The sequence below is a fragment of the Halyomorpha halys genome, unplaced genomic scaffold (genome assembly GCF_000696795.3).
Source record: "Halyomorpha halys isolate HHAL.00 unplaced genomic scaffold, Hhal_1.1 Scaffold1856.1, whole genome shotgun sequence".
Taxonomy (NCBI): domain Eukaryota; kingdom Metazoa; phylum Arthropoda; class Insecta; order Hemiptera; family Pentatomidae; genus Halyomorpha; species Halyomorpha halys.
The window spans coordinates 133,178-197,838 of NW_027113812.1; the positions used below are offsets into that span (position 1 = coordinate 133,178).

General features: G+C 31.1%; 4 protein-coding genes and 1 non-coding gene across 6 annotated transcripts; 3 read left to right on the forward strand and 2 right to left on the reverse strand.

Annotated features, from left to right (window-relative positions):
- Positions 1–7,071: 7,071 nt before the first annotated feature.
- LOC106690747 (probable tubulin polyglutamylase TTLL2) lies at positions 7,072–35,455 on the forward strand (the record flags this gene model as incomplete). The annotated part of the gene is given in 8 exon segments (XM_067051126.1): positions 7,072–7,194; positions 10,370–10,473; positions 20,271–20,418; positions 21,535–21,811; positions 23,089–23,291; positions 24,982–25,245; positions 31,263–31,401; positions 33,298–35,455. Coding segments are annotated over 8 exon segments (1,650 nt in total), but the record flags the coding sequence as incomplete, so codon positions are not given.
- On the reverse strand, positions 13,266–19,244 carry LOC106690748 (uncharacterized). The gene is made up of 3 exons (XM_014436279.2): positions 18,991–19,244; positions 15,521–15,664; positions 13,266–13,914 (listed from the first exon to the last, which is right to left on the reverse strand). The coding sequence occupies exons 2-3, from the start codon at positions 15,599–15,601 to the stop codon at positions 13,282–13,284; spliced, it is 714 nt and encodes a 237-aa protein (XP_014291765.1). The 5' UTR covers positions 15,602–15,664; positions 18,991–19,244; the 3' UTR covers positions 13,266–13,281.
- Positions 35,456–39,150: 3,695 nt separating the features above from the next.
- RpS4 (ribosomal protein S4) lies at positions 39,151–48,369 on the forward strand. 2 transcript variants are annotated; one of them, XM_014436283.2, is made up of 6 exons: positions 39,151–39,305; positions 39,695–39,953; positions 40,027–40,124; positions 40,513–40,684; positions 43,020–43,149; positions 48,185–48,369. In XM_014436283.2, exons 1-6 carry the CDS (start codon positions 39,195–39,197, stop codon positions 48,312–48,314), a joined length of 900 nt encoding a protein of 299 aa, XP_014291769.1. In that variant the 5' UTR covers positions 39,151–39,194; the 3' UTR covers positions 48,315–48,369. The 2 variants fall into 2 exon arrangements, with proteins under 2 accessions (XP_014291769.1, XP_014291770.1); XM_014436284.2 differs by having other exon boundaries at positions 39,262–39,358.
- LOC112210093 (small nucleolar RNA SNORA16B/SNORA16A family) lies at positions 47,607–47,746 on the forward strand. The gene has a single exon (XR_002944989.1). It is a non-coding gene; the product is annotated as a small nucleolar RNA SNORA16B/SNORA16A family (small nucleolar RNA).
- A 7,018-nt stretch (positions 48,370–55,387) lies between the features above and the next one.
- On the reverse strand, positions 55,388–58,982 carry Prdm13 (PR/SET domain 13). The gene is made up of 5 exons (XM_014436274.1): positions 58,887–58,982; positions 58,111–58,357; positions 57,404–57,863; positions 55,643–55,756; positions 55,388–55,496 (listed from the first exon to the last, which is right to left on the reverse strand). The coding sequence occupies exons 1-5, from the start codon at positions 58,980–58,982 to the stop codon at positions 55,388–55,390; spliced, it is 1,026 nt and encodes a 341-aa protein (XP_014291760.1).
- Positions 58,983–64,661: the final 5,679 nt, after the last annotated feature.

The following is a 64,661-nucleotide window of genomic DNA, read 5'->3' on the forward strand; positions in this document are numbered from 1 at the left end:
TATATACCATATTATTTTTTTTAAATTTTCTTCTTTTGTGTATAGATGTATTATTTGTTGGTTTGATATATGCATCATTGGTCCGAAGAAAATAAACATCCACAATTATTATCAATAAAACTATTATACAAATTTAAAAAAATTAAGAGATGATGGGTCATAAATATTTTCCCATTCTTAATTTAATTCAAAATGACCAGAAATAGTTTAAAATGATTACAATAGAAAGCAATTATCAGAAGAGAACTAAAGCGGTGGAATTCAACAGTCATTCCTATTTAATATTTGTTCGCGTGCTATCAGGAAATTAATCAGAACGGGGGCCTGGGCCGAGGCTGCCTGTATAATATACATTAAATATATTTCATTTTTATGTATTCTGAATGTATTTAGCCTCTCCATGGTAGCTATATTTCATAACTCCTCCGTAGCGCTTTGTGTTCGGTGGCGAGGAAGGCTGTTACCAGGTAGCAGTCCACTTCCACATCTTGCCATTCCAAATGAAATATTGCCAAGGCACAGCCATTTTAATATTAAGGTGTAACAGCATTTGGATACTAGAAACATTATGCCGTTTTTGTTAAGAATAGGTTTAAAGCAGTAAGGGACTTCGAAACTAGCCTTCATTGCATTTAAAATGGAAATTCGGATTGGTATACATTTTTTAAATGATAAAGTTGAGATGTCGTTTTTCAATTTCAGGCGCTTTTTAAATATTGCTCGATCTGACTATCTTAAAGTCTCCTTTTCCCGTTTTAAGCTAATATTTCAAAAGTGATATAGGGCCGTCGTTCTCCAGGGGTTTAGCGGGGCGGGTCCGGCAGGGAAGGATTGGCTTTTTTTTGTGTTATGATCCCCTCTTGTGAGATTGTGACATGTCGTCCATCGACCAACCTACTCGCTATAATTGTCTGTTTGAGAAGTCAGATAAGTAAGGGTACCATACAGGGGGGGAGTGGAGGGTTCGATGCTGTTTTTCAATTTCAGGCGCTTTTTAAATATTGCTCCATTAAACTAAGTTCATATTTTATGTGCATAAATTTGTGTATGTGTCATCATCACAGAAAATTAAGGTACTTTTCTTGATTCGCTAATACTTTCTACCTCTTTTCCCCCGATTCTAAAAAATAGATAAAGTGATGACCAGGAGAAGTCTGAGTACTGACCACAAACGAATAAACTATTACATATAAATAAATCAAAACAAATATTGCATTACGCTCTTCGAACTTTTATTTTATATAAAAAAAAAACTTTGATTATAATAATAAAAATTTTAAAACAGGACAACCTTAAATGAGATTTTTTTTATTAAATTGTTGATTTTAGTTAAAATGAACGATAACTAACAAGATAACAGTTCCAACAATCAAATTAACAACCGAGTAAATAAAGAAAACAAAAATGACAAATGAATATAAATTATAATTTGCTTTATTGGCCATTTTTGGACTTAAATGATTTTCTTGAAATGACAAATTCATAAAATTGTCCCAAATTTACTTTAATTTGATCGAATGGAAAATTGTAATAATATTAATTTTTTTAAATTAATATATTATCAGTATAAAATATTATACACGAGAATTAGGCATTACTCAGAATACCGATGATCACATTTGTACACAATAATTCTAAGAACTAATAAATAAGTTGAATTATTGTTTGTATACTTTCGTTTTAGGATTTTATTTTTATGTAACTTCTTTCTAAAAAATGACTAAATTTCATTTAATTGTTATGCTAAAAGAACCATGTAAATAATGGAAGACCGCATTGGAATTGCTAGCGACATGCCGCATAATTCTTTGCAAGTGAATAACGCAACTTTCTGCCTTGCGTGGTTTGCTTTACCGCGGAAATTACTTCTATTCCTCCCAAGATAAGACGATTGTCAGTTGGTACTATCATTTGCAAGTTTTTCTGAAATGACTGATGCTCAAAAACCATAAATCTAGAAAACGATTTCTTTAATAACTCATGGTAGTACAAGAGCCCAAGAGGAGAAAAAAGGCAGTTATCTCACCCCAATTTTTGATTACTTTAATGGAAACTATGTATAATTACTAGTTAAAATTCATGAGTCCGCCAAGTATAGGTAGGGGGAATAAAAATTGGCGGTTGTTTCAAAGCGATAAAAAAAACTAATTTTTCATTCGAAGCCTCTATATATCAAAAAGTAGGAACTACACAAGGAAACCTAAGAAAACTTCATTTAAAGAAGAGCAAATTTGCTAAAATATATTACGATGAGAGGATGATGCGGTCAAAATAAAACACAAATACGTTGAAGTAGCTTATTTAATCGTCCCAACATTTCGGCCAGAATTTCTAGCCTTCATCAGGGCTAAGAACAGAACAAGATAACAACCAATAAATACAGAAAATAAAAAATAAAATATTAAAGTAAATAATTGTACAGAATGGAATTAATAAAATAAAGTGATGATAGAAGTGGAAAATAAAATGTATGCATAGGTAATTGAATAAGTAGGTAAAATAACATAATTAAGATAATAAGAATAAATAGATAATAATAATTATGTTATTTTACCTACTTATTCAATTACCTATGCATACATTTTATTTTCCACTTCTATCATAACTTTACTTTATTAATTCCATTCTGTGCATTTATTTACTTTATGTCATTCTGTTTATATTTTCTTTTTTATTTTCTGTATTCATTGATTGTTATCTTGTTCTGTTCATAGCCCTGATGAAGGCTAGAAACTCTAGCCGAAACGTTAGCACGATTAAATAGGTTACTTCAACTTATTTGTGTTTTTTTTTTTACCGCACCCCCAACTATCTTCTCCTCGTATAAGTTATCTACGGTCAACTATCTCTCATAATTATTACTATGACATGTGTATTTTTTTCCATACACCTGTATTTAAAAAAAAAAACCTCGTCCCATTTGGCCCAAATTTGGACGAAAGTTCATTTTACAAAATTACATCCACTACTTTCATTTTACTTATGCAAAATAATATTTTTCTCGACAAATATGTTTCAAACAAGGTAGATTTTATTCTAAAACATCAAATCAAGTTCAATAAAAATCGAAAATAATAACATCTAATCGTCGACATTGAAATATAGATAATTATCTACTCACCTACCACGTAGAAATGGTGAGGAAGATATAATGACCTAAGTATTTGCAGAGGTCTTTTAATTTTATGGCTTTATTGCCATCGCTTCTAAGCCACACCCCACGGGTCATTTACAAATCATTAGTAACTATCTATCTACTTTTTATTACTGGTTGTAAAATTTTATTTATAATATGTACATAATTAGAGGTTTCGTCGCTATCCTTTCCTCATCTAGGTAGATTACTGCCGATCCTTAAGTCATTTTAAGATTTTTCCTTAAGGAAAACTTAGATCTGACCTGAATATGTAAGTATGGTCGTCAGGTACAGGAGGTAGCGTAGCATTTGAATGACTCATTTCATACCGACTGAAAATCATTGACTGTGATAATTCTACTCTAGTACTTATAATATGACCTATGACCATCAGCACCACGCCTGAGGTAGGTTCAAATGAGTGAAAGAAAGCTGTAAAAAAATATGCTTGGAGTAATTTCATCGCCTGTAAAAATTAGTTTTTTTTTTTTTTGTTTTTTTTTAGATCATTTTAAATCTTGATACCTCGTTGCATGATAGTCGACACTTTAAAATGTACTACCTCTACTAATAAAACTAAATTAATAAGAGTTTTTATGGTGCATGATGTATAATGATGTATAGAACAGAAAATGTTCGATAAAAAATTGGATTTTAAACCCCATTTTTTCAAGATGCTGGCGATTTCCGGAGAAGGAAGTGGTAGCAGAAGTATGGTGTTTATAGGATGTAGTTATTTGCTACATTACCTAATTTCTTTCTCCCCGCAATTTTTCTCAGGTAACATTACCTGTTGCTTAGACTGCTAGGCATCTTACAACAATGGAAATTCGACAAATACTCAGTATGGTAGCAATATAATATTTTTTTTCATAATAATTAAAGAGTTTTCAATATTTCTTTGATCATTAGTTTAGCAGTCTTTGATCAATTCTTCATAACTAAGCTTCCCCAAGACATCTTAATTTTTAAACATATCAGTGATAAATCATCCATCCGACTTTGCTTCATCACTGTTCTCGTTGGAATTTCCAAATAGTTAAGTAGTAAAAATAATTTCCCAGCATAACAGTTTATGATAATTAACATCCTTAAATGATAATTAACTTATTATAAATTATAGCGGGTAGGTTAGTCGATGTACGACATGACACAATCTCACAAGAGGAGATCATAACATAAAAAAAAGGTAATCCTTTTTTTGCATTGCTCGATTCAACTATTTTAAAGTTTCCTAGCTAATATTTCAGAAGTGGTATAATCGTCGCTCTCTTGACTTGACTTGGCCAGGGGCTCCTGGGCGAATATTGTTACCTCCGCCTTCAGCGGACCCAGCCCAATCCCTTATAATGCCATATGCCAAAGGGTAGCCAAAGTATATATACTTAGGTATATATTATTAATTTTATATTGATAAGTATGCTGTGTGAGATAGCAACCTAATGTATTTAGGCAGCATAGATAAATAAAGTATTTCTCTGTCTATATTTACAATAAAGGAGGTAAGAAAAAAAACAACTTTTTTATAACCGTTTATGATAATTATTGTTTCAAATAATTGTAGGGTAAATCTGTGCTTGTATCTTGACAAGAAAACGAATAGTTTTTGCATGCCGTTTTTCAATTTCAGGCGCTTTTTAAATGTTTTAAGTTAATATTTCAAAAGTGATGTAGGACCGTCGCTCCCCGGGGGTCTTAGCGGGGCGGGTCCGGTGTGCAATGATTGCCTTTATTTTTGTGTTATGATCTCTTGTGAGATTGTGACATGTCGTACATCGATTACCTTTTATATATATATTATGTTCCGCAACAACAGTTTATGATAATTAATGTTTCAAATAACTGTAAGGCAAATCTGTGCTTGTAGCTTGACAAGAAAAGGAAACAATGAAAAAAACCTCAAGGGAAAAAGAAGAGTAGATACTACAGAAATCTTGGTATGGTCAGTTTCAAGTTCCTTCATGTTCTCATTGAATGTAATGTGGAGTGCATTCATTTTTCATTATTATAAGCACCTTTTTGTAAAAAAGAAACCCGACACACTCACTGTTTTATTTGTAGCTGAATTTTAAAAAGTACCTGTAAGAAAACCCTTAAAGTTGTAAAAATATTTAAAAATGCTATTTAGACTTCATTGACGATGTAGAAGGCATCAATCACTACAGAATATTCATTTAACTTAGCATTGACCTTTGAGCAAAACGGGCTGATAAAAGGAATCAAGGTAATTGGGTACGTGCCATGTGAATGGGGAGCATGAAAATAAATGTAAAAATCAAAAGACCCTTTGACGCAGAGGACCACAATGGCGGGAGGTGAGGTGAACAATAGCCCACTCTGGCGGCCAATCATTCTACTACAGCAACTGTCATTAATCCATATGTTCCTTATATACCTCCTCAATCTGCTGCAGTGGTCTAATAATAGGGCTGATGGACAACGTTTTGTCAATACAAAGGTAATATCGTTTTTAAAAGTAAAGGACACTCAATCACAGGAAGGAATTGAACCTACCTTTTTTCTTATCAAGTGGTTATTCATGAATAAAATATCGTGTTTATCCCACTAAGTATTGAGCATGAAGATTAATAAATTCACTATTTGTAAGTGTATATCTTGAAACCGATTAATATAGTTATCATATAATAATGGATTTATAAATATCCTTGTTTATTAAAATAAATAATATTACTGTTGACCAACCAAAACACATTCTCAGGATCCATCATATATTGTTTTAACAAGAGCGCATCTTAGTACTGTCACTCAAGCTGCACTTCCATTCAGTCTAAATTCGTGGAAGTAGAGTGTCCCCCAACTTCCTTTTCCTGCAGTCTTAGCTATCCCCCCTCTTCAGCTTTAAGCATATAATAACCACTGTGTTAGAGATAAGGATACAGTGTGATCTATAATCTAGTTTGACAGTTTGATCTAGGAGTCGAATTGAAAAAAAAATCCGCATTCTATGGAGACACTTAATCAGTTTGTAATATATATTTAGAATACATAGAAGTCTCTATATCTATTCATATAAAGTAATTAAAGCCAATCACAATCCACCATTCTGTCCCCTGAACATGGTGGCTTATGACGATTTGCATAATATTATTACTAGTGAGCCATTAAAACTACTATAATGAGACATTACTGATGATATAATTATTTTAGGAACAACACGCATTTGTCCCCATAGCAAGAAGGCTTATTGTAAATTCACCATCTGCCTCAACGTTTCTGTTTGGCGATCTTAACGTCATCCTGATCCCTAACCCTCCATCTTGCATTTGGAGAAATAATCATTTTGTGAAGTTTCAAGAAAATTGGTACACTTACGTATCACAATAAATTACTATAAGGTACACTTAACTAGTTTCAAGTAGCTTGATTACTAATAGACACGGTTCCTGCGTAATTTTCAGTATGAATGTGGTTAGGCTTTTATTTTCAGAGGTTAGAATGTTAAATTCAAAATGAAACATATCTGACAAAAATTTTTATTCATGAGAATAACAACATATCAATTTATCACTTAAAACTAACAAGAATTGATCAAATTTCAAATAAAAATATATTATTTACATTTTTCAAAATATTTGACTTTGTTCTTTTAAAAGGATCATATTATAATTGAAAACTATTTTTAATAATTTTATTTATCCTTAAAAATTATAAATTTGTTAAAGGAAGATTCTAAAATTCAAATTTCTTCACTCATCGTGAGCACATATTCATGTTATGCTAAACCATTCCACGGCCTTTCTATTTGACGCATTCCTATTTGTACTTTTATATAATTTAAAAAATTAAAATTGCCGACTATCATTAATAATAATTAAACTATCGTGTAAGCCAAATATCAACATTATTTTACCTGTGAACAGCACTGGATAATAATATTGTTACGTTTTATTTTACAATTATTTTATGATTGACAGGTTTGTCTGGAACGAGGCTGGCAGGAGCACACTGAAGAAAACACTCCCAAAGATCGATGGAACATTTGGTGGAGGACCTCTGGATTCAGCTTGTCCCAATATAGAACTCTCCGAGGATGGCAGGTCTGTGGTGAAGGGATTGGAATCAATTGAGATAATTCACTAAATATAATTCTGAGGAATTGGTAGAGATCATTTATTATCCGTAGTGTCAAGGATTCAGATAATCAAGGCTACCCTCAAAATAATAAGAACGATTCATATTCAAAATCTACAAAACGTTTTCAAGTACAATCAAATAACGTTAAGAGCTATTTTATACCAACTGGATTTAAAATTAAGCTAACAAGTTTTTTTAAATTAAAATAATTCTTTCAGATTTGAATGATAAATCCATTTGTCGCTGCTTTGCTTTAATAGTGTCACATCTCAAAAAAATTGTTCTTTTTTTTTGTTGGATCTTTTACTTAACGTGTTCCAAAGATAGAGAACGGAACATCTCCCTATTCTACCGGAGAACTGAAGTATTAAACTGTAATCAATCGGTCTTCAACAACTGCATAAGTTTAATCATTTCATTATTTTCAAGAGGTCAGATCCAATCATATTTTTGAATAGTGATACAATTTGCTTTGCGACAACTTGGAAACAGTGACATGTTTGTACCTGAACTTGTTTTGAACTTTAACGATTTTCGAGTTGAATTAAGCTGACGTAATTGGCTATGTGTGGCACGAAACCGAAGCGGAGTATGACTTTATATGATGATGATATTTTTCTACAAAGATTTATAGAAAACAAAATAAAGGGAAAAGATGACGAAATTGATTTCATCTTTTACATTGATAATTTATACAAACTAGCAAAACATCAATTAATGATAAACCTATATCAGTATGCAATATTTAAATTTCACTATATCAATTCCATTACGCATAAATTTCAGATCAAGATTCACACCCAAAATGAAGCCAATAGCGCTTATTATTATACCTATCAACTTAATTTCTATAATTTGTGTGGAAAAAACAAAAATTCGACCCCTTATAGGGTTATTTAGATAACCTGTGGTTATTTCTTTGACATAACAAACCTTCCAGTAGCCCAAAGTAGTGATCTTTTCAAAAATATGGATAATGAAGTAGTTAAGGGAATGATGATACTGAATGTAATGAAAAAGAAGCTCTGTCGTGGTATCATAAAAACTACAGCTCAGCCTGGTGAAACAATTGTGAACTAAAGACGTGACCACTATACCAATAAGTATATATGAGGAATGTTTCATTTACACTTGAAAATCTTTGGAAGAAACCATCCATTGGCGGTACTTCAAGCATTGATTTAAATTAGAAGGTCCCGTGGCCATCTTCTTTTCAGGCGCCTCGGAGGATTATCAGGAATTGTTAAGGATGAGAGATTAAGAACTAATTGGTTAGGATGGGTAAGGAGTTTGGAATGAAAAGACGCATGTCTGTTTTGGACCAAATCTGCAACGAATGGGATGTTAAGGTCTTTGTGGATGAGTTTATTTGTAACGTAATAAGGAGCATCAAGGATTTTACGTAGGATTTTGGATTGTAAGGATTGGCTGCGGGAGGAATTTGATGGTTTGGTAGAGCCCCAAAGCTCAATTCCATATGTGCAAATTGGTCTGATTATCATAGTGTTTAAAATTTTTTTGTAGTGAATAGGAAGTTTAGAGCGTTTGTCAAGTAGGTGTAGTAATCGAAATCTATGAGCAGTTTCTTGTAGTTTCAGTCTTGTATGTGGATTCCAAGTAAGTCTCTTGTCAAAATGGAGTCCTAAGTATCGAATCTGAACAATATAATTATTAATGATCTTTTTCATTGCAAATATGTATGCTGTTTATTTTATCTTTTTTTTCAATATAATTTTTTTGTTTTTTTTCGTTATTTTTTTTTTTAATTTTGTATAATTTACAATGAAAATATAACTTGATTAGTGCGAAGATGTTTTTTCTTAAAAGCCGGATCATCTTGAAAAATGGGTAGAGCACAAAACAACATATAATATATATGTATATATAGTTGACCGTAAAAATTGATATATAAGAAGATGGTCAGGGTTGTGGTCAAAAGTTTCACTTTTGACCGCAACCCTGACCATCTTCTTATATATCATTTATATAATAAATTTAGTTTTAAGAGATACAGGTATCGGTACCTGTAAATTATAGTCTTGCCAGTTTTTATAATTAAATTATTTAAAACACAATACAAAAATACGAGTGTATGAAAACAAAACCAAAAATCTTTTATATCTACAATAATTGGGAAAACCTGTCTTTTTCTTTAAGTTGAGTTCATGAATTCTGCTGAAATCCCGATTAGTTCCTCTTCTTTTTTTTCACGTTTAACTGATCCTCATATCTTTTGATTTTTATAGTATTCGCTGATATCTTTGGATCAATAAAGTGATATTTATTCTTTATAGTTTGATGTTTGTAGCCCATTCTATATTAATTCTTGTATCCTATCCATGAATCTGATACAGCTACACTGCTAGCATTCGATTACCTCTGGCAATGTGGATTCTGTTCTGTCCTTTACTGAAGGAAACACATTGGTTTCTCAGCAAATTCCTCCGAAAATCCACTGTTGAGGAAGGACGAGTTCTACATTATCCTTCATTTTCGTAAATAAACTTTCTTTTAGTTCCACGAATATACCATCTCGCTCAATGAACATATGTTTTAATATTAGATAAATTATTAGTAAACAAGATGAGATCCCCGGAGAGCGACAGTTCTATATCACTTTTGAAATATTAGTTTAAAAGGGGAAGACGGAATTTTAAGATAGTTAAATCGAGTAATATTTAAAAAGCGCTTGAAATTGAAAACGGCGTTATTAGTTATTTAAGTTATTAGTTATTAGTTATTCTAGAATGGTGATACTATAATTAAAAACTAGCCAAAAATCTTATATACAAAAAATTGGGAGAATTCAATAACGTTTGACGTTAATATTTGAATAAATGTATATTTAAACTGTTTGTTGTTGTGCCACTATTCTAGAAAAGCAGCTTTGCAATATTTTAATGTTCAGCACAAAATTGTACTAGGAAAGCTGACACCAATTGCTTCATGAAAAATTAACATAAATTGGTTTTATCTCTCTCTATTCAATAATTTCAAATAAATTCAAAAATTAAAAGGAATTTTACTATTAGACTTTCGTAATCTAAATTTCTAGAACGCATGCATGAATTCAGAGGGCTTGACCATCAGTTTCTTGATACAAGATACTTATTACACTTGTAACAATTTGACTTTTAGTTCACCAATCATGTGCCACGGGGTTCTTGCATCTGCAAAAAGGACAACCTTTCCAGATATCTAAAGGTGATGAAGAATACTTATGGAAATATTTATGATTTCAGGTGAGGCCTTTCGAGCTATTGTTTATTATTTAGGTTTGATAGTACTTAAAACTGAATCTATTCAGAGATTCTATTATCTAGATCAGGGATGTCCAACTTACAAAGGGCCAAAATTAAAGCTTGAATGAGGTTGCAGGCCATAATTATATACTTTAAGGTTAGTGTGTAAGGTATAAAATAAATAATAATAACTAATAAAAAAGTAGTAATATTTCTTTATGTTCGTCCAGTATTAGTTATACATAAATAAGGAAAGTATTTTTATCATTTACAAATCGATACAATCATTGAAATCAAAATATATATTTAGTGTGAAAATTGTAGTCGAGTTGCTGCGTCCACCAACGAACTAATATCCACTTCTAGTTCTGTTGTCGCCAACTTCGTTAGATGAAGTAAGTACAAATCAGAAAGTTTATTTCTATATTGAGTTTTTATAAACTTCATCGACGAAAATACACTTTAATATAGGTACGTGATTCCCAACATTGATGACATTTTTAGTCCTAAATTAAAAAAAAAAATGATTATATTAAATTATAAAAGCTCTAAGCTTTTCTAATAAGCTCTCGTGAGCCATGGGTTGGACAACCCTGATCTAGAAGCTATATGTCAAGTGCTAACAACATAGCCATATATGAGAGGCTATGGAAGCAATTTCAATCACAGGAAGATGTGTTGTCATGTATCATTTAGAAGAAATCTATAACGCCAACGGATGTCGTGAAATATATTTTTACGTAGAAGCCCTGAGAGCGCCCTATCGACTATGCATGTCGCGGCGCCGTTTTAGTTGGAGAGTGATCACCTCTATTTTCCAAAGGAAACAATAGGCCGATTGATTTCTATGAGCTTAATATATCTCCAGATAGAAAAAAAAAAATGTCTTACACAAATATCGTCATTAGGTTATTTGTCTTCTTTATTTTTTAACTATTTTTAAACAACAGATGTAAATATTTTGTTTATAATAAAGTTTTTTATTTATTTTGTTAAGCCATGTGTATATTGTATCGTCATTCCGCACTATCTTACTATACGTACTGAGTTAGTAACTACTGTTTACTCTAACAATAAATAATTAATAAATAAATAATAATAAATAAGCATAAATTTCATGTACAAACGACGAGAATAATATTTTTTTTTTTGTAATTGATCCGTATTAAAACTACTTATTGCCCCTACGATAACTTTCCGGACGAGTTATCTCGTCCGGAAGAATCTTTGTGCCGTTAAAAAAAAAAAATCATTGCATGATTCTAGAACAGCGATTCCCAATGTGGGTAGCGTGGTACCCTTAGGTCGGTTTCGCCAAGTGTAAGCCGCAAGCAACTGAATCTTTCTGAAAATATATTTTAAAAAATACACAGTTCATCCCAGCATTTAATTCTCTTTTTTTTACCTACATTCTCAATCGTTCTAAGCATATTTTTATTTTTTTAACAATAAGCATTATTAAGCCACACTGAGCTAATTAACCCATAAATTATGAAGAGATTGTTTAAGGGTTAATTGTAGATCACTTTTGATTTATGTGATTTTTTTTTTCATCTATCATAAAAAAAAATATATTATTTCAGTTTGAAAATGTACTTTCCATCAAATCAGAGGATTTTTGTAACCTAAATTTTTATAACTTCCTTTGATCTTACTTTATCCATTTTTTAATTCCTCTTTCTTGTTTGAATTAGGGTTTTCAATCTGTCATCCGTATACCTCCTCCCTTGGCAATCTTCCCTTTGCCGCCCTTTTCGAACACCTGAGTTTTATAGAGCTATGGTTTCCATACTGAGTGCCACAAAATATTTTTTTAGCCCAAGTAGAGTGCCGCGGCTAAAACTTAGGAAAGGAAAGGGTGACGACTGGCAAGCAAAAGTGACATTATTTTATTCTATGGTTTATTTTTACACGGCAGACTATCGCTGCTTTCAGTGCTTTTGCATCCTCGTTGTCCAATAGATTCTCCGTCATCTTCGCTTCTATTCTAGTCTAACCAGGAGCTGCCCCAGCTCTGACTGCTTGAATAGTTATCATAATGGTTTCTATTGACCCGTGATATCTTACAAGCAATCGAAAAATAGTGTATAAATTGAACCAGGACTGCAGAAAACAAATTTAGTGAGTGACTGTCAGGGAGTACGTATGTGAACTGCTCAGAAGCGAAACGTTTTTCGAACTAATTAAATGTAAAATTTTCAAAATTGCTTCCTCTAAAGTACTTTTAATCTTGTTTGTTTGAAATTATTAACCATTGTTAATATTAATGAAATGTGGATAAATATACGTTATGAAAGGATTTGATAATTAATGGAAAATTAAGAAAAACGCATAAATAAAAGGTCTGTTTTAAAACGATAGAACCTTGTGATCGCATGTGCAGTGGGTTTGCCATAAGTTAGATATTAAATAAAGAACTTTTAATCTCATTAAACCTACATTTGAGCCTGTCAGTTTGCAGGATTAATTATATTGAAAATGAATAAATATAAACTTTGGAAGAATTTGATAATTAGCCTAAGGAGGTAAGAGCAAAAAATATTTTTTCCAGATTGAAAAAACATTTCACATAAAGTCCTAGAAGGTGATGGAAATAACAAAACCACATGAATAAAAGACCTATTTTAACATATAGGAATGAGTAGTACCCCCCTCCCTATGACGAGTGAGGCGCAGTTTAAACAGGAAGTTGGGTGTTAAGTGGAATTTGTGTGATGCGCCCACTGCACCAGATTTTTTATTGACTCAGCAGAGAAGCGTCGCTGAGTATGGACAGGATAAATAAGGAACTTTCTATAAAGAATAAATTTATTCTTCTTCTTCTTCGATAGATTCTATAGAACTTATATCTTCTTCATTCAATAGTGTTACAATATCTTCAAGAAGAAACTCTTCGTCGTCTTCATCGTCAAACAATATTGCTTCTGAAAGAGCCTTCTTAACACCTCTGTTCAGTAATTTCTTTAACTCGTTGTATCTCACTTCATCAAGATCTATATCATTATAGAATTCTTGAACATAGTTCTTGAATTCTTCTTCTTGTTCTGTTAATTCTCGTGCTCTACTTTCCATGTCGTATAACGGCTCCTCCAATACATTTTCTTCTGATTCTTCATCTAAAAATTCCTCCTCTGAAGACGATAAAATCTCAGTAGGTGTTACTAGATATTGTATGGAGTCTTCTCTTACTTCATCAATTTCTTCATTCTCGTCTATCATCTCCGACATGTCGTCCATATTTATTACCCTCCCTGGCACAGCTCTTCGATCAGTCCAGGTATTTCTTATCATTTCGAATTGCGCCTCTTCTACTGTATTATTTAGCTTCACGCCGATATCGACAACGTCTCCCGAAACTTCTTCAGATTGCGAATCACCAAAATTCTCATCTCCAACGATGAATTTTATTATATCATGAGTTAATGGTAGTACTTTTTGAATCTAGAATAATAATAATATTGTTTATTTATACTGGGATTGATCTCTTTAGAACAATATATTGGCGTCAAAATTAGGCCTAAGAGCTTTAGAGTAGAGTAGAAAATAAAAATGAAATTCTAATACTTCATAAAATAATGAATTTGAAAAGATAAAAATGACCAAAAAGAGTTAACAGAATATATACAATAAGATTAGAACAAATAAAATAAACTTCTGATAATAAATAATCAATTACAATTAAACTAAAAATAATAAATGAAAAAGTACAATTTCTGCTAATATACATATATATAAAAGTATAAACGAAAATCAGAAACATTAAATACATAAAATATATAAACCTTATTTGAAACATTCAATTGTTATTCTACCGAAATTGGGTGGACAGAAGGTAGTCGAAGATACGGGATTTGAAGATTGGAAGGGTATTAGAACAACGAATGAAGGAGGAATTTCACTGGGAAGAGGGAGGGATAAGGAAAGATCTACCAAAGGCTGCGGTTCGATGGGCAGTTACATACAAGTCTGAAGGCAGAGAGCGGGTAATGCAGGAATGCACAGAAGATTTAGACTAAAGAATATCAGAGATGTACAATGGACAGAGGGATTGGATAACTTGGTAGAGGAAGGAAGCAAGAAAATATTTACGACGGAAGGAGGGGTAAAGCCACATCAACTCTTCATAAAATCGGGTGATAGAGGCGTCCCTGGAGACCCCAAAGATGGAAAGTAATAAGCAATTAATCAACCGGTTTATTTTTGCTTCAAGATCCCCAGAGACACCCCCGTAAATCACACAATAATAGTCAAAGTGGGATAATATTAAGGAAGTAACCAGGAGCCTACGGTTTCAAAATGAAGTAGGTAACGTAGATCATTTTAAACGCTTTAGGGTGGAGAAGGAGAGAGAGATGTGTTTTTCCAAGAGAGAATTTGATCTATAATGACACCAAGTTTTTTGACCTATGAATGGAATTGTATTGGATTGTTGTTTAGTTATAAGGTTGGGATATGAGGAATAGTTTTCAGGAGGTGATTGGATCCTATTACAACTGCCTTAGTCTTCTCTGCATTCAACTTAAGCTTGTTTTCTTTTGCCCAGTGACTAATTCGATTCAAGTCTTCTTGAAGCTTCTCCGTGGTAACTAATAGGTCAGAAGGTGAGAAGGAAAGGTAAATTTGGAAATGATCTGCGTACAAATGGTATTGAGAATGTTGAATAAGGAGGTGAAGGTTATTGATGTAGACAGGAAAAAGGGCGGAGGATAGCGATGAACCCTAAGGGACACCACAGGTGAGGGGTTGAGTCATTGATGGAGGTTTATCTGGAACCACTACGTACTGGAAACGATTAGAAAGGAAGGATTGAAACCAGCGCAAAGCACTATTGGATAGAGGAAGATTTCGCAGTTTAGTAAGAAGGATGTCGTAGTCAACCGTGTAGAATGCTTTGGAGAAGTCTAGGAGGATGAGAATAGTTAGGTTTTGGTGAATAGTTCATTGAAGTAAATAATTGAGTTTAAGCATATAACCAAAAATTAATCATCTATACTTTTGCTACTAAGACTTGAGTGATATGGCATTACTAAGACTTGGAGAACTTTACCCTTGCAAGTTGTCTATCTCTTTCCTCATACTTTTTACGGCCACTGCTGTATGGGATGGTATGTGGCGGCCTAGAAACCATTACAGCAGATCTGATAGAAGTGCTTTGTCCAGGAACTTGAGATCAATAAGTTACTACACCTACCTGCAGGTAAAATACAATATATAAAGTAAATATTATTGACAACAGAGTTGGGCAAAATTCAGCTGATGGCTAGAATTATAACTAAATTAACTGCAGTTGCTATGGATACAATTTTTAATCATTAATGGTTAATTATTAAATAAAAACTGTATCTATAATAACTATAGTTAATCTAGCCACAGTAAATACAATTAAGCAAGTAAAACAATCTGTCATTTATTAATGTACCATTGTTAACTTAAAATTGTATGCATAACAACTACAGTTAATTTAGTTTTATCTACCAGCTAATATTTTCTAAACAAATAATAATACGGGATCTACAGATCTGTGAGTTGCCCCAAATCCAGGATTTGTACAACTGCTTGGTAAACAAAGAAAGCAATAAACGTTGATATTCACAAGCTTTTTTTGTTCTAGTGATTTTTTTCAGTTTGTTTCGGTCAACATATGATCGGTAATCGATTATATAACAGATCATATAAAAAACCAAACAAATCCACTCTCTGTTGTTTTTTATACTGCAAACAGACAGATGATTTATTGACTTCACGGTGTGCACATACATATCGTCTCCATTGTCTCCTCATTACGCACTCGTAGTTGCCAGTATTCTGGATATCTCCGTCGTCTTCATCATTTTAGCCAAGGCAGGCAGACTACTTCGGCTCATCCTTCAAGAGGACAAGGCGGGCGGACGTACGTCTTTTTGTCGATCTACCTTCACGAGAACATCCACACAGGACAACAACCACAACCGGGGCCCCATCAATCATCGGTGATATAAGACTTTTTTTTTACTCTTTTGTTCAACCTTCATTTAATTTTTGTAATAGTTTTAAGTTGGGTAAAGTTTCTTTTTTAATAGTTTATTATGTTCAATTACTTAAAATATAATAGCAAAATTCGGCAGTTCATTTATTTTATTTTCAGCACTATTCACGGTTGGGCTAGCAAAGATTCCTTTTGAACCACTACCCGCCGTAACACAGCTATTACATTAGACTAACTCTTTTATCATTATAGAATGAGGCATACGCGAACATTCCGCGACATTCCAGTTGCATTTAGAACATATGAAAAAAAAATATGAGAACTGTTCCAGATACAAGAAATTTTTTTTCTTGGTCTAAAGAAGCACATCTGAGTAAAGGCTGCCCAACCAAGAAAAAAACCTGCGGTATATGTAAAAGAACAAACAACCAAGAGAAGGACTTTTTCTTTCGTAAAAATAGAGTGAAAACGTCAGCAGCTTTTTTCCTTACTAAAGGTACAGTAAATCATCAACTGAATGGGTCTTAGATTCAAATGTTCAAACAATATAAATGTATTATCGCAGACACAACATATTGATGCTGAGGTAGATCTGACTAAAAACTGTGCATCCATGACAGCCAAAATGGTTGGTTGTGTAAAAAGTGACAAGTGTCAACTGAAAGATGTGATGTACTTACCAGATCTCAGTAGAAATTTGTTGACTGTGGATAGAATAACACAGAATGGTGGATAGGTGACTTTTGCTAAAACCAAAGTGAAAATTGTAAAGAATGATACCGTGATTGTTGGAAAAAGATCTAAGGGATTTAATGTAGTGAACTTGAAGATTGATTTACATGCGAAAGCTTATGTTACTAATGTACCAGAAACTAAAACAGAAATAAAAAAAGACACTGAAACATCTGTTTGTTAAAGACTATATAGTTGGTGTTAGTGAAGAATTCCAATGGTGAATACTAAGAGTCTGAACAATTAGCTTATGTTGAAAAACATAAAATTACTAAAAGAAAATTTAAAAATGAGTCTAATCTTGATTCAGGTTCTGATGATGAAAGCGGTGACCCATTGATGGAAATAAAAGTAAAATAGAAGAGGATGGTGAAAATTTATCTAAAGCTGAAAGAGAACTGGAAGAACAAGCTGATGCAGGAGACCGAAACAATTTGAGATTTGAAACAAAAGAAAATATACAGATAAAGAAGTATCCTAGCAGACTTGAAGGATCATTAAGAGGTACAGAAGATTCTATATAAAAGGAAAAGACAGAAATTGTGCAAGGAAATCATCAAGACAGGAGAAGCAAAAAGAGAAACCTAGTGAGATTGGAGAAAGGTTACAGAGATGAAAAGCAATAAATGGTGACCCAGAAACTGGTACTCAAAAGAAGAAGAAACCCGGAAAGAAAAGGGGATTTAGTGATTTAACGAATGCTCTTACACCTGATGAATATTATAATTCTGACTGTGAAAAGTAAAAATGTAGTTGAACGACGAAAAGTTCAAGTCATCTACAAAAGGACAGACGACCAATTGGAGATGTTTGAATCTATAATTCAATGAATTGATAGTGAAAAATTGAACTTGTGCAAGCCAAATAACGTATTTAGCCTGAGTCATAAACTAAATACTTATTGTTTATACAAGGCACAAAATACTTCTGAGAACAAAATACATTACTGAGGTACATTAAATCTACTAATCCACATTCGATATCCTAATACAAATTCTAATGAAAATATAATATTAATGACAAAATGAGTTGCCCAGATGACAGACGAGGTTTTCCCTTCTTGCTAAGTCCATTTGAGCCATTCAGTTGACATTATGGCTGTAATTTTCACAAAAATTTCATTATGCTAATATGTTTATTAAATTGCACCAAGTAAACGTATTAGAACTTTTTTGTTGGACGTTTGATAGGAAAACCAATATTTTTTTTTACCATAATAACAATCAATGTTTTTCATTTGACAGAACATTTCTTTCCACTTATTTGCCTATTTTGTCCAATAGCATGTTGTTTGGAATTAAAAACAACTGTAGGCTATCTACCCAATATCTACCGGCGAAATTGGCTGTATTTTTAGTTTGGCCAGAGGTGGTGTGGAAATTAAGTATATGAAATAAAGTTTTAATAGTATGGCATAAATGTCAATAAAAAAAAAAAAAGAAAAAATGAAACAGCAGCGATAGGTGCCAGTCGTAAAAATAAGTGATATCAAAAAGTTTGTCCGAACATAAAGAAGAGATGAAAAAATTGAGGCTGTACCGCTAGGAAAGGTGGCTCGCGCCTCGGTTTACACAAAACACGTTCAGCTAAGGAAAATGGCTGCTAAACTTGGACGGGGTGCCTGTTGGTACCTTCAAGCCAACGTTGGTAACCATAGCAATTTACCTGAATCAAAATACCATAACCGCTATTCAAATTGCTATAGACAAAGCCCTCTTGCTACACTATTGAGTATTCACATGCACCCTGCCAGATGCCATAAAATTGGTTACTCATTAAAAGTGAGGGAAAATAAATACAACCTATCATTAATTACTTACCGGGTTTACCTTCGTTTTGATGCGATTATAACGTTACCTATGATTTTTATTTATGTTATCAACTGTCACTTGAGATAAAGAATACATTTAAAAACCCTTCTATGAACTTAAAGTTACATTCAAGTCCATTAAAATGAACAGCTGTACACCTATTCACGTAGAAATAAAAAAAAAAAAAACTAAATACAATTGATTGTCAAGCAATTTGGAATCCTGTTGGGATAAGACTAAATTATTTTATTAACTGAACCCATCTGAACTAAATATTACCCGAACAGCTGAATGTAAGGCTAGCGTTACATGACAAAAGTATTACATGGAAGGGGGCACCATGATAAAGGCGTTGTCCATTCATCAGATTTTCACATGGCACAAATCCATAACGTGCACAAATAGCGCAAAGCACAATTCTGCATACAATATGTATCAGAATCTACGAACCTTAGGTCCCGAAGAGGGAGGAAGGTACTTATTCTGTAAGTAACCAACCTATTCTAACCAGAGTGGGAGTATTGAGATTTCATTCTGTGGATAAACCAAGAAATAATAGTTATCCCGTCCCGGTCGGAATCGGTCCAGCGCTATTGTATTTATGTGGCTGCGAAGATGACGCCTCAACTCTCTCAGCTAGAACGGCCTAATCAAAATTTATTACAAGGGAATGAAAGGCAGACCGATAGCAAACAGTTTATTTTTGAAGTGAAACTTCTTGAAGGTCTACGACTCAAGAAAAAAAATATTATACGTGAGTAAATTGATTTCGGGACGTGAGAAAAGAAGAAACGGAACTGGTGAGGGGGAGGGGAAACGCTGGTCAATTTTAGCTGAAAAAAACTTATATTGTAAAATGGAAAAACGTATATTGAGTAGAACTTAAAATAGATTAACAATCTTGGCAGTGCTGTATAACTTAAGCAGTGCAGTGCATAACTGGGTGAGCTCCAGTTAACATGTTCTTTCTTATTACGACATAAAACATTTTCCTGCTAGAATTGACTTAGGAAATAGTTGTTCTATTCTATTATTATTAATTGTATTACTATTTTTTTTGTTTTTATAAATAAACAGTTACATAAGAACCGAAGGCTCCTGGAATTAGTTTTTTTCTTTAAATTGAACTTTATATCAACAACAAATGTCCTGAAGAAGGTAATAATTAAGTGGAAGAAAAATCTTTATTATTTTCAAGATTCAATTAATATTTTTGTGATTGCTAAATATATTTTTATATATATTTACTACTATTTATCTATTGAATGTTTTTTTTTTTCTGTACACAGTCCTGAAGCCTTTATTCTACCTTTGGACTACTCCAAATTGGTTGAGCATTGCAGCAGAATTAAGCTACAAACTGATAGCAATAACAACTTGGTGTGGATTTGTAAACCTGTCGGCCAGAGTCAAGGAAGGGGAATATCATTGTTCAGGGTACAGTGTGCTGTCATACAAATTAGCCACAAGCAAAAATATTCTTAAGCTATGACTCAACAATACATTTTACAGAGGGAAGGCCAACAAAGAAGAAACCACCAGATGATCCCAATTCCATGTATTCTTCTATAGAGAAAATATAGTTCCTAACTTTTTGTCAAAATAGAAGCAAAAAAATTAACAGTTAGTCACAAATAGATAAGTCTTGATAAATTTAACAGTTTTTTTTTTCAGCTGAATAGACTTGATACATTTTTATGCTAGAACCTTTTAATATTAAACTGTTCTATATCTTTAAAGAATAGAAGAATTTATAAACATTACTTTTGGCTACAGAAGTTGTTGCAATTTTTGTAGTGTAAAATTTATTATTGAAGTAATGTCATAATTTATAGCTTACTAGCAGGTATTAGTAAACAATAAGGTTATACATCACCTAAAAATTCTTGAGTTGGATACAATGTCGGTTCAGAATTTTCGTTATATCTAGGTCTTTTACCTCTTTACTTGATGATAGCTTTTGACCTGTTAATCCATATTGATATGATGAGAGGGATGGCTCAAATACTATTTGTCACCATCCTTATCCATATTCTTATCTTACTCTTCACATCATCTTCGCATCTTGTTGACATATTGCTCAATCTCTTTTTTTGATTCTGATTTGAGATAGGTTCCCAATTTGATGTTCTTCCACCTTAGATGAATGTTCAATGTATTTTATCCAAGCAATAATTGAAAATTCCCAATAGTTACTCTTGAGTGTAGGGAATACTGTTCTTCAGAATCCTGAGCAATACTGAGATCACGTATGTCTCATGTCCTACAATATCTTTCAACAATGTCAGCTTCCAACTTTTCTTAAATTCCATAATCTGGTGTTGTAAGTACCTAATATTAATCTTTTTACCCAGTTTATTATTATTTAAAATAACTTTCTTCAATCGAAAATCCAATTGAATAGAGCATTTAGTGACAATGATGAATTAAATAATTTGCCAATGGCACTTTTTCATGTTAAGAAAATAATTACAGTTAAATTTAGACTTCTTTATCCAAAAAATATGAAAAAGATAATTTTTTTTTTTAATCAATATAGATATTTTTTTTCAGAATGTAAGTGAACTCACTTATGATACAAACTCTGTAGTACAAAGATATATAAATAATCCTCTTTTAATTGGTGGCTACAAGTTTGATCTTCGGATCTATGTCTGCGTTCCCTGCTTTCAGCCTCTGACTGTTTATGTCTACCGTGAAGGTCTTGCCAGGTTCAGTACAAACAAATTCTCCATGAAGGATATTACCAACAAGTATGCTCACCTTACAAACTGTGCTATTAACAAACAGGGTCCTGGTTACCTGGAAATGAAGGATAAAGTTGGTGCTGGTGAGTAATTCTTGTAAAAAAAAAAATTCATGGTACTCCATACATCCTTAACGATTTTTTGGATTTTTTTTTTTTTTTATATTAAATTTAATTATTGAAATCATGGCCAATATATCTGTCTGTAATTATTACATCCTGAGCGATGAAACAAATTATTATTACTGCCAAGAGTTTGAAATACTTTAAAACATTTTTTAACTATTTTGAGTATCTTTATTAACCACCATCAGGAACATCTTACCTTTATCTCAGATTACCCAAATGATAATGGTTTCATATTTTTAATAATGTTTCTGTTTTCTTTTCTCAGAACACACTTCAAACTAAAGATGCCACTGATATTATATATTAAAAAAAAAATAAACAAAAAAATTTAAACATTCAATGAGAGCCATTCTTAATGCTCCATGTGGCTCTTAAAGAACTACATTTGCTTCTAATTATCTTAAGCCCCTTAAGCTGGTTTTAGGAGAAACTTACTTCTACATCTATAATTAATAGGACATTAATATATAATTCTGCGGTTACACTCCTAATTAGGAATATGACGGCCATGTGGATTGTGGCATAGATCTCTGAGCACCCGGCTCAGAAAGTTGTGGGTTTGATTCCCACCTGGAGCAATTAATTTCTAGGAGGTCCTGAGAAATGAATCTTGACCCTCCCACCTTAGTAAATGACTGCAACTCTGATAGCTGCTAGGGGTTGTCAAAAAGGACCACTATGCCCTACTTACAGGACTATTTCCTCCTACCAGATACCAATACCAATACAAATACATTCCTAATTATTTTTTTTATGAAATCATTCCTGAAGTTGATTTCAAACCAAAAATAAATGAAAATTCAGCTTAGAAGTTTATAAGATAAGATCTCAAAGTAAGCTTACCTGTTTAGATCCCCTCTTTCCACTTTCTATTCTCATTCCTTCAACTTGCAAACTGGCTTATTCCTACCATTGAAATGATTAGGTTAATGTTCTAAAATAAATATACTTTAGTATAATATTGAAATGGGTTTGTGTTTTTATTAAAGTGTTTAATTAATTTTAATAAGTAAATTTTCTGTAATACTTTATCCTTACTTTTAAACCTATTCTCCAAGTTATTTTTTTCTGTTAGTACATCATGATCTTATGTAAAATTAAAAAAAAATTTTTTTATTTTGTAACTGAAAAAGATACCTTAAGTTAGCTCTAGTGGAATCTTCAAACATTATATTTTAGTTAACTACAGTGTAAATATTAAAATCATTGTTACAATGTAAACCAACCTACAGGCTGTAAATGGACACTTAGACAGCTGAGACACTACTTGAATCAGAATGGAATTGACGATTGGCTGGTGTGGCAACGCATAGCATCCCTCATTGTTCTGACTATAGCTAGCCAGATTGGGGGAATACCTACATCAAAAAACTGTTTTGAATTTTATGGTTTTGATATTCTCTTAGACCAGGATTTGAAACCATGGCTTCTTGAGGTAATTAATTGTTTTTAAAATCAGCTCTGAAATTCATTTGTGGAATCGTATTGTATATTTAATTAAATATCCATAATAAATTCATGGAAAAATTATTGTTTTTCATATGAATCATTCTCATGAGGCTTACCACATTTGCATATTTTGATTTTGATATTATTTTTACAGGCTTTTAATTTTATATAGCATTTTCCAATTTTTGTGTTTGTTAGCAGTGAGTACACATATCATTAGTAAGTAGTGCATGGCTATATCATTTTGATCTAGAATGTGATTAATTACTTTAATTGTGATTAATAATCAAGCATTATTTGATTTAATGTTTAAGTATTATGAAGTTTTACTTTCAATATAGTAAAGAGTAATAACAAAAAAAGGTATATAACTGATTATGTTTGTTTGATCATTAAATAATAATATATATCAATAAAATCAAAGTTTATATTTATGATATAAAAATATAAATATATTAAATTTTCAGATTTTTTTCCTTTAAAAAAATTATAATAATAATGTTATCAGTTATATCGGCCAAATCTCAATATTCTCCAAGAATGATATCATGATTCCATGTTCAATCTTCTTTCATTTCATTATAAAGCTGAGAATGAAATTTCCAAAAATGATGATAGCTCTTTTTTCGCTCACCTTAGTGATAACTGCTTTGCTATTGCAGAAGTGGTTAAGCTTATACTTTTATGCAACAACAAAAATTTGTTTCTGCCGGCCCAATGATATTAAAAAGTATGGTATTGCAATTGTTCAGAGAATGTAGATTTGCTTAAATTGAGATATCTGAATTTTAATTGTAGCACAGGGAGTATTAAATGTTTTTATTACAGTCAGGCTGAATTTTTTGTTTTATCACTTGAAATTTTAATTTCGGTAACTTGCTTGAACTAAATTAGACTACTTGTTGTTTCATAGCTCATTTAAATTTATTGGATCCTTAATTTAAACATGACCAGGGATGAATGTACATAATAAATCAACTGTCCTAAAGGATCTTAAACTTTGAGAAAATCTATAATTCTGGAAACTCCAATATGAAAAGTCTGTTTTTTTTTTTTTTCAATGCCCCTATTTGAAATTATAGTTAAGATATATTGTGTGCTGGGATTTTGTTTATCTCGGAAACTGGATTTCATTTTAAAACATGAAAGTGGATGTTGAGGTTTTGAGGTTTATAAATAGGGTTATATTATGTGATATTAGATGGTGATGGGGCCCACCAATGGTATTTGTAAACTTAATTTTTTTTTTATGTATTAATTCTATGAGATTTGAAAATGCAAAGATAAATGCTGGGTATTGGGAATTTCTTTTCTTTTTTTTGTTTTATAGGCAATATCAGTAACTTTCTCATTTTCATCAAAAACCCAATTCTACATCTAAATGTGGTGTAGAGCACATCCAATAGCAGTGCAGATAGATGTACAATTTGAAATGAAAATTCTTGAACAAATTATCGGTATATATAATACCAATATATATTGAATAGATTATAATACCCAAAATCGCAAAAATGTTGGTTGGTTCCATATAGTATATGTGGGTTTAATTATTCAGTCAGGGGTGCTTTGATTGATATAATAAAGCATGACATTCCACAAAAAAAATTATAAAATTTAATGTGTACTAATTAAATATATTTGTCACATTAAAAATAGAAACATATTTCTGTTCTCAGGTAAATTTGAGCCCAGCCTTGGGGACTGATTGTGATATCGACCCTGCTGTTAAGAAGCCGATGCTGCATGATCTTTTTGACCTCTTGGGCCTTCCTGTATGCAACACAGGTCTTTGTCTCTTTGAAAGCATCAGCAGAATGCCTGTTGGCGATGAAACCGATGATTTTTCAGATGATGACTTCCAACCAATAAATAGTGCAAAAACTGCCGCTAATGTTGTTGCTATGGCTTGCAAATGGAAAAACCATCTGTCTACCCAAAATGTACCCGATTTTATCATTAATATTAATGTTTATTTTTATGGTTTTATGTCTTATGCTTTAATATTTAATTATATGTAACAATACTGTCCTTATTTTAAGTATAATGTATAAGGTATAAATGAGCTGTTACATTGCTACAAATTTGCTTTTCAATCTCCATTGAGAAATTTTTTTTTTCCTATGCCACAGAAAATAGGCTATTTATTAATTTATACCCCTCTCGCAGTCCAATATAAGTTGCTTTTTGCTTTTAGTTAGTCTGCTTGTTGTTGTATATTCCTTAGGCTTAAACATATTAAAATATGGTCCCCAAATTTTAGGATGAGAGAATCACTGTTTGGCTTATCGTCAAGCAAATGAAATACTAAAGTCCCCCTGCAACTTTCTATCAAAAGCAGAGAATATGCTTCACCAACCGAGGAAACCATCTCTTACATAACAAAGCATGAAACTGCTGCCGTCTATGGGTGACTAACACTTGAATGGTGCCAGACCAAGAAGGATTGTTTTGAACCTGTGCTTAGAGTTGGTCCACTAAAAACTATTCATGAGCAATGGCTGCACATTTATACAAATGGGTCTGCATCCAATATTAACAAGGGAGTTGGATATTTCATCACATTGTTTGCAAATGTTTGCACATTTTTCTAGTTCAATGGGTGATTTTCAGCAAATGTATTTTTGGTATCATTGATAGTTTACATCACTAGTGAAAGAGAAATGGATTATAATTTTGTAGTTCAATAAATATAATTTTTAGGCTTGTAAAACAACAGTAATGGTAATGGTAACAGTACTTGGTATTATAATGGCTAACTCTGTTTGAAAATGGGTTGCCACATAAAGAAACAAATATATAATTCTAATATGATAAAAATTGACTTTAAGTTTAAAGGTCAGATTAAAAAATTAAACAACATTCTGAAAGTTTGTTGATTGGCTGTGTGTAACATAAAAAAGGAAGATGGGCAAGTTGTAGTCAAATAATAATTAAACTATTTATTATGAGCTAACATTTCATCCCGCTTTGCAGGGCTAAAGAAAGAAATAAATACTTTTTCCTCTTACTTTGTTATATTATTTTAGTTGTTAGTATGTTTTATTAGCCCTGATGAAGCCCTACAAAGTGGGGCAAAATGTTGGCTCACAATAAATAGTTTAATTACTATTTGAGTTGTTTTGACTGCACCTGGATCATCTTCCTTTTATAATTTTCTTAAAAAACAATTCTGTTTTCAAATTATCTTTACTATGAGAAGAGGTACTGTGAGCAACTTATCAGTTTTTGTGGTGGGTTCAATTTTTTTATCTATGGATACATTTAAAACATCTAAAAAGTAAAAATGGTTAAGGGAACTCTCATGAATATTTCAGAGAAATTGATCCTATGATCATAGAATTTGTTATATGACCTAATGTTAACAATTCCATATGTTAATATTGTCCATTTAAACAGCAAAGCTTTAGTTCATATCAAATCACTAAAGAGATCTGATTAGCATCTTTCTTGTTTTTAAATATTCCATCACTGGTATCAGTTCCATCTCCTGACTGTACCTTATTTTGTTTTTTTTTAACTTATTTTTTTATTTTCTTTACTAATTACATTGGTTATTTCTTGAGTAATTAGTGAGTTATTTCTTGTTGTTATGCACTATTTCCATGTACCAATTCAATGTACCAACTGTCGACATATATATATCATATTAAATGCATCAAAGTTGAAAGCTCAGAACCAGATATTATTAAAAAATGAATTTGTGCAGAATACGAATTTGGGTCCAGCACATTAAAAGACAATGAATCCAGCTCAATGATTCATCTCTTAAAGGGCCTAATCGAAGAGGTTAAAGAAATGAAGGCTAAGCTTCAGGGAATTGAAGAGCTGAAAGACATAAAAGACTCTCTTCAAAAGCTGGCAGAGCTATCCTTTGAAAACATGGAAAGACTACAGAAAATTGAGGCCCTCCTGGAGCAACAGAAAAATAAAGTGGAGGAATTATCCGTCGAAAACAAAAACTTCAAAGTTAAATTATTGGGCCTAGAAGCCAGACTTAATCAGGCGGAGCAAAATAATTTAAAAAACACTTTAGAAATTAGAGGCATCCCGGAGAAGCAGGGAGAGACCGTGATCGGAACGATTCTCAGTATTGGTGCAGGCCTGGGCGTGAAACTGTGTCCGGACGATCTGGACCACGCGGTACGGCTCATATCTAAACAGGAAGGAGGCCCGGGCTCTATTATAGTGAGATTCATCCGTCAAACATTAAGATATGAGCTGGTGCAGCAAAGAAGAGCTAAGAGGGATTTCTCCACACGCCATTTAGGCTGGAATGATGCCCGCCAACAAGCACCTCTACTGGTTAGCCAGGCAGAAGCAGAAAGTGGTGAAAATCAAGTACGTCTGGTTCAGCGGAGGTAGGGTCAGGTGCAGGCAGTCCGATGACTACCCAGCAGTCACCATAAGCAAGACCAGCAACTTAGACGTCTTCAGTTGAACTCGGTATTCTAGCCACCACAATATTGTTTTCATTTTATTTTTTTTTTTGTATAGAAGATATTTTATTTAAATTTATTTTCATTTTTTTCAACATTTCAATTATAGCACTTATAGAATTTTCTCTATTTATATCTCCTCTTTTTTAAATTTTTTATTACTCAATCTTTATTGACTATTTTTTTCAAATAACTCGCGCCATAAATTCCCTTCAATTTCTTATGTTTGTTCTATTCTATATAATCGTAACAGTATATAAAATGTTATTTTCTATTCCTCAACCTTTTTCCTTTTTCTTACTTTTCCATTTACCACACCACAGTTATGCTTAATGTACTCAGTTCCTGTCACGTTAATGCACAATCCCTTATTGCCCACTTCGATGAATTTAAACAGTACTTCTTAGATAATTTTTACCACATAATAGCAGTATCCGAAACCTGGCTTAAACCCTTTATTCCTTCCTCTCAAGTATCTATTCCCAATTACACTTTCTTTCGCCACGACAGATCTGATCGCACTGGAGGAGGTGTTGGGTTGTATGTTCATGTTAGTCTCATGGTCAAAATCCTACTTTGCTCCCCTTCTCCTATCATTCCTCATGCAGAATACATATTTGTTGAAATTTTAAGCATATCCTCTCCCCAGTAATTTGCTATCGTTTATCGACCTCCCCGAGTTTCACTCGATCACACCTTTGAATCCTCTCTTGTCCAATTTGTTTCCACTTATTCCAATGTTATCATCACTGGTGATTTTAACATGGATGCTCTCTCAATCCACTGATAAATCCTTTCTTATTGATGTAATATTTTCCCTCAATCTGTACCTCGTTCCTTATTCTCCTACTCATTACACACAATCCTCGGACACCTGGTTAGAACTTTTTATCTGTGACTCTTCTCTAAAAATTCTTTCCTCTTCCCAGCACCCCGTTCCCTTCCTCTCATCTCAAAATCTGATTCAAATATTGTAGGACCTACCAGTCAAATGTTTTACTCCCAAAATCATATCATACCATAATCTGGACTTCCTTTCCTATCAATCCCTTCAACCTGACCTTTATTCCGTCCAGTGGGACAATATACTCTCTTATAACTCCATTGACCCTATGGTCTCCACTCTCACTTCACATCTGCAATCTATATTAGACATTCATGCTCCTCTCAAAATCCAAACCTGATGCCGTCCAACTGCACCTTTGCTTACTCCGGAAACAAAGGAAATGATAAAACAAAGAGAAGCAGCAAGAAGCTTTCTTCAGACCCGTCTGTCTGCTGCAGATTATACACATTTTAAACTTCTCCGCAATGCAACCCAATTAGCAGTTCGACGTGCTAAATCCCTTCACATTCATTACGCACTCTCCAATGCTCCTAATCCCAAATTCAAGTGGAAAATACTACAAAATTTATCCTTATCTTAATCCAATATTCTCAGCTCTCTTCCAATAACACCTGACGATCTCAGCAACCATTTCACATGCCATGCTACTGACCCATCAACCTTTCCTGAAACTCTAAATAACACCTTAACACCTTCAATCCTGAATACTTCTTTTTTTCCCACTTATCATACGAAGAACTACTATCCACCATTCTAAGATTCATACCAACGATCATGGACCGGACAACATTCCTGTTAAATTGATTAAATCCTGTCTCCCAGTTCTTATTCCTGTTCTCTATCATATATACAATTTTTCCTTGCAAAATGCCACATTTCCTTCTCATTGGAAAACCGCTTTAGTTCGACCATTTAATAAAATCTCAAATCCTTCTTCACCTAATAACTTCCGCCCTATTTCAATTCAACACAATCCGCTCTGCTTAAAATAACCCACGACCTCCAAACTGCCATGGAACACCAAAACCTAACTATCCTCATCCTCCTGGATTTCTCCAAAGCATTTGATATGGTTGACCACATCCTTCTTACCCAACCACGAAATCTTCCTCTATCCAACAGTGCTTTGCGCTGGTTTCAATCCTTCCTATCAGATCGCTCCCAGTATGTAGTGGTTCCTGATAAACCTCCATCAATGACTCGACCCCTCACCTATGGCGTCCCTCAGGGTTCATCGCTATCCCCTACCCTTTTCACTATCTACATCAATAACCTTCCCATCCTTATTCAACATTCTCAATACCATCTGTACGCAGATGATTTACAAATTTACCTTCCCTTCCCACCTTTTGACCTATTAGTTGCTACGGAGAAGATCCAAGAAGACTTGAATAGAATTAGCCAATGGGCACAAGAAAACAAACGTAAGTTGAATGCAGAGAAGACTAAGGCAATCGTAATAGGATCCAATCACCTGAAAACTATTCCTCTTATTCCAACCTTATTCCTAAACAACAATCCAATACAATTCCATCCATATGTTAAAAACCTTGGTGTCACTATAGACCAAACTCTCTCCTGGAAAAACCACGTCTCCGATATTTCCCGTCGTACCTTTTCCACCCTGAAGCGTTTAAATTATCTTCGTCACCTACTTCCTTTTGAAACCCGCAGGCTCCTGGTTACTTCCTTAATATTCCTCCAATTTGACTATTCCTGTGTGTTTTACGGGGGTGTCTCTGGGGATCTCGAAGTAAAATTAAAACGGTTAAATAATTGCTTTGTATGATTCATCTTTGGGATCCCCAGGGACACCTCTATCACCCGATTTTATGAAGAGTTGAAGTGGCTTTACCCCTCCTTCTGTCATAAATATTTCCTAGCTTCCTTTCTCTATTAAGTTATCCAATTCCGCCGTCCATCATACATCTCAGATATCCTTCAATTTAAGTCCTCGGTGCATTCCTGCAAACCTGCTCATGGCCCTCAGACTTATATGTAACTGCCCATCGAACTGCAGCCTTTGGTAGATCTTTCCTCATCCGTTCCTCTTCCCTATGGAATTCTATTCCCTCCTTTATTTGAAGTTCTAACACCCTTCCAATCTTCAAATCCCATATCTTTGACTATCTTCTGTCCACCCAATTCCGGAAGAATAACAATTGAAAGTTTCAAAAAAGCTTTATATATTTTCTGTATTTTATGTCTTAGATCTTTGTTTATAATTGTAAATATGTACACTAGCAGAAATTATATCTGTTCATTTATTACTTTTTAGTTTAATTGTATTTGATTTTTTATAATTTTTTTTTCTCCTTTTATTTACTATCAGAAGTCGTCTTATGTTTTATGATATGACAAGTGGTTTCATTTTATTTGTTTTATCATTATTTTATATATTATGTTAACTATGGTTGTTTAATTGTATATTTTTAAATTCACTGTATTATTTTATTGTACGACATCTTGTAATTTCATCTCTATTTTGTAATTTACTCTAAGACTAAAGCCTAATTTTGACACCTGTAAATTATTCTAAAGGGATCATTCCCAGAATAAATAAAGAATATTATTATTATTATTTCTAATAGGTTACAGTTAATGTTTTTTAGCATTTACTAACATCAATGTTATAATTGGTGTAACAATTCTTATAATAAGAATATTCTTTTAGCTGAGAAAAGGAAGATTCAAGACTAAACCACTTAGGAGCAAGAACAATAGAATTACTTTGTCTCAAGAAGAGAAACAAATCAGAAGACATCATCATGTTCCAATAAAAAATATTTCTTCATACACTGCCTATCATAAAGGTTTGGTTATAACTATCAAAATTTTAACTTCTAAGAATGATCATATTGAACTTTTTTTCATGTATATTCTGCTTGTACCTAAATTATAAAAACTAGGAGGAACAGACGTTAAGAGTGGATAATAATATGCTATTATCATTATAAGATGGCTTCAATTCCTGTGTGAATTGAATTTTGTTTCACTTTCAATTCGACTTGCTTTTAATTCCCATGTGAATTTAATTTAGTTCCAATTCATAAGTGATTTGAATTTTATTTCTATACTGGAATGAGTCGAATTTTATTTTCCTTAATCTATATCAGATTTATATAAATGAAGTTAACAGAGGCTATTTCATGAAAGTTATACCAAGAAGCATACAGTTGTTTTATTAATTTTTTCCATTATTTTTTATGTCTAATAATTATTTTTACTATTTTTTTTTGTAATAATAATAGTTTTTATTTATTCTTGTTGAAATTCATATAGAATATTAACTTAAACTGCAAAATATAAGCATCAGAATCTTAGATTAAAAAAAATAATAAAAATAATTTTTGAATTAAAGTATCAGGTTTGTTCTCTCATACGATTTTTCATACCATCTAGCCTGATAAGACCAATAATTCCTTGCTAAAGCTTCAATAATATTGATCCGATAGAGATTTTACAATTTAATTTGCATTTATTTATTTAATAAATTCTTGTTGGAATATTCCATGAGATGTATAGATTTTAAATTAATCAAAAAATGAAACAATTTTCAATCAAAAACTTAATTATATACATGATACTATGAACAAATGGATACAAAATGCAACACACCTTATCTTTGCTAATACTGGTCTGATTTAAACATTTTTTTTGTTATATAGAGAATTGTATCACCTCTCAAAATATAAAAATGTCATATAATGTGGGAGGTGGACTCTAAATAAATGGATATACAATGTATGCTTTCTGAATTATACGTAACCAACATTTTCTTTTCTTCATAACTTTTTCTTGATTTTTTTGAAAATTTATGTTATATATGAAAACTTAAAAGGCTTTCTTTAAAGATTGTTAAAGCCGTTTTGGTGCTACAGCCTAGAGATAAACATGTTTTTGCCTATTGCCCACTTGGGTACAGGTGAAATCCTATAAAATAAAAAAAAAGAAACATAATTGGCCAACCATTTGAGAGATGATCTTTTGAACAGAAAGATAAATATGCAGACCAATGGCCAAAAATGATTTTTTTTGGACTCAGAGGCTCTAAAACAATATATCTGTTAAAAAATTTATAGTAAAAAAAATCGGACCCAATTACAATACTCTACTTACCTAACTGGTAAGGAATATAAAGAAATTTTTAGAATAAGAATGGAAATGTACAAATGATAAATTGAAAAAGTCTATTATATATTCCAATGGAGATTTGGTACATAGAAGAAGTTTAATTGAATGAAATTTACATATAGACATGGTATGAGAACAAGGAATGGAATTCTTGAGGGATGAGGATCACACATGTAAAGATTTGTTGAATGCTGGAGTATGAACAGCCTTGTAAAAATTTAATGGCTGGGATTAGACTGAGGATTTGAACTGAAATTCAGGCTTATCTGGAGACCCTAAGCATTGAGTTATTAGGAGTAATAAATGAAGAGGATAGGTCCATGTATATAACAACTAAAATCAGGGTAGTTTTTATTTCTCTAATACTTTATTATGATTAGTTGTGGCACAGAATTCATTTGAAAAGGGTAAGTTGAATCAGTTGTTTCGACACCATATGGTTAATAATTTTTAAAAATTAAATAAACAAACAAATTTTATACAAATGTATAGTTATTTACTTTAATCTAAAGATTTATAAAATTTATTTCCAAGTCAGTTATTTGTTACTAACAACCCTTACTTTTTGTAACTAGATAATAGCCGGATGAAGACTAAAAGTGATTCTGATGATTCAAGTTGTTGCCAACTAGATGAAAACCAACCTGGCTATAAGTGGGGAAATGGAGTAGACTGGCGCTGTAGTTTGAAGGAGTCTGGTGATTGGGTTAGGGTTTATCCACTCCTGGTTAAGGAACATTGTGGTTGGAGAAGACATCCGAATTCAGTTAAAGAGGGAAGGGTTAAAGATCATGAAGTCAGACTTGTTGTAGGCAACTTGAGTCGACTATCCAAAATGGTAAAGGAAGTGTTTACTGCCAACGAAGGCTCACCAGATGAAAAGAAGGATTCCATGCTCATAGGAGACTACTTGGCTATTGATGCAGTCTGGCATCCTGCTCCTGGCTTTCATGAGGAGAATAGTTAGAAATGTGTTTAAGTGAAATCATAATTCTTCATATACTTTTTAAAATTTTATTCTAAGATTTCTTTAATCCTTGTCATAGGTGGAATAGAATGTGTGATGAATGTAAATGAGTTCTGTAACCAACAGGGAAGTCCTCATTCATTTATTCAGTGTCAATTCAGTTAGGTGTTAATAGTGCATATTTAAATTTTTTACTGAAAATCATTGCGCAAGAATAGGTTCGATCAAATGGTTGTTTAATGTATTTAAAATAAAATAAATAACCAAAGAAAGCTCCTTCACTCTCCTATCTATATACCTGCATTAAACTAAACTTAAAAGCTTGAGTAAGGTCATGTACTCAAAAAATGTTAAGTTATTAGATATCTAAATATGTACATATACTATTTATAAAGATTATTTTAAAAAAATAAAAATTAAATTACTTTTGTTTATAATAGATTTATTATACACAAGCAGACTTGGCAATGTTTTGCTACTGCTAGCTTTGAGAATGCACAATGTACAGATTGAATGAACAAAATGGGTAGTTTGATACCAATTTAGTTTAAATCAAACATGTATTTAGGCAAAATGTTAAGCATGCCATATTTTTGTTAATAATTGTCCAATTCCAATGATTTTTTTTTTTTTTTGTTTTGTTAGGAATTTATCCCTCCATTCAAATAACAGCTTTAACCCTGGATGAATGGTACTTAGGGGTTTTAGATGATGCTAAATACAAATATGATTTGTTTTTCCTAAAAATAAAAAAAATATAATTGTTGGCCTACTTTACTTGAAGCCACATTAGGTTTCTCTAATTTTTTGAGAATATAAAATCATTTAATGGAATTAGTAATATTTTTCAGAAAGAAAGAAATTGATTGGTATATAATAATCTTGAAAAAAGTGTATACTTTCTGAACTCAGAGCCAATAATTATGAAGAAGATGGTCTGGGAGCAGTCAGAAGAAAACAAAAAATAGTTAAAAACTATTTATTTGTCAATGTTTTGCTCTACTTTGTAAAGCTTCATCAGGGCTGTTGCAGTTAAGAGATATCGAAACAGCCTGACAGATATTGAAACAGCCAGGACTGTTGTTTTTTGTTTTCTTCTGACACCACCCCAGCCATCTTCATAATTTGAAGTAATACAGTCGATCATTTATACATATAGTAAAAACCAATAATGTTTAATTTTGTTTATAATTTTTTTCTATTGGCTAAATCCTGAATTCCAATAGCTAAGGACTTTCCAAGGATGGCACTGAATATTTTGGAAAAATAAAATAGTGTGTAAATTGATTAAGAACTTTCAGAGATCTTACATAATTAACAAGCGAATATTAATTTTTTTTTAAATTAGATTATACATTGTGTTTTTTTTTCTTTTAGCAAAAGACTTAAGCCCACAATTGAAGTATTTTTGTAAATTGTGATAATTTCAAAGTCAACAAACTTTATTACTATCATATAACTAATACTGTGTTCAGAGTATTAAGTAATTATATAATTAAATAATAATATATTGTTTACTATTAGTCTTTATATAAAATGAGGTAATTCATTATTATGGAGGTGGTTTTTTAAACAAGTTATACTTTCTAAATTGTTTGTACTTTTTTATAGTCACAAAATCATTATTTGACTCTAATATGGTATAGCTGACAGTTTCACTACCATGAAAAGCAATACAAAGTGGTAATAGAAGTATTGAAAAGATTGTAACATAAATGTTTCACATAAGCTGTAGTTCTTGAATAAGTGTAAATAAAAAATTTTAAATTCTCTTGAATAATTTTAATATCTTATTTGCTCACCAGTTACCTTTTTCTTATAATGTATTAATACAATTAAAAATTTTTTTAAAATGATTTTTTCCATCATTCCTCTTTCCTTTTCATATTTTATTGTGATTGTTCTTCATATGTGTGAAAAAAATAATAAATAAAAAAGTTTATAACAAGGAGAAGTTTATAAAGGGGAAGGTTTGAATCAGTTTTTAAAATGAATTAATTGTTTTCATAACAAGTTTCTCAATTATAGTGAGTTGATCATTATTATTAATATTAACAGCTGGGTCATTCCATGTCATTCCAACTCACTTTTAGACCTTACCATCTCAGAGGATTGCCTTCTAATATTTTTTGTGTTATAATCGCCAGTTATGAGATTATGAACATTTCATATATCAACCTAAATACTCACTGTAACAAACTAAAAAGGAAAGCTTCACTCTCATAATCTCAACTCTCTATCATATTAATTATTAAAATAATGCTACTATTAAAGTATTAGTAAGAATAAACATAAAACAGAAGTAAATGATTTGATTAATAAGCTGCTTTTTGCAAGCTTCTGATACCTTGGAAAAATTGTCAACAGTATTTTTAATATAATTATGGAAATGAACAAATGGTATTTAGAGTGTTCCAGAAATATTCAACGTTTTATCAAAAGTTATCTCTATGCTTAAATGTAATTTTTTTTTTCTTTTGGCTGAAAGTTCATCGTAGAAAAATGATAATGATACCAATGAATGAAAAGTTTTCTAAATCACGAAATTTAGTTTTCGAATTGTACAAGTAGAACAAAGAAAATTATTATTTTAGCATGGCTACTCACCACTGGCCACTGTACATCCCTTGTAGATTACAAGGTGAAAAAAAAATTGAACATTTTAGTTAGGTACATAATTAAAATAGGTTTTGAGAAACTTTATCTTATTCTAACATATATAGTGTTCTATATCATATAAAAGAGGATGGAATATACTGTAAGATGACACATATTCCACATCTCTAATTAAATTAGGGAAGCTTCAATAGCAATTCCAAAACATTCTTTTTTTTCCCCCATTAATGAGGACTTTCCTGTGATATAATTAAAAAAGGAACAGACATATCTCAGAAAAATTTCACTTTTTTTCTCAGTCTTTACCTACAGAATATCTGAGGTAGATTTTAATTAAATTTGATAAGGTAAGGTTCAAAATTATTTTGAATTAAAATGAAATAACCCTGTTCTATATGATTATGGTGAAACATAAATTAACTTTTTTAGTGTGTTTCTTTCTCAGATAAATTTTCCTTCTCATTCTTTTATCAATGATTTGTTTGATTCTGTTCAATTTTTTCAACTTTTAATGTTTTTATATGTTTTAATTTCAATTCCTGCAATATTTTTGAAAAATATAGACATTTTTTTTTGTTTTTAAAAATGTTGTCATTACTATTAATAGGAAAGAACATACTTATGCTTGAATAATTTAAGGCAAATTATTTTTCTCAAACAACAGATCATTGGCCTTCAAAGAGATAATTATGTATTCAATAGAAATTGTAAGGAGGCAGCACTAAACTAAGTACCTACATGAAAGATTTTTTTTTCTAGTCATGTTTTAATATAAAAAAAAATATTTAAAATTATATTAATTTTGTCATTTTTTAAATTTAAAATAAATAAAAAATAAAGTTCACATTCAGGAAATATATTTATTTACCTAAAAAAAAAAAAATTTGTAAATGGAAAACTATCTATTTTTATTTTATTTCTAATACTTAACATTAATTGCTTTATTTTAAAATCCTACATAATAAATGTGTTTCCTTTTTCATTTTTTTGTAATACAGGTGAAATAATTTAAAGTAATAAAATTTTTTTTTTTTTAAATTGAATATTTTTACCTGAGTGTGTTATGTATGTCCTAATTCTTTATACATATAATTAATATGTAACTAACAATATATTTGATTTATTGAGGCCATGGTGGTCAATGTATTCAGGGGTTTGTAGTTTAGCAAGCTTGAGTCCTAAGACAGAATGAAGAAATCAACTCATCAATTCATGGTGGAGCAAATTTCGAACTCAGTCTAGCTAGCATAATTTGCTTACCTGTAGGATAAACCGTCTTTTCTGCCATAGTTAAAGTACATAATAATGTTAAGTTCCAGCAAATATTTCTAAATTTCGTTTTTAAATACAATTTATAACTTTCGAAGCAATATTACAACAAAAAGTATTTAAATAACTAAAGTTTTTTTAATAAGAAATAAATAAAAATATGTTCCTTGATTTTTTATTTATCTTAATTTTCCATACTACAACTACAAAATAATATGCATTTGAATTCAAATGAGAATCACATATTCTACTAAGTATGGATATTCATAGAATAATTTAATCAGGTAATTTAAAAACAGTGGATGCATACCTAGAATCATTTTTGTTTCCAGGGATGAATGAATCCAGGGACAAGATTCGTTTCCTTAGGAACAAGAGTTCTATTTTTATAAAATACATCAAAGTTATTATTTTTTTGTACTTAATTTTTTCCTAGCCATTTAGCCTTCTCTACTTATTTACTCTATGATGCTATCATCTAAGGATCTAGAATTCATCCTAAAACTGGTTGATGTCACTGTTTGTAACATTGATGCTACTATATATCCTCCATAACAGCCCTGGCCATTCCTTGTGTCTCCATATTGCAGCTTGAATTCTTTTCTTATTCCCCTTAAGTTTTCATGCATAGTTATAGTTGTTTTTCTATCAATAAGTCTTATCCATCTTAATTTATTTCATTAATAAAATGTAATATGTTTGATTATTTAATCAGTTTGAGATTTGTATTCAAGAAAATTTAAAGAAAATTACACCTTTCAGTTACAAAACTAACTTTTTTTTTTTCAATTGTAAATGGGACATAAGGATAGTTTTTGATCATACCTCATTTTTTTTTTCAACTCTGAACTTTTTCGATCTTTTGTAAATAGGAAGTTCATCTTTTTATTTGGCAAAAAATGCTTGCAGTTTTACAGTAAGTGGTCTAACAGTGTTTGGTAAAAAGTAATAGTAATTGCAATTACTCAACAATTATTGTAATTGGAAACTATGGAAATGAAATTACTTTTTTAATTAATAGTTTCAACTACTTGATGAACCACTGTAATTGTAGTAAAATGTAATTGCAATTACTTTTTGCCCAACACTGTGGTCTACTAATAATTATTAAAATACAACACACAATTATTTAAGTCCAGTGAGATTATTAATGATGCTATTTCTATCCTTAGTGCAACATAAATATTTGCATCGTATTTTGATCTATTATATGCTTGAAAGAATTTGTTAGTTTTGGAGCTCCTAACTAAGGATAAAAGTTTGAAATTTCGTTATTAAGTAAATGTGATCTATTTAGTATTAAAAAAAGTCTGTGGTTCAAATTAATAGGCTTGGTTAAAGTTAGTTTAAGCTAAATGAGTTTCTTAAACAGTTATCTAACAAAAAAATAATCGAAAACTAGATCTAACTAGTGTAGAATCAGGACAAACAGATCCTGTTTTTAAAACTCCCGGTCAGCACCTTCACTTATTCTCTTAAACTATCTGAATCGTTACAATACACCTTTGAGAATTTGTTTATGATCAATAAATCCATTCTGTTCTTAAAAAAATTTTAAATTAAAGATTTGTGGAAATCCAGGCTTATTGAACGATATTGCTTTAATTTTAATACTAATGTATGAAAAGGAATAAATATACAGTAGCCATTAACGAGGAAAATGGACGCCCTTTATTCACATGGCAGTTGAACGAGCCTCGTGAAGTTCTTTCTTTCCCGTGTTCCACTATGGTAGGCATTCTCTTATAGTTAGTTTATTATTTCAATTCATCCTTATAGTTATGGTAATTATGACCAAATATGTCAATTTTATAAGTTATTTAGGCCTTTCTTAATTGATTAACGCTTGTAAATAACTCAAAGTAACCCCTAGAAATGATTTTGCCCACGTTGTATGGCGATTCATATGTCAACAATACTTCTCACCTTTTTCCTTTTATTTAATTTTTTTTTACTACTTATATAATTTTAATTTCTTAAAGTTTGAAATATTACTCCGAAAATTGTTTAAAGTTGTAACCGTAACATAACCTATTAAAGTTTAGTAATAAGTGCTGTTTTCGGCTTTTATTTGCTAAATATTTATATACATGAATTGATTTCTATCATTTATTTTGCAGGCTCGTGGCCCTAAGAAGCATCTGAAGCGTTTAAATGCTCCAAAATCATGGATGTTGGACAAACTTGGTGGTGTTTTTGCCCCAAGACCCAGCTCTGGCCCACACAAACTGAGGGAATCCTTGCCCTTAGTTATTTTTCTTCGTAATAGACTCAAGTATGCCCTTACCAATACTGAAGTGACCAAAATTGTTATGCAAAGACTGATCAAAATTGATGGTAAAGTAAGGACAGACCCCAACTATCCTGCTGGTTTCATGGGTAAATATTGTTTTAATTTATATTTGGTAAATATTTCCTTAGATTTGTTACTTAATTGTGATTTTTATTTAAGATGTGATCAGCATCGAGAAAACTGGTGAATTTTTTCGATTAATCTATGATGTTAAAGGGCGCTACGCTATTCACAGGATTACTGGTGATGAAGCCAAGGTTAGTATTAGGTTTTTTCTATTATTTAAAGTAATAGGTATTTTTACTGTGCCCTTAGTATCCAATAAGATTTAGGATTTGCTTACATATTTTTATTGTTGTTCCCTTGTTTGTATTGTTTAATGTTTAGTTGACATCACTTATAATTAATAATAAATGTTACTGATGTTTTAAAAGTTACAAACAAGTTATCTTTTTATTGATTTGTAATTGTCTGAGGTTGAATATTACATGTTTTCATATGATAGTTGATCTTTTCACTTTAGTGGCACATGGTAATTTTGACACAAGGCACAATTACTTTTGTTATTAAATCAAATAGCATTCTTATCCATCATAATTATGTATTCATGTTGATAAATGTTATTTTTAATATATTTTATTCTAGTATAAGCTTTGCAAAGTTAAAAGAGTGCAAACTGGACCTAAGGGTATTCCTTACTTAGTGACACACGATGCCAGGACTATAAGGTACCCAGATCCACTTGTCAAAGTTCATGATACCATTCAGCTCGATATTGCTACTGGCAAAATAATTGATATCATCCGAATGGAGTCAGGTATGTTTTTGTTTTATATCTGTCAATAAGTGGTTCTGATTTGTTTCCACATCACAATTTCCTTTTACTTATTTCTACATGGTTTTAAGTAAGGCATGTTAGGATATTTACATGTTTTTACACTTCAGTGTAAATATATTTTTGAACTTACGGATTAACTCTGCACTTAATATTTATCATAGATCATATATTTTTCCCTATGTAATTTTTTCACAAGGTGATGGAGTAGTTAAAGATAAATATACTTAATATTGGCTTTATAATCTGAAATATAAGTTGATAAGTTTTTCTATTATTTCTTTCAAAAATTTTGTTAAAAAATAAATTTAGATAAAATTAGTTTTTTTATTTGTAGATTCTTTTTCAACCCAATTAGTCAGATGCAGAATTTAAAAATTTAGAATTAAATATGAATGAAATAAAAATTAACTATATGAGATTGATCATGTTTTTAAATCTTTACCTCACGAGTGTCTTCAAGATGGAATTTTGTTACCTAGTGATTAATATCTTGTCAATAAACAATACAATACTGCTTATTTATGAAATGTTGGTATTAACATATATCAAATAATTTTCGTTGTGACTATTCTTTACCAGAGAAAGATTTTGAACTTTTTGATCAACCTAAGTTTTTAAAACTAACTTCTACGTTATTTTAGCCTTTCTGAATATACTTGTTAATGTTTAATATTTATATTCTCTTCAAGTGATGAAATAGACCTATGGCATTTGATCATAGTTTTTTCTAGAAATGATAATTTAATACTTCCTTACTCATCTGATGAAGAGATCATTTGACTTTATTTGATCAATCTTTAATATATAATATATTTGAATTATATCAAAATTAGTTTTATTTAAAATATTGAAAACAAATCTGCATCTAACTACAATTTATTATTATTATGTAAATAACTCTTATAATGAAAACTACAATTAGAATTTAATATTATCTTTACTAAACATTAATCAAATTAGAAAGTATTTATCTTTTAAACATTTTTAATTTAAAAGTTAAGCTTTTTATAGCTAATTCATTCCAGGAATGTTTGAATTATAGGAGAAAACATAGTTTATTCATTTATGAAATGCAATTTTAATATAAACAAAAACAGCTTAAAATTCAAATGATACAACATAAATATATAAATGAAACATTAGATCAAAAAATATAAACATTTTACAGATGTAATAAAATACTTTCCGATTGAAGTTCATATTTGTTAAAATGATTTTTTCTTGATGCGTCTTCTTAATAATTTCCATTTCACTACTTCACTTATATTATCTTTAAATACTTTAGTTTCAAAGTCGTATTATTTATTGGATCATGATTCTAATTAAATTCAATCAAACATTTCATTGTTGACTTCTGTCTTATTATATTTGACTCCTAGTTAATTTTATAAAAATCTTCAAAAATATGTGCCATGTGCATTATATTCTAAAAGTAAATAAACTTTTTTGATCAGATTTGTACACGTCTTGTTACTTCGAGTTTTTAGAAGAGGCTGTCTAGTTCTGTCTTTCTCAGTTCCTCGTATCGGTTTAATAGTCTGACAAGTGCAAGTCATTTTCCTTTTTTATTATCACTTTTCTGTCTCATTATGTTAAGAAATAATTGTTGATTAGTTTTTTCTTTAAAAAGTTAATGTGCTTCATATAAATAAAATAACAAGTTTTATAAGTTTGTGTTATTGATGTATATTATTAATTATAAATGCATGGCATTCGGTGCTTGTTTTATGTAGACTGCATTGTTCCGGTGTCTTGACATAAATCATTCTAATTATCCAATATTGAAATATTTAAATTTACGAAATATTCACTTTACTTACAAATGATTAAATAAATGTTATTTATGAGCACAATGTATTGATATACTATTTAAGATGTCTAATAAGCCTATGTTTCCAAGAAATTATTTATAAATCATAAATAATTCTTAATTCAGACCTATGAAATGAATCATAACTTTTTACATTTAAAACATATACTTTTCTTTTATCATCAAAATAATAATGTTTTCTTTGCATAATTAATATAAACTTTTTTATATTTTTCACAATATTTACATTTTATTGTTCTATTTTTAATGTCTCTGCTCTGTTAATAGCAAAAGTTAACATTTTTTTATTTTACTTTACCAGAGATGTAAAATGTCACTACAATGTACTAAGTATGTTGTCTGATATATTAAATTTTATGAATATCTTGTTGCTGTATAATTCTTATATGTACAAGTTAATTTTTTTTTCAATTAACCATGCTCTTATTCAATACTGCTAGCCATAATTAGATGATATGAAATTATTTATTTTATTTTTTCTAGGCAACCTTTGCATGATTACTGGAGGTCGTAACTTGGGAAGAGTAGGTACTGTTGTAAACAGAGAAAGACATCCCGGATCTTTTGATATTGTTCATATCAAGGATGCTAGTGGACACACTTTTGCCACACGGTATGTGATTTACCTTCCGTAACTTTTGCTTTACATTTTTTTAGTGATATTGAGCATTGAGCCTTTTATTTTTTTAGATTTTTAATGATCCTTTAATATTTAATAATCCTTGCTCGCCTAAGCTTGATTATGTGTTGTAATATGCTGGTTTTAAATCCATTGCATTATTCTATTAATTTTTGTTTTCGTACTTACCTAGCCAGTACTGAGATTATTTCACTTATATTGTGAACTTGATACTGTACTAGTATTTTTTAAATTTAATTTAAATCTACTTATTAACTATATTGTGGAATAATATAATTGTTTAAGAAATGTTCTATAATAGTATTTAAAGCACTAATAATAGATAAATTTTAAGACCATCATCAAAGTTGTGGTATCAGACAATTTTAATGTTACAGTCATAACTGCTGTTTTTTTTTTTGGCATTTGTGTTAAAAAAACTAATTCATTTTTTCCTTTATTTTGGTTGAAATAAACAATTTTGTACAGTTTCAATTCTGTAGACTTTATTTTAAGTAATTTTATTTTATTTGTATTAATATTTAAATTTATTTATTTTAACTAATCACAAATTAGTTGTTACCACATTTTTTTAAAAATATAATTTCAACTTATCTTTTGTACTATATCGGTTTTATAGGATACAAAGCATCAAGAACAATATATTTTTATATTAAAAAGTAAGAAAAATTTATTAAAATTAATGTTTATGCTTTGTTTCATTATTGTCATTAACTTCATGTTTTCTTTTCACATTCAAACAAGAGTTTGTTATTCCTTTGTTTTTCCTCTTCACATAAATGAATAGAGGGACTATTTACTCTCAATAATGGTCCTATTTAATCTCTTTGATGACATGTGACTACTTATTTATTACTTACTAGTGTTAAGTTTAAAATAAAAATATTTCATCCATTAGTTAAATGAGAATTAATTTATTCTAAGCATTTCCATCAAGCATTCCATTCTTGACTGCCTAAGCTAGGAAATTAGTTTGAATTTTTATAGTTTTAATTCTGTGATCTCACATATCATATGTTGGATTCCCTAATGCCATAAATATGTTTTTTTATAGTTCTTAATTACAATTTATGGTTTGTATTAGATTTTGTATAGTAAAATGAGATGTGGAAATTGTTAAGTTGTTAGTGTTCCATGTGGCAGATTATATGATAGAGACACACACATTTTAATTCATTCTATGGCAATAACTTAAATTAAAACTTCTGCAGTGTATTTTGTGTTTTATTAGGAATGAGTTGGATAATGTCATACTGCATGTGGTAGTTAATATTTGACATGATTGTATAGTGTTTCTCACGAACAATACAATACATATATAAAGTAAATGTCTCTATAATTATTAAAGTTTTTATATCTGAACATTACATAGTCTAGTTTAATGTTATTATACTACATAATCTTCATTTAGTATAATGTTATTATGAAATACTTAATTTTCATTTGATTAAAATATCAGGTTCTTCAGAATTGTCACTGGTATATTGAAGCTCCTTTTACACAAATATGGGGTTTATTACTCACACATTATCTTAATTATTATATATTTCAAATATTATGTTTGAATAGGTGCATTCAAGGTATTTCATTTCGAAAATAAGAATCAGTTACTTTATTTAATTGTAGATTAAAGGAAAGAAAGGAGGTCTCGATCGAAGCTGTAATATTTTTGATTGGTAAATGTTACAGTCAAAATGAGGCCTATATTAATGTCTACTGATATGGTCACTGGATGATTTTGTAATGATTCAGTACTACCCACGGTGTGAGACATTCTTTTATTTTTGCTGCTATTTTTGTTATGAGATAATATCTTTGGTGCTAATATATGAGTGCTATAAGGGCTTAAGTCACTTTTTGAGCATTAGGAAATTATGTCAAATTATAGCACCAAATCAGAGCTACCGGTTGGTATTATGGTCTTTATGCTTCAGATAGACTTACTACTATATTGTTTTATAAAAATAACAATTACAAAAATATCAATAATTAGATTTTACATAATGTTTTGAACTTTCTTTTTGGTCTCCTGAAAAATTCATATTTTACTTATGACTGTGCATCAAAGATATATGCTATAAATTCAATTGAATGTATGTAGTTATTAATTTAATAGCATAACTACAAAAAAGCATAATTCTATAAAAATGTAAATAACAAAATTTTACCCTTCACAACAGGAATATTTTATTTTAAAATGGTCATATAGTTGTTATTATAAGGCCCTTATCGAAGCTGTGATATCTTTATAATATAGGTATTACAGTCAAAGTTGGGCCAATATCAATGTCCACTGCAATGGTCACTGGGTAATTATGTAATAATTCAGTACTACCCACGGTGTGAGACATTTTTTGGTTTATATGTTTATATATAGTATAAATGTTCGGTTATATCTAGTGCATTAAATATATACATATTACGAATTAATGTAGCAGGGTCTCTTTAATTCAACACATCCAGTAGTCTGAGAGAATGCTAGTTTGCACATTCTTGATAATGTGTGCAAGAGAGACAGAAAGTTGTACTCCTACTCTTTCTGTCTCTTATTAAATATTGCACATGAATTATTACTCTTCATCTTAGAACATATTTTTTTAAATTTCCCATATCGAGTTTTGTGTAGTTCAATGTTTGTATTTTATTAGTTAGTTGAATTGTGTCTGAACCTGATGTAAGTGGAAAAAGATAACACAGAACACTAAACTTTGATAAATAGAGGAAAAAGGATGAAAAGATTTAGTTTGAGTTTTTGGAAGTTGCACTAAGAAAGAAATAACCTTTAAAGGAGTTATGAAAGGTGGTGGTGAATACTGTTTAGTGGCCTATGTTTTGCATAGATATTTTCTTCAAGATCATAACTATATAAATGCATGTGTACATAATCAATAAATATATTTTGAGTGTCTTCCTGTCGTAGCACATTTCTATTTAATCTCCAGTAATCTGACTTAAACTGTTTATGATGTTTGTTGCATTTGAGAGTCACGACTGTTATACTATAACTGCATAAAATATCTATCTAAGCATATTGAAATTTTGAACCCTTAAAAATAGGAATGGACAATTAAAAAGATTAGGGACAAAGTTCATTTCTCCTGGTGCTGGAGTTCCCACTATTTATTATATATGTATTGTATTTAATTTCAAAATGATCATATAGTTGCTATTATGGGGCTCTTATCGAAGCTGTGATATTTTTATAATGTAGATGTTGCAGTCAAAGCAGAGCCAATATCAATTTCCACTGCTATGGTCACTGGGTGATTTTGTAATGATTCAGTACTACCCACGGTGTGAGACATGTTTTTGACTTCTTCAGCTTGTTTTAAATGGGATTGTATATGTTTTGAAATATATTGATAACTCTGTCATTACTGTATAAAAATGTAATTGTATTGTAAAGTAGATAGCAACATTTAACCCTTCATAACAGAAATAAACAATTTTTGTTTCTCCTGATGCACTGGATTTTTATAGAGAATATAATTTATTTCAAATTGATCTCATTTAGTTGTGATTATGGGGCTCTTATCGAAGCTGTTATATTTTTATAATATAAATGTGGCAGTCAAAGTAGAGCCAATATCAATGTCCACTGCAATGGTCACTGGATAATTTTGTAGTAATTCAGTACTACCCACGGTGTGAGACATAACATTTTTGTTCTTATTAGAATACATTCCTTGATGTTAACTAGAAATATATTATTGCTTTTTATTAATGTTCAAAATATATTATAGCCAGTTTTTTAAATGTTGTTTTACTGCAGAAATTTTGCTTATTTGTAATACAATAATAAAGAAAACAAGTTTAAGATTAAAGTTTAGTATATTGTAATGGTAGTTATTGTCATTGACCATTGATGGAATCACAGAAAAGTTGGTGAGGGAATAATGGGGTCATGAACGAACAATGTAAGTGTAAACGAATTCACTTTTTCTTAACTTTGTGGTCTCGTCACCCTGATGAAAGCCTACAACTTATGCCAAAATGTCAACCCACATTAAAGGAATTATTATGCTTTCTGTGTATTTTCTACTTTACTATGACCTCCGTTATTAATGTTTATATTTAGTATTGGATTTCTATTGCAAGTTAAACATTCATGATAGATAATTTTATTTCCTGTGTGTATAGTACAAATTTATATTAATATAAATATTGACCAGTCAACTTTGTTACTTCTTGGTAACTGGTAACAGTAACCGGTACTGTCTTGTTATCTATTAGCTAATTTTTGTTCTAAAAAATAATATTTGTTTGATGACCTTATTGATTTTAAAGCTCATTTTTTTATAGTTATTTATCAAATATACTCATATCATCATGCATCCCCTACAAATTTGTTATATTACACCAATAAATCTTAAAGAGGATTTATTACTGCTGTGGTATTGGAATTAATATATATCATATAGTTGTCATTATAAGGCTCTCATCGAAGCTGTGATATTTTTTATAATGTAGATATTACAGTCAAAACAGGGCCAATATTAATGTCCACTGCTATGGTCACTGGGTGGTTTTATTTATAATGATTCAGTACTACCCACGGTGTGAGACATATGCTTTTTAAATCCAGAACTGTTGAAACATTGTTTTATTTGCATAAGTTACGCATTATAGTTTTTATTTAGATGGATTAATTAGAATAGTGTTTTTTATATTTCTTTAGTCTTGGCTTAAATTTTACTGCATTCTTTGACAAGTAATGCTACCAAGCACTGCATTTACAGTAAGGTGCATTTAAGGCCTCGATCCAAGCTCTTGCAACAGATGGTGCCTGCAGCAAAGTTTAGGGCCTATATTGAATTTTTTCATTTTCTATTGTTCCTTGTTGTTATGATATTTTTACATCACAACATTGTAAGTGAATGGTACAAAGATTTTATCAGTATGTATTGAAACCTACCAAAAAAAAAAAAAAAAAAATGATTCATATGTTTATTATAATTGTTATTTTATTTTGTTTGTTATTAAAATTATTTTATTATTTTTCTTGCAGATTGAATAACGTTTTCATCATTGGAAAGGGTAGCAAAGCTTATGTTTCATTGCCTAAGGGTAAGGGTGTGAAACTCAGTATTGCTGAAGAGAGGGATAAGAGGCTTGCGGCAAAGGGTGCATCCAGCTAAAAAGCATGAAGTTGTAATAATATTTTTAAAAAATATAAAAGTTTTGAAAAATGTATCATTTATTTAAATTAGTAAATCACATACCTCTCACCTAAAGCGTTATTCTAGTGTAATGAAAAGTCTTTTGTTTAGGATGTCATGGATGAAGTCGCCTTAAAAAAGCAGGTTCATTTAGTGCTTTTATTTGAATGTTAAGCCTTGAACAAATGTCAAAGTATTTCCACTAGAATTTGATTTACGGCAACCCCAGTAAATATTCTTACTGTTTGTCTCCTTAAACTAATTTATGGTTCTCTGGTGGTAACTGTTTTAAAATTTTGTCTTGAAGTAATTTTTTATTCAGAGGTTTATAAACTGCTATGACGACGGTAGGGGTAGACTAGTGACTGAAACAACCTCAAAGTTAACTATGTTGGAAATTATATTTTTAGTGAAGCTAATATTATTTTTGCTTATTAAGGCTGCAACACCTTTTCTGGTATTTTTGAAATAAGTACAGTCTCATGTAACTTTTATTTTGTTATTATCCTTATAACTTTTTTATTATTATCCCTCTCCTTTGGAAATGTTCATCTTTTAAACAATCATTTTACTATTGTCGAAATGTTTTTTGAACAACATACGTGTTTAAAAGCAAAGCTTTTACTGTTAGTTTTCAAGTAATTCCATACCGCTAGAGTTTTTAGTGGCCGAGGGAATGGAAGCGTCAACTTGGGCTGTCTCAGTACTGTAGTGGTGTGGTGCCTGTTCAAATGATATAGGACCCATGTATTGTGAAAACTTGACCTTCCCTCTCCTGCTCCCTTTAATCATAATTAAAATAGGTAGGTTACTCTTTACTAAGCCTCTTCACCTCCCTTAAAAAAAAAAGAAATCTTAAACCACCAATTGGTCTTTTGTATATCACACTGCTATGTAATAGTGCCATTGTAAATCGAGTACTAACTCTTTTACTATTAAGAGAAGGATATCACTACTCCTTAACGTTAAAAAAGCTTTAATTGCGGCTGACACAAGATCCTATGGAAACTGATGATGTAATAAAAAGTGTTGAGACTATACCAGGATACAATTTGATTTATTTAATAAATAATTACCAGTATCAAGAAATTGAAGAAATTATATTTAAATTAAAAAAGGTTTAATTGCGGCTGACACAAGATCCTAGTATGGAAACTGGAAAGTTTCCCTGGTAATCTTATCATTGCTACTATATCCCTTTAAGCTCGCATATTTAATCTACAAATAATGGCTTTACAATAACCAGATTGAAATTATTTCTGCAAAACCACACACATGTAAGTTTTTCATTTGGGAAGCTACATTGATCAGTAATAATAAGAATGGAGCCTTTAGTAAAATTATATATTTAAGTTTTCTTGAATATATATAAGACCAGGACTAATTACATAACGTCCAATTTCTCATCTACTGGCCTAATAGCTGCTCTTCACTCATGAAGCAAGATCTCAAGTAACCTATCTAATATATGCTGAAACCTGATTGGTCTTATTTTATGTAACCTTGACTTTGATATTTTTATAAGGCTCTTGGTTTATTTTACACCATTATATTGCAGAAGATAAGCCAAATATTGCACTAATTTCATACACCCAAATCATACCAATCTTGATCATTTCTATTATCTGTTGAGCCAGAATTATAACTAAAAAATCAAGTTTCTACAATCATTAAATTGGAGATGAAACCAGCATTGTATTTCTTTTGTGTGGTTACAAATATAATTTAAATAAATTAGGAAAGGTTTAGTATTCTCATGAAAGTAATTATTGAACTTTTTGGGGTTAGCACTTAAAGAAAATCTATAAGTTTATTCTGTTAAGATCAGATAGATTTGATGTTATAGGAATCTGTGAAGTGTTTTGTATCAGATGTATGTAAATATCAGTTTTATCAACCTAGATGACCCAACAATTTTGGAAGGATTTACTGCAACAAGAACTATCCATTTTATATTAATTTTTGATTAGTTTTCTGTGTAGTAGCACCTGATCTCAGTTTTAACAAATTTACTTTACAGTTTCATTTGCGTATGTCACTTGAACAAGTCTAGTGTTGAAAATATTGATAAATAAATATAAGTTTTACAACACGGAAGAATGATGGAAGTTTTTTTATAAGAGTATGTTTATTTTTTTTATATATTTAATTTTAAAACTAATATTGGATTTTAAATAGAAAGCTGGTTTCCCAATGTTTCTTTACACTTGGCTTGATTTGCCATTAATTTTGAAAGTGTGCTTGGGTCGTATGAAAAATGTACTTTGTTTTTAGCAAGAAGCTAAAAGAAAAATTGAGATTCAGCAATGGGAAGTTTCATGTACCATGGATGGAACAGATCAGAATATTTATTTATGTGGGTCAAAGTGATTAGTTAAAACATTCAACCTGTAGTGTCATCTTGCATACTGAAGTCTTTCAAAATTGTCAAGTTATTACATAAATAAATTGATATTCTAGATTACACAAGGTTATGAAATGATAATATTCCTTGTTCAAAAAATAAATGTAATTTTAAAGTCAACTGATTTTAATTTAACTTCTTTATTCCCCGTTCAGTAGATTATTGGGATTCTGAAGTCTACAATTCTGATTTTTACACTTCACTATCTTATACTCATTTACCACCACATTTATGGTGTAGTCAATTATAATTGAATAATGTAGATTAATAAAATTGAAAATGGTATGCTTGGTCGGCTTGCGGTTGTAATCTGCCTAGCCTGTAAGTGCCAGTATGTAATATGTTTGACATATTAAAAGTGAACACAAACTAAAATTTGTATTATAGAGGTGTGTTTTAGCAGAAATGTTTAGTACCAAATATAGTTAATAAAGTATCCTTTATTTGGTTATATCTCTTAAAAAGAAATTTATTGTGTAATTATAAGAAAGTATTGGAAGACCCAAGTCTTCAAGATGACACCACAGGTTGAAGGGTGTAATTTTCTCCCACCTCTTGCCATGTCTTCAAGTGGCAGCATTATTTTGGTATTTAAAATTTCTGTTTCCAATCGAAATGTGTTTGATTCAAGATTTTTTTCACACCATCTGTCAATCAAAATTTGTTTGAGGTATTATTTGTATAAGGTTTAACATTTTGATAAAAAAAAAAAAAAATCAATCAATAATGGTTATATCTATGTTGTACCTCTCTCCTCATAACGTTTTGTATTAAAAATTGCACTATTTTTCTCTGAGAAAAAGCGGGAAAAAAGGAAGAGGCCATGGAGTGCTGCCATCTATTTTACTGGCAACACCAGTGTGGTAGCGTGAGCGTCAGCCGCAGGGTGTGGAGGAAAATATTACTGCCCCCATTATTTAGGTAGGCCCCTCCCACGTTTCGCTATGCCACTGAAGCACATGTATCTTAGCTTTAATCCAAGTTTTAGGTTTATCACCTCGCCTACCGCCAGATTCACAATTAAAAAAAGAAAAAGCCAAAATTTTGGATCTTATATCAGCTTTTTGCTTACAACTATGAAACTAAGTATTCTTCGAAAATTAACCCTAGAACGACACACTGGGGTGTCATATTCCCCAGCACTTTGAAAATATTGAATAATTCCTACATGTGTAGCTCTTTTGCTAAACCCCCCCCCCCATGTAAATAACTATCATTCATAACATAATTGATTCTGAAATTCTGCTGCCATGTGTCAGTCTTATTTTGCCATTTATTGTGATTTGAACTAGTCTTGGGGTATCTCACACCTCAGAGTGTCCTAAGTGAAAGTGTTTAGGGTAACTCGCACCCCAGTGTATCGTTTGTGTGAGTGTGAAGAGAATATTCAACATTCTAGTGAGCCAATTTGGTCAGGTTATCTTGCCTGAAGGAGTTCTGTGTTATTTTGAAGTTCCAAATCATTCAGGTAAGCTATTATAAATTTTTTGTTATGTAGTATTTTCAATTCAGTAATTAACGTCGGGATCTGATATTTTAGGATGGCTGCTGCCAGCAAAACGTATTCAATCCCGGAAGAAATACAATTATTTTTGGAGTTAGATAAAGAGGAACAAATGCAAAAGGAATACTTTGGAGGTGAAGTCAGTAAAGATGATGATGGGGAGGTGCTATCTCAGGAGAATTCAGACACAGAAGAAGAGGCTGAGGATGTTAGAGATCCAAAAGGCCCTAAAGCGGGAAGGTTATCAATTATTAGGGATAAAAATGGACATAAGTGGAGTACTGAACTACCTTCGACAAGCGGCAGAAAAAAATAAAAAATTTATTACGACATTTGTCTGGTCCTAAGGGGCCTGGCAAGAATATTTCCAGCCCTTTGGAGGCATGGAACCTCTTATTTTCACCATATATAATATATGATAAGTGAACCATATATGATATAATAAGTGAAATTACAAAGTATACAAACGAAGAAATTCATTGAAGGCGTGACACGATCACTTCTGTGCAGACATACCAAAAATATACTGATGAGGCAGAGATTCTGGGATTTATTGGACTGTTATATATTTCAGGACAGAATAAATCCGGTAAACTCTCATTAGAGGAACTTTACTCTATAAAAAGGGGCCATCCTTTATTTCGACACACCATTCCCATGAATAGGTTCAGCTTCCTCTCATACTGCTTGAGATTTGATGATTAACTAAATAGACAAGAGAGGAAGGCTAATGACAAAATGGCACCCAACCAACAATGCAAGATGATGCAATCAATAAAGAATCTGGTAAACCACACGTCATACATGATTATAATTTAAATAAAGGATGAACAGATACTTTTGACCAAATGTGTTAGGTGTACTCAACGGCCAGAAAAGCAAGGGGATGGCCACTCCGTTTTTTTTTTTTGGAATTTTGGATCATGCCAGGGTGAACAGTGTGATATTGTTTACTCTGGGAAAATAAAATGAAACACAAAGACTTCCTTTTTGGTCCGGGATATTCACTTCTGGAACCCTGCCTAAAGAGGAGGCTACAGGCAGAGGCACTTCGTCGGTCACTGCGCCTAGGTATTGAAGACATTTTAGGAATATATGTGCAAATAAATAAATATACGATCTTGGAGAAACAAGTAAAGTGTTCTTTTTGTGAAAGTGGAAAGGACAGGAAGACGAAATTGACATGTCTGCAATGTAAGAGAGCTATTTGCAATGAACACAGGGCGGCAATATGTCTGCAGTGCAGTGTGTGAAAGAGGTCCCTTCGGGGCCTCCACTATGTATTTTATTCATTTTTAATTTAAAAAATGACTTTTCCACCACGTTTTATGATTCATTTACTTCGCATTTGTCTGCATTTAAGAGCCATACAAATTATTTTTTTTATTTAGGAACAAAAATTCATTTTTATTTATTTTTTAGCTAGTTGGCTCGTAAAATTTTACAATATGTGATTTTTGGAAATACATATGTACATAATCCATTTTGAAATGATTTATTTTTGTTACCTAGACCACTTAGTTATTTTAAAATGCATTATAAGCATTGCAGGTTATGTCACTTATATTTTATATCAATTCATATGTTGGGCTGTATCACACCCCAGAGTGTCAGATTAAATTGACTTATAGAATTGTGTCATTCTAGGATTAAATTAAAGACATAATTTCTTACAAAATGCGTATATTATATTTCATTTTATGGTTATCTGTGTTGCCGCTACAACTTCATATAAAAAATGGTTAATACGTCGACAAATGTTTCAGAAGATAAATGTTTTTTATGAAATTAAAAAGAGACTAAATGCGTACATTTTATTTTTGGCTCAACGTTATCACTATAGCTCACTCAACAAAGGACTCTTTTCTAATCTCTGTGAAGATTTCCCTCGTAAATTTCCAGTTTAGCTTAGGCATACCTGAAATCTGGAAAATAGTTACTTTCACCGAAGTAAAGTTGAAAGTAAGGAACAACCCGAGCGCCAAATGGGAGTTTATTTTTACACTTATATTTATACTGTCACACACCGTCCTACACTTTTACCGTCTGCTTTAATTTTATACAGAATGTTAATCTTCGACAAATGGTCACTTCTCTAGTTGTCAGCGTATAGCTGAAAAAAAGTTCAAAGTTTTGTTTTTGTTTCAATTTTTTTGTGAAGCCGGAACTAAGTGGAGCGAATGGCAGAAAAAAATCAAGAAGCGAGATTTCATTTTAATAAAAATATACAGAATAGTTTCAATGATTTTGTCCTGAAATTACTCCTTGTTAAACTTCGACTTCTGGGCAAGGTCATTCTTGTATCGATGGCTTACTAAACTACTTAGTAAAATATTTTTTAGTTTTAATGAAACTTCATATTTAATTCGCATTGGTGCTAAGTACATTTCCACTCACTTTACAAACTATACAATCAACGGTTAATTACCCTTAAACACGAAGTTTTATTAAAACCAAAAAATATTTTACTGGACCGGTTCAAAAAAATATATTTGGCAGAAATCTCTGATATGGTTACCTTATTGTAGCAGTTGAGACCGATTGACATTGAGAAGTGGACCCCACACACTTAAACTTATTTAATATAAACAACAATCTTTTGTTCTTATTTTACAAAAAAAAAAATAATAAAAACGAAAAATGAATTGATTGGTTTAATAGATGTAGGGTAAAAAAGTGATCAAATAATAAAAAAAAAATCTAAAATTATGAAAAATATTTGTTTCGCCTCGTAAGGCGCATTGGTAAGAACCCTCAGACACGCCTCTAATATTTTTCGACCCAGAACCACCAAAAAATATTTCATTAAAATCGGAGGTCTCACGTGCGTAGTCCCCCCATGTCGAATTAATCAAATAAAACTTCCAAAATTGTTGCGGTTCCAGGGTTGAACATGTATATATGTTTATACATGTATATGTTTTTTTGTTAAATTTACATGAAAATAAACATGTTTTAATAATAAATATATTTATATTTACATTTTTCTAGTTCAAACAATAATTAAAATTAATAAAGACGTAACAAATTTAATTTAAATATAGATTTTTTTTTATATTAAGAAATATTTACATATTTAATGATTAGTATTCAGACTTGATAGACTAGATAGATTGAGCAAGTAAGGGAACTTGAATGGCAGAATTAAACATTGTTCATCTGATACTGATTGCATTCGCTGAGGCTGTGTCTTGCTTTCATATGCCTGTCGAGATCTCGCCTTCTCACCAACATTTTTCCGCAAAGCTCACACCTGGGAAGATAAACACTAGATAAATTATTGAAATTCGTATACAAATTTACTTCATAGTAATTACTATACAAAAATAAGAGGAAAATAGTACGGCTATTTATTAGTTACATAAATTTTATTTATTATCAAAGAGATTTTTTATTTACCTGTAGGGTGTGTCCCCTTCAGCATGTAGCCTGACGTGCTTGTTGAGGTTGCTGGGGTCTCCGAAAGGTCGCAAACAGTATTTGCACTTCAGTGGCTTGAATCCGGTGTGTGTTCTAAAGAATCACAAAACAAAATTTTTATTCAAGTAAGCTTACATACATATTGTAACACAAGCTATATGGTGTGTTCAGTGCACGGAGTGCAAGATGTTGGGGATATCCACGTCTAAAGATTTTCATTGTTATGGATTATTAAGGTTATAATAAATAAATTAATATATGTTCCAACTACTTTATTATTGAAATTTAAACATATATATTTAAATTAAATATTGTTTAAAGTGATTACATAGAGCATTAGGACTCTCTTTAAGATCGGAATCTTTCTTCCTCTGCTGCAGTGGCCGAACGGCAGTATGTGTTATCGTTTTGCAAGTTTCAATTATCCTTCTTCGTAAAGAATTGTTATCATTGACCAGACTTTCATTGACTTTTTACCCAATGCCACCCAAAACAAAAAAACATAGTGGTGTCAGATCTGGAGAGCGTGATAACAACAAATATGCTAGTGGCGTTCGGCAACTACTGTTGAGGAAGAAAGATGGCGACTTTGTCTCTATGATCGAGGTAATGAGATCCTTAATTCATATTTTCAGTTTGGACACTTAACCCTGAAGCGCCCTTTAGATGAACAAAAATGTAAAGTCAAATATGGCTTGAGAATCGCTTGCTGAATATAATGTGAATTATGAACTCCGATTATGCATTCAATACGAAATAACTTTCCACCCAATATGATATTAGAATATTAGAGAATTTAAAAAAGATTACTAATATCAAAATGATTATTATTATCATAATATTGGATAAAAACTTGCAGTTTAAACCATATTAAATAATGGTTCAGAAAAAATTTGGAGGAGTTTTGAAATTTATGTTATGTCGGTTGCGAATATTTTCCATGACGAATTTTCCAAACTATTTAATTAAGTGGAAGTTGGATTATTAAAAAAATTCCTTGAAAAATTTCCTATCTTTTTATGTGTTAAATTTTTTTAATAGGTCTCACACAATGATGAATTACAACTTTTAGCTTGCTCAACATTTCCTAGTAAGGACCAGTCCTTGACTAAAATAGGATCGATGGTAAAAAAGTTTCCATAGGCCTACTTAGCGATGAGATCTACATAACAACTGGAAAAACAATTAGTGTTACAAATAAAAAAAACAAAACCGAAAACTATTAACTTATAGGTAAAATGAAATTTCTTCGCCCTTGACAAAAAATGTTCAATATGGATCCCCTGCTGTATACAACAGTGTAGTTATGCCAAAGAACACAAATTGCTCTGAAACTTGTTCCTAACAAATTTGCAAATGTTTTAAAAGGATTTAATGCTACGAAAGACCGTCATCAATTAGTGAAATTAAACTGGATTTGATCAAAATACAATTAAGTTGTCATTATAATTATTTCTTCTTAAACCTTTGCCAATACAAATATGCTAATAAATTGTAATTCAAGCTTTAAAGTTTTGTAACATTATTCCATTAGGAGCAGGTTTATGGATAGAAATCCAATTCTCCGGAAGTTGTAAGTCTGTTTGAGGAATTCCTACTGGCCTGACTACAAGTAGTAAGCCAGCCAAAGTGGCCATAATTAAAAACTTTCTTTATTTATAGATCTTCTAATTAATAAAATCATTAACTAACAAAAGTGTATTTTTGACAACCTAAGTATATACTTTTGAGCTAAAGTACCTGATGTGTATCTTGAGACCGTACTTTCTGGAGTAGAGTTTGCCGCAATAGAGACAAAGATGGCCTTGCTTGGATTGGCCAAGACTGCTGACGAAGGCCTCTATCTCGGCCGCCCTGCTGCTGAGGATAGATTCCCCATTCTCAGCCTTTAGGTACGGTCTGAAGGCGGAGTGTGGTGGTTCCGAGGCAGGCCTCTCTTCTAGAGAGCCGTCCGGTCTGGGCTGTGGGCTGGGGTTCGAGTAGCAGCTGTGGGACGGAGAGGGAGGGCTCTTCTTGAGGGACAGCGCCGAGAGGTCGAACGGTGCATCCGAATTGTTATTAGTTGTGTCGGAAGACTTCTTCATTCTCTGCCAGAGGTCGTTCAGACTTAACCGTCCACAGTCGAGGGCCAAGTGAATCTTCAATGGGTTCGGGTACTCGAAGCATTCCCTGCAGTGGTGACACACATAGTTCTTCTCACCTGTAGTTGTTACAGAACGTTTAGAAATTTGATTAAAAAAAGGAAAGGAATCGATTGGCGATCATTTAACTGAAAACTTTGCAGGTGCTAACATTTTTCATTACATTTTTAAATTCAGCTACTTATATATTTAAAAATCATTTAAAACTATCACTATTTTCAAGTGTATATCACTGTTTTATTATCTAAGTTATAAAATATAGTTGATTCAAAAAGACGTTTGAAAATGAAATAAAAATATTTGTACCCAATATGTTACTAGGTGTGAGGAAGGGTATTCCTATTGCAGCTTGAAGGCTGGTAGAGAACCATAGGCTGATCCTTTCCCCCTTCTTGACCGCTCTGGTCATCTGCAAGAAAACGGTGTCCTCTCGAAGGCCTCTTTCCAAAACAGCGCTGCAACTGTGGAAGTCTTCGGACAGTGGAAGGCTCTGGAGGAGCAGGCGGTCATCTGAAGAAACCAGAAGGCCATTGTCTCCCATCCGAAGCGATATCTGAGTAGAAATACGGTGGTTTTGATTAATATCTATTAAATACTTCTTAGAAAGAAAAAAAAATCATAAAGCTATATTTAGAAATATACATGAATAGCGTAAAATTTAATATACAAATAATTAATTTATGTATTAATTAAGTACGGAGTTCATGATAGTGTTATTTCACAACAATTCATTTAACTCATAGAATTGGATACATTTTAAAAATATTTTTAAGGTATGATTGAATTATTGGTATGCTTATTGATTATTATTTTATAAATAAGTTATATTGTTACATTTCGTGAATTGCACTATGTAATGTATTTTGATAGTTTCATTCTATTTATTAGTAGGGATAAAATGATTTACTAATTTATTCAACAGCATTAGTATAAATTTCTCAGTCTTTTTGTGATCATTTCTTAATTTATCACTTTTTTCTTTATTATTTTTATCACTAATTTTGGTGATATTATGTAGATTAAACCCAGTCAAGATTATAAGAGGAAATGATATACTGTAAAGCCAAGAGCAATTCACTCACCTTGTCGGAAGATAGGCCGGAAGAGACAACCCGCGGAAGAGGAAGGTGGGCGGAGGTGGCACCCGGAGGGATGTTCTCTGCAGCAACCACGGCCATCTCTGACTGCCACCCCCGCCATTGGCGGCTCATTATATATTAGTTTGTGGTGGGGGCCCCCGCAATAATGTGGGGGTGCACCCCAACTCGCCTGTCAGCGGCAAGTGGTTCGCCATGGTGGATCTTCATTGGGGTGGTTAGGGCTGCTCGCCGCAGGTGGGTGTCCTTCTTTTGTCTTCTCCTAGCTTTATTAAACACGGACCATTGTAACCGCAACACGAAATGGATATGTGATTTGATGGGAGATTATATTTGATTTTTGAACGATCGCTTCACAATAATTAAAATTAAGCAATTAAACAATAAGTGTTGTAGGTATGACGACTTCATAAGCTACAGCAATGGTTTCCAACCGGGGTTCCGCGAGGCTCTTCCAAGTGTTTTTGACCTTCTCCCGGAATATCTTACAATATAAAAAGCACATGTTATGCTTATACGAAATACTTGTGTAAGTTGGTGAGAAGACGAGGGATATAAGCGATCATTTTGTGAATATGTTACTCCATAGTATTATTGGAGAAGAGGATGGAAAAGTTTCTTCATTATAAATTAAATATATAGTATTATTGCCCCACTAACACTTAAGAAGTCACTGTAGAATGTTTTTCTCTTTAACGCGCAAAAGCGATAGTTGTTTTGTAAATCAGGAGGTTTTAATAATGTTTTAGGCATTGTATATAGCTTAATCTCATTTTTTGTAGCTTCAAGTAGATCACTATTAGGAAGTTATACTTGCTCAAGAAATACAATAAAATTAGGGGACATTATTCGATTTTTGTCAGAGGAGATTAAACATTATTGGAGCAGATAAAATATGAACAAACCAAATGAATAGAAAAATAACTTTACTCTTTGATATCAACATAAAAATGATAGTAGGTTACAAGTATTCAATTAGTTGTGTAAACATTGCGATGAAACAGGTGGTTACAATTAGTTGTTCCAACTTTACATCAAATCGTACAATGAATAATATATCTATGTTAATCTATGATATAATTATAATAATCTATGTTATCAAATTTTAAACAGAACCATAGAGAAATAGAAGAGTAACTTGTTCAAACCTAATCTAACTACACTTTGTTTAAACTTCTGAACTGCGGTCAAAAGAGAAACAGAAATAGTTTACAACTATTTATATTCCGACGTTTTGCCCCACTTTGCAGAGGTTCATCAGGGCTGTTTAAGTTGATAGCTTCAGAGACAGAAGCAAAAGTATCAATATATATTTTTAAAAAACTGATGACGGAAACAATTTGAGCTAATTGTGCTAGGAATATAAACGCTTAAATAAATGGGAATGCTACAATTAACGTACAATAAAAAACTAGGGAAATTGCTGTAATAAATATGAGTCACAATCTCACAAGAGGAGATTTACTAACTCACATTTTATTTCTGTTTTAGAGGGTTCGGGGGAAAAAAAAAAGAAAAAAAAAACAACAAAAAAAAAAAACAAGAGGAGACCATAACACAAAAAAAAGCCATCCTTCCCCACCGGACCCGCCCCGCCAAGACCCCCGGGGAGCGACGATCCTATATCACTTTTGAAATATTTGCTTAAAACGGAAAGAGGGGACTTTAAGATATTTAAATCGAGCAATATTTAAAAAGCGCTTAAAATTGAAACAGCGTGATTATAATGACACAAAATATTTTTTTCTCAATAACACATCAACAAACCAGATCCTGGAATGCAACAAATTACTTTACTTTCAGTACATGCACTGAAGAAAGTAAAACGATTGTTGTTATTTAATAAAAATAAATTGTTGTATAAATATTTTTAATAAAAACCAAAATATGAAATATATAGATTTAGTATATTATAAAAATACAACAAAAAGTATAATTGTTATTTCTTGATATAATAGTAATAATTATAATATTGTGATAAATTAGAAGAGGAGATAATGCACATTCCTGGTTATAATTAGTTTATAAATTATATTAGAAGTGATTGCACCAGCGGAGCGGCCACTACCCGTTCCATAAATTTATTGGCTTTTACCTCTTTGCTAAAACCGCCTTCAGCAGACCCAGTTTATGATACCATGGTATTATAAGGGAAAATCTTAATAATGAATAATAATTTGTAATTTTAGTATTGGAGGGTATTAAATAAATAAAGAAAGAAAAATGAAGAAATGAATGAGGTATTCTAATAAATTAAGTATAATAGTACTTGACAAAGCTAACTCAAACTCTTCTAATAAATATTATTTATCTCTTTTGTCATCAGATTATTACTGTTTTTATTAATTTCTTTCTTAATGATACGATGTTAATTATTTTCGAATTCATTTCGATTGAAATAATATTGTCAATTATTAATTCATTTTGAACCTCGAAAAATATAGACTAAATTGTTTGAAATCATTTGAAATAAATAATATATATTTATTAATTCATTTATATTTAATTGATAACAAGTATTATTACTGAAAAAACTATCAGCAAGAGTGCTTGTTCGGTAAATTATTTAAAGACTAAATTTAAGTTTCTTTTTTTTTTTTTTATAAAATTTTCAAACAAAAGTCTCGAGTAAAAGTTAATTTCTACTACAGCATATGTTATAGACCAGAACTGCTTTCTACTTGTATTACAAGATCCGGTAAGAAAAAAAGGCAGTTATCTCACCCAAATTTTTGTTCACTTTAATGAAAACTATGTATAATTACTAGTCAAAACTGATGAATCTGCCAAGTATAGGTAGAGGGAATAACAAATGGTGACTGTGTCAAAACCTTAAAAAAATATTAATTTTTTATTCGGAGCTCTAAGTCTTAAAAACTACCAACAACACTAGAAAACCTAAAAGAACATTGTTTAAAGTTTTCTGAAATATTAGCCTTAATAGAGCTATTTACGTCCAATAGTTTTAGAGATATAGCCTTTTTAAAAACATTTCATAAAAATGTACTGAAATATCAGTAGTTAGTTAATTTATTTTGAGAAATCTATATCTCAGGACCTAAGGGACGTACAAATGTCTATTAGCACTCAAATTAAAGCTAGTTGAATGTACTATACAGTAGCTTATGACCTTTACCTTCGTAGGAAAAGTAGTTTTCATGATATTTGGTAATATAAATTGATTCATAGTTGTTCGGACAACAAGTTTGATTTATGAAAAACTTTATTTCAGAAACCATAGAGCGTACAGATGTCTTTTAGCACGCCAATTAAAGCTAGTTAAATTGACTATAATATAGTTAATAATTATTTGTCTTTGTAGGAGTAGTATTTTTTATGATTATTATTATTAATTCGGCTCCACAACTCGATATCTAGTCCTGGCCTCCTGCATTAACCTCCACCAATCATAACATTCTTGTGCGGCCGCCACCCAGTTCTTCACTCCCATCATGGTTCAAGGCATCACCACTCACACCATAGTTTTTATGATATTTGACAAAATAAACTCACAAAATGTTAATTTCTAGTTGTTCGTATAACATTTTTGATTTTTAAAAACATATATCTCTAGATCCGTAAGACACGTATGTCTGCCAGCACTCGAAATAAAGGAAATTCAAATTACAAGTTATTACGTAGGAGTACTAGTTTTTATGACATTTACATATGAATATAAATTTGGCAAATGAAAATAAATCAATTTATTTTATAAAATTTCATGAAAACTTCTACTCCTTACGAAGGTAAAGGTTATAAACCACTTTATAGCTCATTAAGCAAAATTAATAGCACTAGCTTTAATTTGAGTGCTAATAGACATCTGTACGTCACATAGTTCCTAAGATATAGATTTCTCAAAATAAATTAACTAATTAATATTTCATTATATTTTTATAAAATAGTCACATAGTTCCTATGATATAGATTTCTCAAAATAAATTAACTAACTACTGATATTTCAGTACGTTCCACACAACATTTTTATGAAATATTAAAAAGCTCTATCTCGAGAACTATTGAACGTAAATAGCTCTATTAGGGCTTACATTTTAGCAAATTTACTCTACTTTAAATAATGCTTTCTTAGATTTTCTGTTGTTGTTGGTAGTTGTAAAGATATCGAGCTCCGAATAAAAAATTAATTATTTTTAACGTTTTGAAGCAGCCGCCATTGTTTATTTCCTCTACTTACACTTGGCAGACTCATCAATTTTGACTAGTAATTATACCTAGTTTTCAATTTAGTAATCAACAACGGGGGTGAAATAACTGCCTTTTTTCTCCTCTTGAGCTCTTGTACTATTATGTTTATATCTGGGAGAATGACAGACGTCCCTCTGCGCTCCTCCATTCCTTCCACCTTTTGATGCAACTAAGTGCAACTGCCTTTGAATTTATTTATGTTTTTAGATAGAAATATTTGTAACACATCAGAATTGCAGTAAAATGCATATAAGATAGAATATTTACATTTCTGTACTGAAAAAGTTAGTTACTTTGCACTAGATTTTGGACTTTAATTGATATTCTTCATTTTTGAGCCACTTACAAGAGTCAGAAAAGTCTGCAATTCACACCACAAAATCTTTAGAGACTAATTAAATGATAAAAATCTCTCGTTTACACTGTAGTGAAGATAAGTTCAGAGTAGGGAGACTTTCTAAAACTAATTATAAATACTTGGAAATCAGTATATATTCCAATCTAAGTCGGTCTAATCGAAAAAAAAGCTTTTGATTGAAAATGAAGAGACCAATATTTCTTCTTTTTTAACATTATATGCTTTCCTCTTGGAATGAAAGTAGAAAAACGAAATATTAATAAGGACTTTTTTATTCAATATGAATGTTGATCAACATAAATTCAAATTAGATAGGCATATTTTTATATTAATTTGAAAATTTTTTGAGTTGATTTAAAATTTATTTATTAATTTTAATTTTTTAAAAGATGTTGAAAAAAAAATTAATTAGAAAATTAACTTGACACCAATAAGTTATCTGCAGTCACATGTTCAGAAATTACAGTAGTAAATAATTTAAAGAATTTATTCTTCCTAAATTTATTACGGGTTGATGTTGACAAAAAAAAAATGCTAGGTTATCAAATATTCATTTTCCCTTCATCATTTTATTGTTTATATTTCCGGGAAAATTTTAATAGATCACACAATGGAATTAGGTAATCAGCACCCCGAAAAAGATAAAAGCCTGGAACATAAATGAAAGTAAAAAATAATTAATCATTGTATATTCACTCGAAATCGTGCTTCTATCATTGATGAAAGGAATTACCATCTAATTTGAATGATGTTATTAAAAATATATAGTCATCTGGTAATGTTTATAATAAAACCAAATTATATTTTATTTGTCACTAGACGGTTTCGATTTTTGCCATAACTTCAGGTTTATTTCTTTAGCCAATCTCATTTCTTACCTTTATATTTATGGATGTTGTAGCTGTTGATTTCCAGGACCATGTGTAAGGTACTATTGAAAATTACAACAAAATTAAATAATAATTTGAATACTGTTTAAAAATTTAATCCTGATAATTAATTTTAATTCAATCCTGTGATATGTATGAGAGGTACCAGCTGGAGTTTTTTAACTTAAAATAATTTCCTTTGTCGGCATACCAATTATACCGCCGGACCTAGGCAAAAACCCCGTCGGCAACAGATCTAAAGTAATGTAAAAAGACATATAGATAACAGAGGGTACCATTAACTGGGAGCCATTAACCGTCTAGGCA

Excerpts from the sequence above, each read along its gene's own strand:
- LOC106690748 (XM_014436279.2), bottom strand. The coding sequence starts at position 15,601 with ATGGTTTCTAGGCCGCCACATACCATCCCATACAGCAGTGGCCGTAAA. Across the intron at positions 13,915-15,520 it reads GAGATAGACAACTTGCAAGG|ATTCAAAAAGTACTACCATT; the intron begins GTAAAGTTCTCC and ends TTATTATTCTAG.
- RpS4 (XM_014436283.2), top strand. The coding sequence starts at position 39,195 with ATGAAAAGGAATAAATATACAGTAGCCATTAACGAGGAAAATGGACGC. Across the intron at positions 39,306-39,694 it reads CTTTCCCGTGTTCCACTATG|GCTCGTGGCCCTAAGAAGCA; the intron begins GTAGGCATTCTC and ends TTTATTTTGCAG. Across the intron at positions 39,954-40,026 it reads CTATCCTGCTGGTTTCATGG|ATGTGATCAGCATCGAGAAA; the intron begins GTAAATATTGTT and ends TTTTTATTTAAG.
- Prdm13 (XM_014436274.1), bottom strand. The coding sequence starts at position 58,982 with ATGGCCGTGGTTGCTGCAGAGAACATCCCTCCGGGTGCCACCTCCGCC. Across the intron at positions 58,358-58,886 it reads CCGGCCTATCTTCCGACAAG|ATATCGCTTCGGATGGGAGA; the intron begins GTGAGTGAATTG and ends ATTTCTACTCAG. Across the intron at positions 55,497-55,642 it reads GAAGGGGACACACCCTACAG|GTGTGAGCTTTGCGGAAAAA; the intron begins GTAAATAAAAAA and ends TTATCTTCCCAG.